The sequence below is a fragment of the Lactuca sativa genome, chromosome 8 (assembly GCF_002870075.4).
Source record: "Lactuca sativa cultivar Salinas chromosome 8, Lsat_Salinas_v11, whole genome shotgun sequence".
In the NCBI taxonomy this organism is placed as follows: Eukaryota; Viridiplantae; Streptophyta; class Magnoliopsida; order Asterales; family Asteraceae; genus Lactuca; species Lactuca sativa.
In genome coordinates, this window is record NC_056630.2 from 143,001,517 (window position 1) to 143,073,605 (window position 72,089).

Below are 72,089 nucleotides of genomic sequence, written 5' to 3' on the forward strand. Positions count from 1 at the left end.
ATTGTATGTCCGTTTATGTTCATATGTTTTCAATTGTGTTTGTTTATCTTTGTTTGTTTATGTTCATTTAGCATGTTAACAAACATAAACTATTTAATTTTTTTAAAGAACGAACATGAACAAGAAAACTCGTTCATTTATCCGCTTGTGTTTGTTAATTTGTTCAGCTAACTTAATTTGTTCAGCTAACCCGATTTTCTGAGATTAAATTACAAATACTCCTTATTTGGTAAATATTTTTATAATATACACCCTTTTGGTAAAAAAAACTAACAGTTTTAGCCCTTGTTATGGGTTTATTCGATATTTATGTTGTTATTTGTTAAGTTTTCAATTGAACCTCTTTATCATCTTTAAAGGTATAACTTTATTCAAACTTATCCAAGAATAGCATAGATACATAGTATAAGCATGTTTAATTAATCCATAAATAACCCCAAATAGGGTTATAAATAAACCGAACGTTTTGCAAATCGTTCGACGGAAATTCATTTATGTTTGTTTATTTAATAATTGAACAAACATAAACACAAATTCTCGTTCGTTTAATTAAACATATGAACATAAACAATGGTTTCTTTCTTTTATTTATGTTTGCATACATTCGTTTAAGTTTATTTATGTTCATATATGTTCGGTTTATTTTTATTACATTACTATATTGTATGTCCGTTTATGTTCATATGTTTTCAATTGTGTTTGTTTATCTTTGTTTGTTTATGTTCCTTTAGCATGTTAACAAACATAAACTATTTAATTTTTTTAAAGAACGAACATGAACAAGAAAACTCGTTCATTTATCCGCTTGTGTTTGTTAATTTGTTCAGCTAACTTAAACAAATGAACATGAACAAACATTTATTTGTATTCGTTTAGTTTGTTTACAGCCCTAACTCCCCCCCCCCCCCACACACACACACACACACACACACACACACACATATATATATATATATATATATATATATATATATATATATATATATATATATATATATAGGATCAGGATCTTTTGTGAACTCATATTTTCCCACGAACTTTTTCATGTGAATTTTTTTTAGAAAAAAGTGACTTAAGGTATTAAATCGGTTATATAGAAGTGCATTCCCAAAAAAAATTCGAAAAAAATATTCACATATGAAAATTATTTTTGACGAACATATGCACTTCCGACGTTAATGCATATATGCACTTTTCATGTGTACACCTTTTTTCGAGATTTTTTTTCCGATGCGAATGCTTTAAGTCACTTTTAAAAAAAAAGTCACACGAAAAAATTCGCGTAGTTCGCAAGAAAATAAGGGTCCGCAAAAGAGCATATATATATATATATATATATATATATATATATATATATATATATATATATATATATATATATATATATATATAGGTTCAGGTTCATTTGAGACCATTCTAATTTTGTGAGACCGTGAGACCAAATCTAAAAATAATTTTAAAATGCAAAATAAATGGAAAAATCCAAAAAAAAAATTAATATTATTTTCGGAACTTGAATTAACTAAAAAAAATAAAAATAATAAAATAAATAAAATAAATAAAAAAAAATCCCGTTTTTTTTTTTTTTGAAAATACGTGAAATATTCTAAATAGAATATTACACTGATATATTCTAAAAAATAATTTTAAAATGCAAAATAAATGGAAAAATCTAAAAATTCTTTTTTTAAATATTATTTTCGGAACTTGAATTAACTAAAAAAAATAAAAAATAAATAAATAAAATAAAAAAAATACGTCTCACGGTCTCACAAAATTAAGCCGTCTCACATGAACCTAACTCTATATATATATATATATATATATATATATATATATATATATATATATATATATATATATATATATATATATATATATATATATATATATATATATATATATATATATATTGCATAAAATTACTATGTCATTCACATTAACCATAAATAATAATCTCTACACTAAAGTTATATAAAAGTATAACTAATTTAAACGATATAATAAAATAAACATCTATTATAATCACATTACCTAATGGTGAATAACACTATATTATTCTGAATTTAGTATTACTTTGTATTTTTGTTATAATTAATTAATTTAAGTTTTACTTATTTGACTATTTTTGAATTTCGATCATAATGACTAGTTAAAATTTCAATCATTATTTGGTAAGGTAATATAATATAATTTATAATATTATGCTATTATTAATTATTAATTATTATTGTTGGTAATTAATTTTAAAGTCAATTATTATTACAAAGCTATAAACGACCATATATGCACAGAGTTTTGTAACAACTTATTATTATTTGTTATAAAATACTTATTGTTGATTATTATTGTTAACTAATACGATGAAGGAAGATGATATATATATTATAATAGATATATAAATATTAAATTTTAAAGGTCTTTTGTAATTTCTTCCTGGTACCACCAACAAATAGCCGGTTGTTGAAAAAATGTTCTTTTGCCCACACTCTGAAATTTTCTTAGGTTTGTACTCCATACACATACGGGACTATGTGGTAAGTAACTCACAAAACATTTGTAAGCTTTTATACCATACGATTACATGTATATTCGAAAATTGTTTGTCACATTCACATAACATCTTCTTACAAAGCACTTCAAGGGTGGCTGGGTGGTGATCTATCGATGGATTAACACATTCCAAAGGAGCCGATTTTCAGATAATTATCCATGCTTTTGTAATTAACTGTCATTTTAGTCCTTCAACAACTAAATATAATTCTTCTGCTCATATCTTTCGATTATGTTGCTGTTAACTTTACATTTGCTAGACTAGAATGATCAAGGTTTTACATTAGTCAATGTAATCGAATTATAGTTTCTTAACATTAAGAAAATGTTTTAACTTGCAAGAGTACACAGCCAAACAAATATGAAATATCTCAAGTCACCATACAATACTATCAGTCGAAAAGTTAATTTGCATGATACGGCAATGAATAATCAACCTCACATTAAAAGGGTATCAAGTTTAAATAAGAAAAAATGAACCCCAACTAATGTAGTCCCTATAAAATAAAATAAAAAATACAAATACAAATGGACATGATTTTTCTAAGATAATCATACATAGATTAAAGGATTCTTATGCATCTAAGGAGTGATTAGCCTGTTTTTGTCTTGGGAACCTTTCTTTGTTGACGCAATGATATCGAGTGTTTCATTCCTATGAAATATAATAAAGCTCCAAGCAAAGCCATATTCTGTTTCCAAAATTAAACCATTAAAAATTAAAAAGCACAAATTAAATAAAATTTCATTGCTAAAATGGGAATTAAGCTAAACCAACCTGTGTGAATTTAGTAAAAAGTTGACCGAATTCTGCATCTTCAACATCATAGTTGTAGAAATCATACAACACGGGTGTAAAAACAAGCTGATGCAGAACCTGTGGATGATATATCAAAGAAACATAAGAATTATTATTATTATGTATTGTATGATTAATTAATTAATTACTTACCAGTAAAATGGCACCAGCATAGCTACCAAATATGAAGCCAACTCCACCAAAGCCTTTAAGAACAATCACTGCTGAAACTACATGTTTCGTCTGTTCAAGTTCAACACAAACCAAATTAATTTTGGAATATATATAAAATACATAGTGTCAACTTTTGTGGCATATATGTATTTAAGTTTCCATCTTGTGAATCTTAATATTATGAATGTAAATGAATATGCAATTAATGGGTATTGACTATTGACGGAAAAATCACAAGAAAAAAGCAACTTTAACTTCTCATGGATAAATGTATAACATAATCAAAGACAAAGACAGAGAGATGCTTACATCAATTTCAGGAATTTGTATGCCAGCTTTAGAAGCAATCAATTTAGTGAACACATCAAGTTTTGGTTCAAGAACCTTTACAGCTGGCCCTCCATCTGTTCCATATTCATGATACCTAAAAAGATGGAGCCACATACATCACAATTGCACAACTCTAACTTTATTTAAGAAAAAAAAAATCAGCGACATACAAAAAAACGATTAAGAACAAAAGAATATTAAACAGCAGTTAACAGGAGAATTAAACTAATCAGTCAATTAGGAAAGCAAAAAATCAATATGAGCTAGACACGTGCTGAGTGTTCGATCGTTTTGCATTTTGCAACAATGTGATGGTTGGAAATAATTTAATCACCTACTCAACATAATTTTCCATCTAAATCCCAAAATCTAGCACATTATTTCTCCATTTTCTTCAGTTAAAGTACGCATCACAACTCCAATTTATTAGGAAAACTGAAGCTACAGCATATGTAACAGCAGTAAACGAGAGAATTAAAGTAATTAAGTAATTACCAAACTAGAAGTCAATATGAATTAGATCTGTTCTACGCGTCCTTTTTCGTTTACTCAACATCGTAAACCAGCTCAACTCAATTAGCCATTTAAATGTCAAAATCTAGCACATTATTTCTCCATAGAACACCGATTTATTAAGTGAATTTCAGAGAAAAACAAAATTGAATAGAAAAGCATATTAAACAGGAGAAGAAACTAATGAAGCAATTAACAAGCTTATAATTGATATGAACCAGATCTGTGAAAAAAAAAAAAAGAGAGAGATCAAAGTATATACAGTTGATAAGCAGATAGTATGAAGAGAGAAGCAAAGAGAAGTCTCCCGGCGAACAAGATGAACCCCATTTGGCTTGGATCAAACCCTAAATTAAGCTCCAAGATTTGATGAATCTGAGGTGAGGGATTTATCTACCAAACTTATTATTATCGTTGTGAAAGTCGCCGTGATCGTGGTAGTCATCGACGTCAATGACCAGTCAGATGGATAGCGAGAGGGCGAGAGAAAGAAACGGATGAAATGTCTTAAAACTGAATGTTCCGTTAATCTCCGTTAATCGTTAGGTATGAGAACAATAATGTAAGTATACGCCGAATCCACGTTTTTTGGGAAATTTTCGATATGGCTATTGTATTTTTAATTTTTTTTTTATATTTACCCAATGTTCTATTTATTTTTTATTAAACTATAAATTTGATTTATGTGTTTTTCAAAAAAATGTGATTCAAGTTTAAATTTTAAATTTCGCACAAAACATACAAATAGATATGTTTGATTTAACGAAAATGTTTTGATCACTTACATTAACATCATCCGTTTAAGTCCATTACTCAACTTTGTTTTATATTTTCTATTAAAAACTTATTGTTAGTTATTAAATATGTATATGTTATTTATAATCCTAATTATTTCAAATAATTATTTTTATTCTTAATAAAACATTAATAACCCTTTATCTCTCATTCTCCCTATTAAACCCGAAATCGTAGACTTAGTTAGAAGCTTCATCCCCTTCTAGCATCTGCAACCTCTGCCCTCTTCCATCGTCTACAATCTCCGCCCTCTTTCCATTTTGTATGTAAAATCGAGAAATAAGTTTGATTACAAGGAGGTTTTTATAGAGTTATTACAGGAGTTGAGATTTATCCGTACATTAGTGATGTTGTATCTTTATTTTTTCTTCTTGCAAAATTGGCATTCATACGATCATGTTTGTTGTATATAAAATCGTGAAGATCGTTGATGAGTGCGTCAACCTTCAATTTCATTTAGAGACACATGAAGACATACATTCATATATTTAAGTGTTTATTTTTTCGAAACTCAATTTAATTAGGTGTATGTTCAAGCGAGCAAAGATCATTGTTTTATCCTACCTTGATTATGTAAACTTATGTACTTAGTCCTCTTGTTAAAGTTCATGTAGATGTGGAAAGTTTTGTAGCGTTTCGGAGAAATTTGAGATCAATGAACACAGAATATGTAACATACATAAAAAATCATGATAAATTTAAACTTTTTAAATACAACCCAAAACCATAAATTGTTTACAAAAAAGTTTTCAAAACATTTCTGACATCAGAGTTTCCCCAAAATCATAGTTCATAAAACAGAGGATGCGTACGGTCAAGCCTTTGCCTTTCCGCGGTCATCCGAAATACCTGAAACATAACCCAAAATTGTAAGTCAACGCTTATTGAGTTCCCCCAAAATACCATCACATAACCAGATAACATATACAATAACAGCATGCAATGGGTCCACAGCTAAACGACTGGATCACCTCTAAGCCCACAACATAAGTCTAGCTTGCCATCGGGGCCCACATCTTATGTTTGGCTTGCTCTCTGACTAGATCAATCATCAGACTAAAATACCATCAATCCCTCAGTACGAGTCTGGTATACCGCCCGGTCCTCAGCTCGTATCTGGAATGCTCATGAGCCCTCAGTATGAGTCTGACATGCCCTACCCGACCCCCAGCTCATATCTGGATTGCTCCAAGGTTTGTTGGCTACCGCACGGAGAAGTACAACCTCAGCCCAACACAATATCTCGACATATACCAGATAATAAACATACACAAATAATCATGCAAACAGAATCACATGTAGTCCTACAGATCTACCATACTAGCATATCAATAACTAGCATAATCATGCATATCTATTCCATACTCAGCATATCAGTGAATATCAAACTAATAGGGCAACCTTGGTGTCTTCGAATCACAAATACAATGAGGAAAACTCACATCGCAAACTAGACAAAAGTTGATGAGGTCTCAACTCTGAATCTCAGCTCCAACCGCCTCCATTTCCAACCAAATGACTGATCTAAATCAAAATCCCAAACTACCGTTAAGCTTAAACTTGGTCAAAGTCAAAATCAAACTGGTATAAAGTCGTTCCCGCCTCAAACCCCCCCCCCCCCCCCCACAAGATATCGAAGGTGCTCCCTATGCTGCTCTCTGGTCTTGGAATACACCAAGATATCATCAATGAACACGATAACAGATCAGTCGAGCATCGGCTTGCATACGCGATTCATGAAATCTATAAATACAACAGTTGCATTGGTGAGCCCAAAGAGCATCATCATGAACTCGTAATACCCATAACGAGTCCGGAACGCGGTCTTCTCCACGTCCTCCTCTCTCACTCTCATCGGATGATACCCAAACCTCATATCAATCGTGGAGAACCAAGATGCACCATGCAACTGATCAAAGAGGTCATCAATTCACGGAAGGGGATAACCATTCTTCACCGTTAACTTGTTCAACTCCTGGTAATCAATGCACATCCGGTGTGAACCATCCTTTTTCTTGACGAACAGTATCGGTCCTTCCTACGGAGAACTGCTCGGTCTGATGAATTGCTTGCCTAGCAGCTCCTGAAGTTGAGATGACAACTCCTGCATCTCTGGTGGTGTCGAACGGTACGACGCCTTAGAAATCGAGGCCGGACCTGACACAAGATCAATCCTGAACTCAACCTGCCTCTCAGGAGGCACACTGGGTAACTCCTCTGGGAACACATCAACAAAATCTCTGACAACTAGAACCTTTGAAACTAAAATCTGATCCCCAACTTGAGTATCAACCACACAAGCCAAATAACTTGCACACCCGTGCTGAATATACTGATGAGCCTTAGCTGCCGAACAACATCCTGAACCAACCCTAGTGCCCTCTCCATAGATAACCAGTTCTCCCCCACTTGGGGTTTGAACTATCGCTCGTTGGCTCTAACAATCAATCATGGCACTAAACATGCTCAGCCAGTCCATACCTGCTATCACGCATACATCCCCGATGGGGATAGGGATCAAATCAATTGGATAAGGCACCCTGAAGATCTCCAATATACAACCCTGATACACCGCGGATGCAGAAACCCCTGTGTTTGTTAGCGATGGGAACTTGCAACGGACACTCTAACTCCCCAATAGTGTAACACCCGAAATCAGAAAGAACAAGAAAGGAAAGGAAAGACCCTAGGTCAAAGGGGTCAACTCGTCGAGTCCAGGGTGGAACTCGACGAGTCCGACCGGGGTCCGGGTCGAAGAGTAAGTAACCGACTCGACGAGTCGGAGAGTGGACTCGGCGAGTCCGGTCTGGATTGGGAAACCCTAAGTTCGGGACTTGGTGCCCTATTTAAAGGACCTTAAGACCTCTCCTTAGTGCCCCTTGTCGGCCAGAAGCTGCTATACACGATTCCAAACCCTAGTTGAGTGAGAGAAGGAAGGAAGTGGGCTTGGGGCTTTTGCAAGAGGAAGGTTAGGAGGATATGACCATTAAGGATCTAGAGGATCCAACCCTTTTGTTGTAAGCATCAGTTTGAAGGTAACAATCTATCACCTTGCCTTGTTGCTTCTAGATCTTCTCATGGATGATGTTTTGGGGCCATTTTGGTATGATAAGGAGCCTTTTTGAGTTAGAAGTTCAGATCTGAGGTTCTACTTCAGATCTAGGTGTGTCTTGGACCAAAGATCCATAAAGTATCAGTTTTGGGTGTGTTGGTTAACCATGTTTGCCCCAAAACCTAGCCCTAGAGTGTTTTTGTCACACCCCAAAACCTGAACGACGGAAACGTTCTGGGGTGGATGACGTCATGTCAAGTATCACAACACATGCATTATAGTAATCAAAGTACAACAAAACATTGCATTAATAGTAATAGTTTTACATGGTTTACATTACAACGTATTAAAGTATACAAGTAATAGAATAAATACAGCGTAGTACTAAGCTATCTTCATCAACAGCTTCGGGGATGTACCTGTCTAATTTCTGACCTGAGAATACAAGTTATTTGAAAAGCGAGTATCAGCATTTTTACAAATGCTGGTGAGTTCATAAGTATTTAGTGTCATTTAGTCAAATAACGTTATGAAATAATAGTTTAAGTGTTTACAGTGCATTAGAGTTCTTTCCAGAAAATCCTATATTTTCTTTAATAAAAGCAGCCTTCTACCAAGACTGGTCAGTGTTATGTGGTAAAAAGTAGTTTTCCCTAAATTGCTATCATTATCAAAATACTAAATTTGATCATTGAAGAAAGCAAACGACATCAGGGAATAACATATGCCTCAGCAGTGAGGACTGCTGACTAAGGCAAGGAATCATAGACTCCAGGAAAGTATCGAACGAACGACACGCCTGGTTCAGTCTAACAAATGGAGGCACAGACCCCAGAAGGTACCAAGTGAAAGGTACAGGTGGTAAGGTCTCAAACAGTGAATACAGACCCCAGACAGTATCAAATGAAAGATACGTCTTGTAAGGTCAAAACAGTGAATACAGTGAAAACAGTGGATACAATGAATACAGTGGATACAGACCTCAGACAGCATCAAATGAATGATGCGTCTAGTAAGGTCTAAAACAGAGAAAACAGACCCCAGACAGTATCAAATGGAAGATACGTCTTGTAAGGTCAAAACAGTGTGACTCTGAAAATGAATTACCAGCATGCAGTGTAAATTGTTGGCGAGATACCGTTACCTTAAGGCCAAAGAATTATAAGGTAACCCAAGATACTCGTAACCATACTGACTAGAGTACCAGACGCCCTACAAGCGTCTAAAATATGACATTTGTCACCCGTTGGCTTGGTAGGTTGGGACTGTAGCTAGCAGTCTGGGTGCGGAGTTGTCAATCCCGTATAGATCTATACACACAATGTCCGCTCTCCCTACAGGAGATTCTGGTTACCAACTAGACGACGGAGAAGATCGTGTCCTGAAGATGCATCCCAAATAGTGGGTAGAGACTTCCAAATAGTGGGTAGTGTGTAAGTGTTGAACTAGAGGTAGATACTTCCAAATAATGGGTAGTGTGTTTCTAATGTAAGTGTAGACTAGAGGTAGAGACTCTTAACTGAACTGACTAGAGAATTCCTGTATGTCTATACTCATATACATAATATATAACTAATGAATCAAACGACCTTCGGACGGCCATCTGATCCCACCAGACCACATCTCAACGAAGAAAAGGAAATAGGGCGGACGAACCTTCCTAAGTATTTCAATCATTACTTATATGTATCTATATAAGCACAGACATACATCTAACTACGACTAAGTAAAAGTGATTCTTGTGAAGTAGGAGTGTCTAACAAGTGAAGTAGGAGCGGTCGCAAGTGAAGTAGGAGTGTCGAACAAGTATAAGCGTATCACGAAGTAGAGACGACATAAGTGAAGTAAGAGCGTCTATCAGGTATAAGCAACTACAAGTATAAGTGAAGTAGGAGCGATATCAAGTATAAGTGAAGTAGGAACGTATCACTAAGTAAGAGTGTGAACAAGTATAAGCGTCCATCAGGTATGAATGTATCGCGAAGTGGAAACGTTATCAAGTATAAGTGTATCTCGAAGTGGAAACGTTATCAAGTATAAGTGTATCTCGAAGTGGAAAAGTTATCGAGTAGAAGTATAAAAACATAGGCGTAAACTTTGGAAAACCTTTATATTTTAAGAACATCACGACTTGGTATTCCTTTGTGAAATAAGTTTGATGTAACACTTTTAGAAATTCTTTGGAAATATTTCATAAATCAGTTTGAAATGAAACTTTGATAAAACAGTAAAAGTAAGAACTTGAACAAGTGAAAACCTTTAAGAAAACCATTTATAGTGTCTTACTCGGTAAAACAATATACAGTGTGGTAAAATCTTGTGCATGCGGGTTATCAATCACATGTGATTGATATGATAACTGGCATGTTTAACTTGTATTCCCCCTATAAAACATGTAAAAATGTTTAAAAGGTTCATTCAGGGGTATCAACTCACCTGGTGTAAGTACGTCCGACGAGGGTGCCGGTTGGGCGTTCGGTGTCACGTAAGGACTCGAACACACTCAATGACCTATTTAACATATGATAACATATGTTCACATACAATTAGTATATTTAATACTAATTAAACAAATATACTCGCTCAAAGGAGCGGAAAACACTTTGGTTAAGTGTTTGGGTGTCCCGGGTAGCGTCTAAAGGTGTGCATGGTTTAGGAATGGAGTTTACTCTCCGAGAGTAAACTCTTTATGTGATGTTTACGACCCAGGGACTACTCACCATGATTTTACGGCCGTAAACTCATGGTGAGGGGTTCTAGTGTGTTTAAGGCTTCTAGCTTGCTCAAGGAATTATTCTAGGTCCAAAACTATATAGTGTGAATGAGTTTAAGGTCTTTAAGGGCTCCATTAGGGAGTTTACGGCCCAGGGACAACTCCTAAGGGAGTTTACGGCCGTAAACTCTCATCCCTTGAGTTTTGTGAAGTTTCAAGCCCCTAATACCTTGCTAGTAATTTACAATGAAATGTGAGGCCATTTGGGGGAATTAAAACTAACATTTGGGTGTGTTTAGGGGTGTTTACGGCCCTGGTACATGCCTGGGCCGTAAACTCCTTTTGTCCCTCCATTTTGATGTGTTTAAATGGTTTAAACCCGAAATGATAAGCCCCTAATTTATGTATTAAGCCTAAGGGTGGTTTGGGAGTGATTTTGGGACATTTAGACATGATTAAGAGGTGTTTACGGCCTAAGCTTGTGCTTGGGCCGTAAACTCTCTTTTATGTCCTAAATCATTGTGTGTTCATGTTCAAACACTCCTAGGCTAATCCCTTAATTTATTTCCAAGCCTTTAGGGACATTTTGGGGTCATTTTGGCCTCATTTTAGGTGTTTACGGCCTAAGGAGGAGCTTAGGCCGTGAACTCCTTTTCAACAGCTTAAATGGTCTAATTCTAAGCTATAAACACGAATCATAATGTTTAGAGTAAGCTAGGGTAAGTGGACTTACGATTTGGAAGCGTTTGGTTGCGGATTTGGGGCGAAAACGGGTCTAGAGAGAGTATAGAGAGAGAGGGTGGAAAGAGCTCCAAATGGAGTTTACTCCCCTTTATATATGGGTGGGAGTTGGAGCTCAGTGGAATTATACCCAATACTACCGTTAGACGGGGCTTTTGGTCGCTCCCGATTTAGTGGTCGTGATAATAAACTAGCATTTTCCAACTAAATGGAAATATGTGTTATGTGTTTTTATTTCCTTTTATCACGACTTAACGGCATATTAAATATAAACAAATGAAATGTTTATTTATTTGACGACCTCAAATTAACGGAACTTTTATAAACTGGAATATTCCGTTATCGGTAACGCGGAAATGTAGCGGGACAACTTGGGTTGTCACATCATCCCCTCGTTAGAGGGAATTTCGTCTCGAAATTCAAGTCTAGGCAAGGAAGTAGGTATGAATGGCCAAGTAGAGGCAGGAGGGTACTTTCTATTCGGTTTGTCCTCGCATTCCCAAGTGAACTCTGGTCTGTGTTTGTCATTCCAGCAAACCTTCACCTATGGGACGCGGATTCCGTCTCGTGTAGTTGGTGGGTTCCGACTGGTGTATCTATGAGGTTAGGGTTCTCAATGGTTTCTACAGGGGTGAGTAAGATACAAATAGTGACGTCGTGTAATCGCATATCAAGTCTAAGAAGTGGATCGATAGAGGTGTGAAGCTTGTGGAATATCCGAAAGTAGTAGCGGCCTGAAAAGGGCTGGACCAAGTCTCCATGGGGATTCTCATATGGTCCTAAGCTCTCGAAATGGTAGAGCTTTTCAGTACTTAGAACATAGTGTACTTCTATGGCAAGATCATCACTGGCGTGATCGCCATTCCGAAGTTCCTAACGTTCTCACTCGTACTGTGTGTGTAGTTCTTCGGGTTGGTTCTTAGAAAGCTCGAGTGGTCTTTGGTCTCGCATTTCCTGTCAACTGGTTGATAGAGACTTTCTAGATCGTCGAGTGGGTTGCGTGACTATGGTTATCTGTTTGCCGTAGAGTGTCTATCTCAAGCCTGTGCAAATGAACCTGCACTAACAAACCTTGAGATACGGAAACCCTGAGGGTCGGGGAGATAGGGTTTCTCCAGCCGAGTGTTGGACTATCTCGGGAGGTGGTTCTACTATCTCTGCGTGAGATGGTATTCTTGGAACACCTAATAGTCCAAGGATTCTCCAAGACTTTGGTTTATTCAAGTGCGGGAAGCGCATGTTCTTGCATAACCCTTCGACTAACACCAAGGCTGGTGTCAAGTCTATAATCTCTTCGGGATCTGGGTCACGAGGCTTAACGCAATTACTTTCGCACTTGATCAAGTATTCTTGGCTGCGAAGGTTATCCTGTGGTTCTCGGTATCCTAGTTTTCACTTCGGAGAATGTATTTTATCGCCTATAGGGCGACGACGGTTTCCTCCATGCGAGAGGGTGGAGGACTATAGGCACTGTTCGTCTATAACGGGGTGTACGAAGTGCCTGAGTAGTGCGAATCATCTACTGCAACTACTCTTCCGAAAGTTCTGAGTTTCTCGGTCTAGGTCAAATCTAGTGAGCATAGGTTCCCATCACTCGGGACTTTAATCTTTTCATCCACTCCTCTTAGAGTTTACTTTATCGCAGCTCTCGGATTCCGGGATATTCACCGCGATGCTTAATTCGGGGGATTAAGCGCGAATGGATGGTCGTAGTCAATGTCCTTGACTTTTACGACTCAGATTTCTTTACCAACCGAGGGTGTTAGCTACTATGTTGGCTTAACCGAGATGACAACAAATTTCGGATTCGTGGTCATTATAGTAGCTCAACCCGCAGTGGTTCTCTTGACTCTAGCTCCCGTTCCATGGGATAGGATGAAGGTTCTTTCTAAGGAATCTACTGGGTATACTTCGGGTGGTTATCGTCTTCTGGAGTATTTGTAGTGTTGTCCACTTCGGTGTCCATCTGACTACGAGGGGTCGGTCAACAGCGTACGGTACCCTCTCTTGGGTACTTCGGAAGGTTTGAGATAAGAGGGACGATTGAAGGATCGCATTAGGTTTGATTATTTGTGTTAGGTTTAGGTTCGGAAGAACCTTTATGCACCGACATGGCTACGGAGAAAGTTCTTTTTACACAGCACGAAGAATGTACACATGGTTGCATGAAGTTGAACCATGATCAATAGAGTCGTCGAAGTTGGCACACTCCGACATGATGTATAATGAAGATTGATAGAGTCATGTGCCGAACAGGCACACAAGTTCTAGGCGTCTCGGGTTTCGTCCTATGTATCACTACCACGGATACTTGGACCGATAGAGTCGACGCGGAACTATAGGGAGTTCTAAGTGTTTCTGAGTAAAGTATCTTTTCATGAATGGATTCTCACGAGGCATTTCTATAATCGCCTCACATATACTAGGCATGTATATTTAAGGTGGGGAGGACTGTTGACTGAGCGACCCCGCCCTAAATCCACAACCCAACGAGGAACAGGAAATGAGGGGGCATTCACTCACTCTAGGTCTATCCATCTTAACTATACATGGCCGTAACGTATATGTTTAGCCATTATAGTTTTACCTTATGAATTTTAAATTTTATAACAGTGCTGCGACTTTCACCTTAATGGGGAAGTATTTACATTATGTATTAGTCTTTTAATGTTTTCGGTTTAGTTATTTGAGATCGAAGGACGTACCAAAATCCACCGGGTTCCTTGATGCTTCTACCTAAGCATTAGTGTTAGACTTTTCCTGTGCTCTTGTCGTTTCTCCTGTAGCAGTGATCCTTAGTATCCTCCCGTCTACGTCGGAGTTCTTTATTATTGGACACTCCTTTTTTAGGTGTCCTGTCTCACCGCACTGATGACATGGCTGGTTCGTACTGGTATTGGTGGTAGGAGTGAGGTGCTTAGTCAGAGTTACGTGGACACGAGTGCCCTCCTCGTTTCTCCACTTCGAAAATTTCCCTTTAAAGAGTCCGACCTTGACACCACTATTAGGTGTAGGGTTGGACCCGATGCCGAGGACTTGTGAAAGGGGTCGTGCTGGCGCTGGAGGGGTGGGAGTTTCCACTTGTTGTTGTTGTGCAGCAAGTTTGTGGAGTCGTTGGCGCTCCTTTCGAGCGTGACGATTCCATTTCCTCCTCTCAGTTTTACCACTTTGCCTGCTCGGGACTGTCGTCATTGGTTGGCTTTCTAGGTTTGGTCTTGTAGGTGTTGGGATGGAAGGGTAAGTAGGGGTATTGAGTGCCTCAGCTCGTTGCCCTTCGGAAGGTCCTTGAGCCGAGGTACTTCCTTCCCATTTTTTGAACTTTCTCTTTAGTGGGGTTGGTTGAGTTTCTTGAATGGTTGGGCATGGAAGTGTGGGTTGTTGCGGTCCATAGCTGGGGTTGGAAATCCCCATAAGGCCCTCGCTAACATTGGTGTTGTTAGCATTCAGTTGAGCCATGGCAGCTGCAACGGCAACTGAGACCGCAGCTTGGAACGTAGCTTCATCGAATAAGAGAGCAGGTTTCTTGTTTGTGGACTGGTTACGCTTCTTCGGTGGCATGGTTTTTCCTTTATACTGGGAAAGGTTTCACCCTCCGGCCTGGAGAGATTTGAGAACAGTTCGGAACGAAACCGCGGAAAGAGAGGCTCATGAAGGCTTATGGCTAGATACTTTCAATAGAGGTGCGGGGATCTGCTCTAATCGTGTAACTGGCAACGGAACGACGATTTACCTAACACATAGCGTGAGTAGTGTAACCACTAACTCACTAAATTGTATTATTTTAAGGGTGTATTATCGTGACGAACACGAGGAAAAAGACACTTCTCGGGTTCCATGCACTGGCTCCCGCTGTCTGCCTCGTATCTTTGACTGGAATCGGCGTTGGTTTCCTTCAGATAGTTACCTAGGGTTCTTTTCTCGTATGGACATATTGAATCTCTACTCTGCCTTGCTTTCGAATTCCGACTATGGGTGTCATCACCTCATAAAGGGCGATTGGGAATCTCAGAAGTTTAGGCAAATTTCGCACCGAGGTCCCTAGAAGAATATGGGCACTTGGTGCATTCAATAGTCTCGACCCGGTTCATTTATTTCCAAACAGGAAATCTTCTCAATGAACTTCTTCGGGGTCGGAATCAACTCTTCTGTCAAGCACTGAAGAGGATAGGGTTGTCTACAGGGTTCGTGCGAGAATGGAAATGTCTAAAGAATCCTAAGGGATTATTAACATTTCACTGGATGATCCATATCGAGTCCTGATAGGTTTACACAGGGTATACAAATCATATATAGCTTAGATCCAATAGGCCTTCGAATATGTGATACTAATCTAGAACCACATCCCAACGAGGAAAAGGAAATAGAGCGAAACCACACATTCTTAGCCTATGGGATCCTTATTATATATATAACCTTGGGGGTATACCCTCTGTAGTTGTAGGTATATCAATAAGGATCTTTTTAGTTATTCACGCAAGGTTGTTTATGTATTCTAGAATACCCCTATGGTATTTTAATTCTTGTTTGTTTCCTTATCTTCTGAATATGAATTCTGGGATTAGTGTGAATCTTTTAGTGTTCCAAAATACTCCTATAGTATTTTGACTTTATGTTTGGCTCTAGCATTCCTAGTTGGTAAGTTTCAGACCTGTTGCAACACCACTATCACTCCCAAGCACACGTTCATCGCATATCGAATAAATGTAGTTGATCAGGTTACATTTATTCCAGCTTACGATTACATAACTGCCCAGGTTTGACGGCAATGTTCAACATCCGAAGACTTTTATTCTTGTTCTTTTTGTGATACTTTTGTTCGAGTGTTTAGATTCTGGATGTTATTATACTTTGGTAAAATATGGTTATATTTTAAAGTATAATTCTTGGTCAGAGTGTTTTATCCCTTTGTGTTTATAGGTTGTATATCTTTTATGAATTGATATACTTAGCTCACTATAAACAAGGCTCTGATACCAATCTGTCACACCCCAAAACCGGAACGTCGGAAACGTTCTGGGGTGGATGACGTCAAGTCAAGTATCACAACACATGCATTATAGTAATCAAAGTACAACAAAACATTGCATTAATAGTAATAGTTTTACATGGTTTACATTACAACGTATTAAGCTATCTTCATCAACAGCTCCAGGGATGTACCTGTCTAATTTCTGACCTGAGAATACAAGTTATTTGAAAAGCGAGTATCAGCATTTTTACAAATGTTGGTGAGTTCATAAATATTTAGTGTCATTTAGTCAAATAACGTTATGAAATAATAGTTTAAGTGTTTACAGTGCATTAGAGTTCTTTCCAGAAAATCCTATATTTTCTTTAATAAAAGCAGCCTTCTACCAAGACTGGTCAGTGTTATGTGGTAAAAAGTAGTTTTCCCTAAATTGTTATCATTATCAAAATACTGAATTTGATTATTGAAGAAAGCAAACGACATCAGGGAATAACATATGCCTTAGCAGTGAGGACTGCTGACTAAGGCAAGGAATCATAGACTCCAGGAAAGTATCAAACGAATGACACGTCTGGTTCAGTCTAACAAATGGAGGCACAGACCCCAGAAGGTACCAAGTGAAAGGTACAGCTGGTAAGGTCTCAAACAGTGAATACAGACCCCAGACAGTATCAAATGAAAGATACGTCTTGTAAGGTCAAAACAGTGAATACAATGAAAATAGTGGATACAATGAATACAGTGGATACAGTGGATACAGACCTCAGACAGCATCAAATGAATGATGCGTCTAGTAAGGTCTAAAACAGAGAAAACAGACCCCAGACAGTATCAAATGGAAGATACGTCTTATAAGGTCAAAACAGTGTGACTCTGAAAATGAATTACCAGCATGCAGTGTAAATTGCTGGCGAGATACCGTTACCTTAAGGCCAAAGAATTATAAGGTAACCCGGGATACTCGTAACCATACTGACTAGAGTACCAGACGCCCTACAAGCGTCTAAAATATGACATTTGTCACCCGTTGGCTTGGTAGGCCGGGACTGTAGCTAGCAGTCCGGGTGCAGGGTTGTCAATCCTGTATAGATCTATACACACAATGTCCGCTCTCCCTACAGGAGATTCTGGTTACCAACTAGACGACGGAGAAGGCCGTGTCCTGAAGATGCATCCCAAATAGTAGGTAAAGACTTCCAAATAGTGGGTAGTGTGTAAGTGTTGAACTAGAGGTAGAGACTTCCAAATAGTGGGTAGTGTGTTTCTAATGTAAGTGTAGACTAGAGGTAGAGACTCTTAACTGAACTGACTAGAGAATTCTTGTATGTCTATAATCATATACATAATATATAACTAATGAATCAAACGACCTTCGGACGGCCATCCGATCCCACCAGACCACATCTCAACGAAGAAAAGGAAATAGGGCGGACGAGCCTTCCTAAGTATTTCAATCATTACTTATATGTATCTATATAAGCACAGACATACATCTAACTACGACTAAGTAAAAGTGATTCTTGTGAAGTAGGAGTGTCTAACAAGTGAAGTAGGAGCAGTCGCAAGTGAAGTAGGAGTGTCGAACAAGTATAAGCGTATCACGAAGTAGAGACGACATAAGTGAAGTAAGAGCGTCTATCAGGTATAAGCAACTACAAGTATAAGTGAAGTAGGAGCGATATCAAGTATAAGTGAAGTAGGAACGTATCACTAAGTAAGAGTGTGAACAAGTATAAGCGTCCATCAGGTATGAATGTATCGCGAAGTGGAAACGTTATCAAGTATAAGTGTATCTCGAAGTGGAAACGTTATCAAGTATAAGTGTATCTCGAAGTGGAAAAGTTATCGAGTAGAAGTATAAAAACATAGGCGTAAACTTTGGAAAACCTTTATATTTTAAGAACATCACGACTTGGTATTCCTTTGTGAAATAAGTTTGATGTAACACTTTTAGAAATTCTTTGGAAATATTTCATAAATCAGTTTGAAATGAAACTTTGATAAAACAGTAAAAGTAAGAACTTGAACAAGTGAAAACCTTTAAGAAAACCATTTATAGTGTCTTACTCGGTAAAACAATATACAGTGTGGTAAAATCTTGTGCATGCGGGTTATCAATCACATGTGATTGATATGATAACTGGCATGTTTAACTTGTATTCCCCCTATAAAACATGTAAAAATGTTTAAAAGGTTCATTCAGGGGTATCAACTCACCTGGTGTAAGTACGTCCGACGAGGGTGCCGGTTGGGCGTTCGGTGTCACGTAAGGACTCGAACACACTCAATGACCTATTTAACATATGATAACATATGTTCACATACAATTAGTATATTTAATACTAATTAAACAAATATACTCGCTCAAAGGAGCGAAAAACACTTTGGTTAAGTGTTTGGGTGTCCCGGGTAGCGTCTAAAGGTGTGCATGGTTTAGGAATGGAGTTTACTCTCCGAGAGTAAACTCTTTATGTGATGTTTACGACCCAAGGACTACTCACCATGAGTTTACGGCCGTAAACTCATGGTGAGGGGTTCTAGTGTGTTTAAGGCTTCTAGCTTGCTCAAGGAATTATTCTAGGTCCAAAACTATATAGTGTGAATGAGTTTAAGGTCTTTAAGGGCTCCATTAGGGAGTTTACGGCCCAGGGACAACTCCTAAGGGAGTTTACGGCCGTAAACTCTCATCCCTTGAGTTTTGTGAAGTTTCAAGCCCCTAATACCTTGCTAGTAATTTACAATGAAATGTGAGGCCATTTGGGGGAATTAAAACTAACATTTGGGTGTGTTTAGGGGTGTTTATGGCCCTGGTACATGCCTGGGCCGTAAACTCCTTTTGTCCCTCCATTTTGATGTGTTTAAATGGTTTAAACCCGAAATGATAAGCCCCTAATTTATGTATTAAGCCTAAGGGTGGTTTGGGAGTGATTTTGGGACATTTAGACATGATTAAGAGGTGTTTACGGCCTAAGCTTGTGCTTGGGCCGTAAACTCTCTTTTATGTCCTAAATCATTGTGTGTTCATGTTCAAACACTCCTAGGCTAATCCCTTAATTTATTTCCAAGCCTTTAGGGACATTTTGGGGTCATTTTGGCCTCATTTTAGGTGTTTACGGCCTAAGGAGGAGCTTAGGCCGTGAACTCCTTTTCAACAGCTTAAATGGTCTAATTCTAAGCTATAAACACGAATCATAATGTTTAGAGTAAGCTAGGGTAAGTGGACTTACGATTTGGAAGCGTTTGGTTGCGGATTTGGGGCGAAAACGGGTCTAGAGAGAGTATAGAGAGAGAGGGTGGAAAGAGCTCCAAATGGAGTTTACTCCCTTTTATATATGGGTGGGAGTTGGAGCTCAGTGGAATTATACCCAATACTACCGTTAGACGGGGCTTTTGGTCGCTCCCGATTTAGTGGTCGTGATAATAAACTAGCATTTTCCAACTAAATGGAAATATGTGTTATGTGTTTTTATTTCCTTTTATCACGACTTAACGGCATATTAAATATAAACAAATGAAATGTTTATTTATTTGAGGACCTCAAATTAACGGAACTTTTATAAACTGGAATATTCCGTTATCGGTAACGCGGAAATGTAGCGGGACAACTTGGGTTGTCACAGTTTTAAGCCCATATCTGTTTGGTTTCACGTAAAGTTTGCCCCAAACCCTAGCCCTAGAGGAATAGACTTGGGAAGAGTGGATCTATGGATCGGAGCCCCTGCATGGCTCGAAAAGCCACTGTATGGATTAAGAACTGAAGAGACTCGGCGAGTCACATGGGTGGACTCGGCGAGTTGGATGAAGATGGAGATGAACTCGACGAATTGGATGAACAACTCGGCGAGTATGTTGAAGATTACCTTGGACTCGGCGAGTCAAGTCGCAAAACCCCAAACCCTTCGAGTTAAGACTTGGATCAGTGAGTTGAGTGGGTACTCAGTGAGTTGGACAGGACAGGACTCGGAAATCGGTAGACTCGATGAGTCAGGGGCTGACTCGGCGAGTCGAGTCGCGAATGAAAGGATTCTGAGCGTATGAACTCGGCGAGTCAGTAGGCAGACTCGGCGAGTAGGGTTGACCTGGAAGGTTGACTTTGACCAGGACTTTGACTTTGACCAGAGTTGACTTAGTTTGACTTCTAGAGTTCAGTTTGGAACTAAGTGTTATGTTGATACTATTAGCTAGTGGAGCAGCGGTTCAGAGGGTTGTCGGTCAGCAGCCAGAGGATTATCAGCAAAGTTCAGCAGTGCGAGGTGAGTCTCCTCACTATTTGTATGGGTCTAAGGCACCAATGTCAGCCCATTTAGTTTATGTATGATAGGAAGACCCGGGGGTTAGCCCTAGGCAATATGCATGAAAGACCAGGAGGCGGCTCCTGGCACACAGTATGTTATTATGTATGGTAAGAAGACTCGGGGGTTACCCCTAGGCAATATGTATGAAAGACCAGGAAGTGGCTCCTGACGCACTGTATGCTATTATATATAAAAGACCAGGAGGTGGCTTCTGGCACACTATATGTTGTTTAGCTAAGTAGAGTTGTATGTACGGTTGTCTTTTTGATACTTACATAAAAGACCAGGGGTGACCCTTGGAACCTGTCTGTAAGACCCAGGGAGTGGCCCCAAGCTTGACCAGGAAGACCACGTGCGGCCCGTGGCATAACGGCAAGACTATACATGGCACATAACACCTTAGCAAGACTATGTTTGGCACATAGCACCTTACTTGATTATGGATATGTTGGTTATGTATGGTTCTTGGCTATGTATGGCATGTATGGATCAGTTGGTTTGTATGGTATGTGGTATCTTGGGAACTCACTAAGCTTCGTGCTTACGGTTTTCAGTTTTGGTTTCAGGTATTTTGTTTTCAAGGAAGGAGTCGGCTCGATCGCAGCGCATCACATTATGTTTTCCGCACATGAGATCTTTGGGATTACACTCTGATATGGTTTTATGATAATATGTTTGATTACTGACACCTTGGTTTGTCATGAGATATTATAATGAATGTTCTTGTACCGATGGTTTTATGTAATACCTTATTTAAAAATGAAATTTTTAGCCTTGAATTTTGGGATGTTGCAAATAGGCATATCAAACTCCATACTGAAAGATCGAGATACAAAGGACCGACTCGCGCCCGAGTCAAATAACACAAGAGCAGGCAAAGATTTCACTAAGAACGTACCTATTAGGAGCATATACATGAGCATAACATAAAACATAATCAACTGAATAATAAATAGAAACATACCGGTCACGACATCTGGTGCCGACATGGCCTCCTCTGCGGTGAATTGGAAAGCGCAACCTCGAGCCCTGGGGGGGCTCCGCCCTGCCTTGACTCCCATCCGTGATCCTCAGAGTAGTTGGATCTGGAGGCCTAGCAGCAAGCGAGGGACAATTGGCCTTCACATGGCCCATTTGGTCGTAGTGGTAACAAATCCTAGAGCTGAGTGTTGGGGCCTGCTGGCGTCAATCCCTCGCCATATGGCCCTGTCGTCCACAATTGTGGCACCCAGAAGATGATCGACAAGCACCCTCATGAACCTTGCCACACTTCCCACAAGTGCGGCCCTTCCAACCCCCAGATATGGCATTAGTGGCCTTGAACCGCTTCGGCGCAGGCTGCGACTGGACCAGGGTCGGTCTTGGCTCCCTCGTCTGGAGCTCCATCTCAATCTCACGCTGCCTGTCGGCCTCCTGCAACTCCAACAATAAACCATAACGCTGATTGGATACAAACTACTTGATGTCCGTCTTGAGCATGCGAAAGTAACAGGTCATTTGAGCTTGCTCAAAAGCAGCAAACATCTCTGGCGGTCTTAATAGACCTAAACATCTTTAGAAACTATGCCTGGAAGTTAGCAACAACCTCCTCCTGAAGGATCTCCCTAATCTTGTTCTCGGACATAACCGACCCATTCTGGCCACCTATCCCTGATCCTGATCCGGATCCTGCCTCGAAACGTCGCGTCATCACCATACTAAAAATAAACCAAGGAGATATCAGATAACACACAAATCATACCAAGGGAACCAGCTCCCGACAAAGCCTAGAGGTTATGAATTCCTTGTTACACGTACAGGTCATGTGCTTCCATTAGTACGGCTCATACGACCTTCCACGCTTACCCGTATTTGTCTCAGGGAATCATTACAACAACCCTAACAATGCACACTAGCATACGCATACACTCAATCCTCACTTCCTAGAGGGAGGCTAAACATTAAGGAACTGGCCGACTGACCCCACACAATATGTCCATGAAACTTCCACCAACCCTGCAGCACTCGTGTATGCTAATCGTATATAACACTGGATCCTATAGACAGTTTCATACATGATTTTACCCTAAGTCCTTCATTAGACAAGAACAGGAAATAAGGCCAAACCAAACATTCCCAGGCTATAGAATCTTCGTTATGTACATCTATGATACATACACTAATCAACTGTAGTAATGATGTCAATTTCATATAAGGAAAAACCCTAGGCTATCAGGCATCATATAATCAAGAAATTCTATCATTAAATTCCTGAATATCCCTAATCTATCATTAGCATGTTGTTCTAACATATCACCAGATCAAATAACAATATGGTAATTTGGGGTCTACTTACTGGCTCCGGCTGATCGTAAACATCACATCCTCTTTGATCATTTTGAAAACAATTTGAAAATTATTATTTTCTTTTCAAAAAAATATTTTTCCTTAGTCTGAAACTGGATTCACACGAGTGTTCCTCCAATTCACTCAAACTAAGGCTCTGATACCAACATGTAAATATGTAGCATCCATAAAAAATCATGATAAATTTAAACTTTTTAAATACAACCCAAAACCATAAATTGTTTACAAAAAAGTTTTCAAAACATTTTCGACATCAGAGTTTCCCCAAAATCATAGTTCATAAAACAGAGGATACGTACGGTCTTTGCCTTCCCGCGGTCATCCGAAATACCTGAAACATAACCCAAAATTGTAAGTCAACGCTTATTGAGTTTCCCCAAAATACCATCACATAACCAAATAACATATACAATAACAGCATGCAATGGGTCCACAACTAAACGACTGGATCACCTCTAAGCCCACAACATAAGTCTAGCTTGCCATCGGGGCCCACATCTTATGTCTGGCTTGCTCCCTGACTAGATCAATCATCGGACTAAAATACCATCAATCCCTCATTACGAGTCTGGTATACCGCCCGGTCCTCAGCTCGTATCTGGAATGCTAATGAGCTCTCAGTATGAGTCTGACATGCCCTACCCGACCCTCAGCTCATATATGGATTGCTCCGAGGTTTGTTGGCTACCGCACGGAGAAGTACAACCTCAGCCCAACACAATATCTCGACATATACCAGATAATAAACATATACAAATAATCATGCAAACAGAATCACATGTAGTCCTACATATCTACCATACTAGCATATCAATAACTAGCATAATCATGCATATCTATTCCATACTCAGCATATTAGTGAATATCAAACTAATGGGCCAACCTTGGTGCCTTTAACTTGCAAATACAATGAGGAAAATTCACCTCGCAAACTGGACAAAAACTGATGAGGTCTCGACTCCGAATCTCAGCTCCAACCGCCTCATTTTCCAACCAAATGACTGATCTAAATCAAAATCCCAAAATACCCTTAAGATCAAACTTGGTCAAAGTCAAACTGGTCAACCAACTAAGTCAACCGAGTCAACCCAACCGAGTCAACTTTACCAAATCGACTCAGAGTGAGTACGTGGAGCGTACACCGAAGGTACATTGGGCGTTCTCGAGTCCTTGCATGTTGACCACCATCGGGGTGGTTGACCTCGTATGTAGGGCGTACTCCGAGTATGCAGAGCGTACTCCGAGTATGCGGGGCGTACTCCTAGAACCCCTAAAACTTCCATTAAGAGCTTAATGACTAAAGCTCTTAAATCCATATTGCATATCCATGGCTAAAAATACTCTTAGGAGTTATAAAGTCTCTGACTTTATGACTTTGCATTTCCAATAAGAGCTTAACTCAAGGTCTTAATCCATTAAGACCTTCTACATGATCCATGGAGCAAAACTAACCATTTGGGACCCTTTTTTGATTCAATACCCTCCTAAAGGTCTAAAAAGATGACTTAATGAGCCAAGAACATGCTTTGTTCAAGAATCATCATTTTGGGACCAAAAATAGACTTTAAAGAGCAAAACTCTAGATCTACAAGATGGAGTGGAAAAGATGCAAGTTTTATAACTTGTTGAGGTTGCAAACAAGCTAGAACTCCCAGATCTACAATACACTCCACTCCAAGGTCTTCACACCACCTTCTTCTTTCTTCAAAACCACTACAAACTCTCTTAAAGGCTCACAAGTTGACTTCTTTTTGCTATAGGGTTGCTTGAGGGTTGAAGGCTCTGAAAGAGGCTGGATAAGAATAAGGTTTATGTCCATAAAGATGCTTAAATATGAGCCAAGTCCCCAAAATTAGGGTTTTGCATGCCACCCTCGTACGCCCAACGTACTAAGGCACACCTTAATACGCTTAGCATACACCCACGTATGCATGGCATACTCATCCGACCCAAGATCCACCAAAAGCCACATTGGCCCCTTTTCATCATCTCTCAATTTATGGACTAAATTGCAATGTACTAAAATCATAAAACCCAATATTATAAATACTTAACATTCGGATTAGGGCTGTAAACGAAATAAACGTTCGGCGAATCGTTCGTGAACTGTTCGACGGAAAGTTCATTTATGTTCGTTTATTTAATAAATGAACGAACATGAACAAAAATTATCGTTCGTTTAGTTAAATGAACGAACATGAGCAATCGTCTCGTTCGTTCATTTATGTTTGTGAACGTTTGTTTATGATGTTTGTTTACATTCATTTATGTTAGTTCGTTTAAGTTTATTTATACTCAATTTTTTTTATTATATTACTATATTATATGTTCGTTTATGTTTATATATGTTCAATTGTGTTTTTTTATCTTTGTTCGTTTATGTTTGTCCGTTTATGTTCCTTTAACATGTTCACGAGCAAAAACGAACACGAACAAAGTAATTTGTTAAACAAATGAACATGAACGAGATTTATTCGTTTATGTTCGTTTGTTGTTTGGCTACCTTAAACAAATGAACATGAACAAGACCTTGTTCATGTTCGTTTGGTTCGTTTACGGTCCTAATTGAGATGTTAGAAATTTAGTTTTATTAATTTGGATTTATTCTTGTATTTGCATTTATTTCATATGGGTTTCTTCTTGCATTTGTATCTTTTGCATATGTGTTTATTCTTGCGTGTGAATTTTATTCAAACCCACATGGTTTTGTTTCCAATCTACTTGATTTTACCCACATGGTTTTATTTTGACGAAGATGAAAAAGCCACATAATTTGTAAAATTCAGTACTAGAATTTTTAAATAAATTTAAAATGTTATTGAAATAATTTAAAAATAAATAAGTAAATGAACATGCTAGAATAACAGGAATAATAAAAATAAATCATAATAATAGTTTAAATGGTAGTAAGAACGGTTAAATATTAAAATTATACCATTTAAGGTTTGAGGGTTAAAAATGTCAAAAAGATAGAGTTTGTTTAACCAAATGGTGGACTCACTTAAGTGATGGTTGGACCATTTAATTCATAGAAAATATGGAGAATGACCATATATGAGTTAACTTCTAAGGTTAAAAGCTAACCTAGCAACACTCGACATGTTTCATTAAATGAGTAACCATCATTTTATCACGTACATACATACCCTTTCATCGCTTCTAACATGAAGACTTGCGATTTTGAAAGAGACTGTCAGAGCTGCGAACCCTCTACAACAATTGCAAATAGTCAAATAGATCGCATCAGGGGTAAACAGCCCGAGTAAGAGGACTCAATGCTGTTATCAAACACTCTAATTTTGGACCGATATAGTTAAAAGTTCAAACCTTTGGCTGACCTGTCAGAGCAAATCAAACACTCAATCAATGATTCAACTAATCTTTGCCAACTTATAGCATTATAGGTAGTTTTTCTATTTAACAATTACTCCTCCAATTTTGGCGTGTACACATTTGTAGTTGTCTCTTGATTTTTGGGCATTCTATAAAAAAAAAAAAAACGTATGAAGCCGATTAAAATCGTTTTTTTTCATACGTTTTTTTTTAATTTGTCAATCAAACTTTTAGAGTTTTTTGAAATGGTCCTTATATTAGGTGTTTTAGTTGGATTTTTTTAACAAGTCTCTCCAATAAAGAGTTCGTAATTTTCTCAGCTTTCAACATTCATTTTTTAAGTTTAGTAAACAAAAAAATTTGCAGTTCCAAACACTTTATCTTAAGGACTACATTATTTCAATCATATACTGTCTATTTTTAAAGATTGTCTCGGTGAAAGGGGTGCATGATTGAATGTGGAAAAAGACAACGTACTTTTAACAATCAAAGAATGGATGTCAACCAGTTTGACCTGGTGTGACTAACTCATGGAGATATAATTGTACAAAGAAATACCATTAAAAGTACAAACAACTGGATCCGATAACTTTTGTATAAATCTCAAAAGTAAAATAGAAAAATTAAATTAGAGCTTAACACATGGAAGGAAGATGATCAGACAGAGCTAATACTAATTTCGCCATCATTCTGGCAAATCAAACCAATAGGGAATCTATTCATCATCATCTCATTCACCTTTCCAATGAATCTATCTATAATTACAAGCAGATATCTTGATAACTCAATTAGAAACAGGTTAATAAATTAATAGACAAAATATCAGAGAGAGCTTATTCATCGTCCCCATCATTTTGAAAAATCAGGCCAATAGGGAAAACGATTTCAATAATAATCAAAAGAAAAAAAATCTTCAGAAAACATATATAAACTACTAGAATTAAACGATAAAATCTATGCTTAATACTAAATACCTTTAAAATTCAATTGAGCTTAAAACAATAAAGGATTTAAAAAAAGAGAGATCAGATAGAGCTAATACATTTTCGCCATCATATCGGCAATCAAACCAATAGGGAAAACAATTTCCATCATCATCTCACTCTCTAGAAACTATGTAATCAAACAAACATTTACAATTATCGTCGAAACATAAACGTAATTCTCAACGTTATGTTCATCGATTGATTTGGAATTACAAACATACTTGAGAAAATAAGAAAACAAAAACAAAATCAACCTGATTAATCATCGATATTGTGGGTAAGGATAAAATGGCTACAATTCGAATTTGGGTTTGGAAACCCTAGAAGACCGCGTGCGTATATAAAGGTAAACCGGAGGAGGATGTTCTAGGGTTTAACATGTTTAGTAAGTTGCAACAAATGGTCCTTGTAGATATATCTATTGCATTTTTAGATGCAATTTGATCCACGTACAAAACAAACTCGCAATTTGGAAATTTGAGAATATACTAGGTTGTAAAAATCCGTTGTACTAATTCATTCGACATACGATTAGAGAGACTAATCAAGAATCTTAAATTGTAAATCCATTATTTTAAAAAAAATTAAAATTAAATATAATTAATATCATAACAAATTAGTTAAATACAACTAATATCACAAAAAATATGTTTATATAATTGATACAAGAATAATCAATTTGTCATATAGTTTTTATTGATATCGAATTTCATTAAAATGTTAAACATTCATGGGTTTCTACAACTTTACTAATTACCTACTGATTAATCGGAGTTTAATCGGGGATTAGTCAGATTTTTACAACACTAGAATATATAAATAATTTTTAATTTTTAAATCTAAATAGAAGACAAACAAATAACAAAATTTTGCAGTTAAATTTTTTTGAATATAAGAACGAAAAACTGAAGTATATAATACCTTATAGTATTCATTTCGTACCATTTTATATAATTCACTTTCAATAAATTTGGTACTAGTTTTGAAGTGATTCACTTTTAATATTGATAACGAGAGACTGAGCCAAATTTGTATTTTGAAATTGCTTTTTTTTTTCTATAACTCAAGCCTAAATCTTTACATAAATTATGTTGTTTCCAAACTAATTGGAAAAATTGAGATCAGTTTTTTTCGCATAAATTGTAACTGTTTATTATTACAGATTAAATTTATACATTGTATGGTTTTGTACCGTACATTCTTGCTTTAGGTTGAATGATTGATACGTTAATATTGTTGTCATTTATTTACAAAGCATATCAATCTCTTATTAGTTTTGATATTTGTTATTTTGTGGTATTTTTGAAATAAATATTATCCATTTGTAAATTTCTGATTTGTTTCAAATTTTAAAATTAAAGTCATATAATTATATATGTAAAGTATTAAATATAATATATATACATATATACAATTAAATTGCAATTAATATGTTTTTTTCTTTTTTATTTTAAAGTTTTACATTAAAAAAATATTTACCACTTACACTTTAATGTTTCATTTTTTTTAAATTAACCTGTATAATATACGAGTCTCACACCTAATGATATTATACAACCCATATAATTTTGAACATTAATGTGACAGGATGAATGCTAATTCTTTTATTAGCGTTTATATTTAATAAGACAACGAATAATAAGCAGAAAAACAAAGAGATCGGTTTAGTAATGTTTTAAAAATCAATTTTTTAGTTGAACCGGTATGATGACCGGTTCCCGGTTCGACTGTCGGGTTAACCAGTTTCTATAATTTTCATATTTTTTTTTTCTATTTTCCTACAAACACATGTATATATATATATATATATATATATATATATATATATATATATATATCATGAATTTGACGTTTATAAGTTCCAACATTAAAAATATACATAAAAATAAGTTGTAGATCAATTCAAATACATTAAAATAATACATAATCATAGGTTGTAGTGTTTTACATCAATCCATATACGTCAAAAAGAAAATAAAGTATAATAGCGAAACAAAATATAGTTTTAGATAAATACAAACATATCAAAAAACTTTATAACATTTATCATATGTTTTTATTTAGAGAAAACTAAATATATTTGAAAAAAAAATCACCAAAGTTTATTATGCAAATGGTTATTTTCCATGTGTTTTTATTCGGTTTAACCGGTTCAACGAGTTTATTTTGACCGGTTCAGTCGGGTTTTCTAAAAACCGTCTGGTTCAATCCGGTTCAAAAATCGACGTAAAATCGGTGATAGTTGAACCGCTCACTCCCTTGGTTTCCGGTTCGACCGGCCGGTTCAAACCGGGTTTTAAAACACCGCGGTTTATCAATAAGCCTACCCACCAGCCCACCTTTAACCAAGCGGAGGTGATCTGATCCCTCCTAAAATATTACAATTTTGTTAAACATAAATTATTTTTGGGAACTGATAATTATAGTCCCTGAAGTCCTAATTAAACATCTAAAAACCACCATAGTCCTTAGACATTTACACAATATCCAGTCAAGGTTTTGTTAAAGACTTAAATCTATTCATAAATAAAACTTTTTAGATAAGTTTTGTATAATCCCCTAATCTAATAAATAAATACAAGTTTGCCACGTGGCATTCTATTACCCCCCTCCCCACACACACACCAATCGCTTTATCCCGCCAATAGCATCTAAGTGAATTTCCGATATTGCCCATGCTTCCGCTGAGTTGTATTACATATTGTATTGATTGAAGTAGTTTCCATAATCATTTTTCAATTTCGCCTATAATAACTCTCCAAATGTGATTTATTCAAATTGAATCCCTACAAAACTGAACTGATAAGTTATGCAATTCGTATAACCTTCATTTTATCTTGGAAAGTATTAATTTCAAACCTCAAAAAATTTGGATATTTTAAATTTTAAATGAAATTTTAATGGATTTTCTTGCTTATTATCATTATATTGACGACATAGATATAGATATTTTACAACCCTTTGCAAAACGCTTTCAAAAAAAAGTCTATATTGTTTTCAAGTTTATTCATTCTCAGCTAAGAAGATCATTACGCATTAAAAAGAAGGTCTTGAATTTTCGTTCAATTTCATTCGATAATCATGTTAGTTCTTAATTTTTATTGAAGTTTTATCATTGTCTTGTATGTATCAGTGTGTGTATGTTGCAGTTAATACTAATTTCATTATGTATTTATGTGTATGTGACTATAACTGTGTGTGAGTGCTATTTAGTCAATATCTGTAAATGGTTTTTTTACAATTTATAATTCAAAGAATAGTATCGTACTTTAAAAGCGATTTCATGTGACTCTATTTGTATGTTTGTGCATTTGTATCGGAATATAAGTGTTTTTTATTTCATTATGTATCTATGTGTGTGTATATCACTGTAACCGTGTGTGTGTTTGTTTGTGCAATTTAGTCGATAATAGGTAATTTGTTTCGAAAACTTATGCACACGGTTTATGTTTTCAAATTTATATGTACATATGATGAACATGATATCAGTAAATCAGAAATAATGAAATACAACAACATTGGTAATACCTTTTGGTAACTCTTGGCTTTTCCATAACCATATGGACCAAAGCACATGCTATTATGTGATTTTTTTTTAAAATCAACAAAAGAAATGACATAAATGATCTGATGTTTGTCATTTAAGTATTGAACAATCAATTTTATTCTCGTTTTCTACAATGTGCAATTTAGATTTATTAACCGCAAAACAATTATAAATGTGTGTGAATGTGTGGTGCTTTTCTAGAAAAGACTAAATCTTTCTTGATGGTTATGTAAAATACCGAAAATGACCTTCTGCTCCTGCTCCTTTAAACCCCATGGGAAATTATATCTTGCATGTAAATCCTTCTTAATTATGTTCTTGATTTTGCATTTTAAATTACAAACAATCATATTATCCTTTTTAAGTTTGAATCCGTTTAATATCGTTAGTAGGATTCTATTAAAAGTCAACTTCTTATGTTATATGTGTAATTATTGATTAAATGTATAAAAGGGCTTGTTCTATAATACACTCTCCCACATGGATGATCAACATAAAATTTTGTGTTGATTCTTTTTTCATAATACCACAATTGTTACTTTTTCTACGTGTGTGTGTGCAATCGACTCAAATATACAAAAAATGCCCCTATAGTGTCCAAAGTGTCCGTTAAATATAAATGGATATTTATTTTTTTCTCATTTGTTTACCTTAACAGGGGCAATTTAGGCATAATATTAGTATGTCAGGGGAATGTATAATAAATAATATCAAAACATGTATAATGGTTGTTGAATATCAAAATATATCTCTACAATAAATAATGTTTGTTGAATATATCTACAATTGTAATTTATATTTTATGTTTAACCGATGATACTGTATACTTTTTTTTTCAAGTTTCTTTCAGTTGTTTACAGGAAATGAATCCCCTAATCTAATAAATAAGTACATTTTGCCACGTTGCAATAGCTAAGCACGCTCCCATCTAATTTTCCCGCTCAAATCATATATGTGAAATTCTTTCTTTGCCCTTATGTAACGCCCCGTTCTAAAAGTATTTATTTATGGATTCCCGAGATCAAGAGTAAGGGCGTTTCGGTCTTTTATGGGCAATGGGTTTCATTCGAGAAGGTTTCGGGTCGGGGTGTGTTGCTAGAAGCGTAGGGCTTCTCGCCACCTTTACGTGGATATAAAGTTCGTCGGGAACGAACTTAGGATAGAGGAGATATTGTAAATTGAAGATATTGGCATCAATGGTCCCTAAGGGGGGAAAGTTTGGCAAAGAGGCCCCATGCATGCTAAGCATGCATTCATGTGTTTGGCTGGGTACGCCCAGCGTAAGCTGGATGTACACCTAGCGTATTGGAGTAAATGAATGCGTAAGTCCCTCGACGCACGCCCAGCGTACGTATATCATCCAGAAACCCTAATATTTCGGGTGTGGAGGCTATTTAAACAACTTTAAGAGCTCATAACCCTCCCTTACCCTAACCTCCACTATTTAGAGTCGTTTTCCCCAAACCCTAGCCAACTTCTTGAGTGTGTGAGCTTTTGAAGTGAATTTGGAGTGTTTTGAGAAGAAGGTGTTGCATCTAGTGAGTAGAGGAAGAAGGCCAGCGTGTAGATCTGAAGTTTTCTGGTGGTTCAAGAGCTCCTAAAGGTATAAAGCTTCTTGCTTGGCATTTATTTTGTGTAGATCTAAGTGTGGTGAAGTTTTGACACCATTTCTTGTCCCAAAAACCCCCATTATGATGCATGATGTGTTTTGGTTAAGATGAGTTGTCTTTCAGACCATAGGAGAGGTCTTGAGTGAGAAAAATGAGGTCCCAATGGCTTTGGTTGTCCCATATATGAAGTAGGAAGGTCTTAATGGGTTAAGATCTTGAGTTAAGAGCTTTATGGACGTCCAAAAGGATAAAGATTGAGACTTTATGAATCTTAGGCCCTTTTTGTCACTAAATTTGGCATATGGGCTTAAGTGCTTAAGCCATTAAGCACATGGAAGGATTTTTGGTACAGACGTGCGTACACCCCGCGTACCAGAGGAGTACACCCAGCGTACACCCTCTGTTGGGTTTTCGATTTTGGGTCATGAAGTATTGGGCTGTTTATGGGCTAGCTGGGCTTGGGTCGTGACTGAACAGTATAAGACTCCGTCCCAAACTCAAATCTGACTTCCTTAAGGTGGGTTATCATGTATAGTTGTCAACTTTACGTGCATGCATGGCTTAATGGGGTTCTTGAGCTCAAAAGAGCTTAATAGATGACTTAACACATGCATGAGACCAAAATCACCATAAAGTTTGCACCTTTATGCTTAAGAAACTCTTAATATGCCCATATCTAAAAGGATAAGCCCCATAAACGACTTTAACTGACCAAACCAACCCAAAATAGACCAAAAAGCATAAAACCATAACATGAAGAGATTTAGGCATACAAAGATCAAGGTTGAGGCTTTATACCTTCTTGCAACTGAGGAAGGTGCCTAATCTCTAGATCTAAAAGCTCAATCTCCAAAAAATCTTCTTCACCAACTCCTTCTTCTACCAAAGGCACCAACTAACCAAAGATACACCCCAAAAGGTTAGGAACATTCAAAGATGCTATTAAGGTTCGAGATTAGGATTTTAGGACAATGGAGTCAAATAAAGAGGCCATCTCTTGGGACTTAATGTGGTTATATAGAGGGCAACACTCTAAAATTAGGGTTTCATTAAACCCCTTGTACGCCTTGCGTAACCCTCGTAAGCCCATCGTATGAGGCTCGAACCCGCGATCGATTCTCCCCATTAGTGCACTAAGTGTACACATGCGGTACGCCCCGTGTAGTAGCTTCTCAGCTAGTACGCTAAGCGTACCTTATGGTACGCCTTGCGTACTAACCTCAAGGACCAAAAATGCAATATTTAAAATTACAAGAGCAAAACGGAAACATACCCATTCAAGCGTAACAGTCCAGTGGCAGCATCACGAGGGTTCATAATGGATGTACGAGCCAAATGACGATATAAGGGAGCATTACCCAGAGTTGTTTAGGACAGTGGACTTCGAGGATGAAGTCTGATTCAAGTGGGAGAGAATTATAACACTCATAATGTGGTAAGTTTCATTTTAGCTCTTACTGGAAAATTCTTTTCATATTAGTCCTTCGCTAGTACGCGAGGCGTACTCTATGAGTACGCTTAACGTACTAGCTCTTTGCTGGTTTCAGACTTCACCCATGTATGTTGGGCGTACGCATGGTTTGGGCAAACACTAATTTTTAGGGTTTGCACCATATTTAAAAAACTTAACCCACCTCTTGGACATTTATTGACCAACCTCCATTTCCCTATACCCTAAAAACGAAACCTTAAGTGAATTTGGTGAGATTTGAGCTTGAAAGTGAGTTTGTTGGTGTTTTATGGTGAAGAAGAAGAAGAGGAACACTTGGAGGAATAAATTTAGCTTGTAGATCCAGATTTACCTTCACATTTGCAATCGTTTTGAGGTAAAAAGCTCTCACCTTGATGGTCATTTGTGCTAAATATATTTTATGGTGTAATTTATGCATTTTTGAGTCTTTTGAGTTAAAGTTTTGTTTTGATGTACTCCATAAGAAATGGATGTTAGATCTTAGCTCCATGGAGGTCCGTTGTTCATAAAAATGCAAACTTTATGAAAGATATTGTTCCATGCAAGTGTTAAGATCTTTATTAAGCTTATTTTTTTTTAGTGTTGGATCCCATTAAGCCATGCATGGGTGTAAAGTTGCCAACTTTACGTATTAAGTCACCCTTAGGGACCAAATCCGAGAGTTTGGCAAAAGGTCTTAACTGTTAAGTGCTTAATGAAATGGTTTGGGAGTCTGAGGCATACGTTGGGCGTATGAGCCGAGTACACCCCGCGTATACAACAGATGGACGCATGTGCTTAGCGTAATTAGAGCTGGGCTATGCTTTGTATTTTTAAGATTGGGCCTTGTTGGACCATTAGACTTATGATTTAGGCTTTTGACTAGCATTTTGGGCTTCCTGGGGTTTAGGCCCATGATCGTTCTTGGGCCTAATTTGGAAGATTAGGCCATATTGGGCTTTGGGTTGCCATTTAGGATTTGGGCCTTTTGAGCAGTTGGGTTGGGCATTGGTTTTGGGCCAAGTAAGAAAAAGGGTAAAATGGTCTTTTACCCTAGTTATTGGCTAAGTAGTTTAGATTCTTGGTTATGGGTTGATATCCAATTATGAATTGGATATTATTTTGATGATGATAGCACAAAGATTTTCCAGACCAACAGACCGAGATTCATTTGAGTGTTTCAACAGCTAGAGGTGAGTTTCCTCACTGTGATTAGTGAGTCGAAGGCACCAATGTCAGACCATGGTTTATTATGTTTAGGATGCTAGATGTATGCGTGACTCTTGCATATGTTATGTGTTTATATGTTTACCAGGCGATGCCCGATGAGCATTCTGTATGCTATTTATCTTTGTGATTTCTGCATGTGTTATTGTAACATTCAAAAAATTCTTGAAAATTTTAAACTTTTTAAATAACCACAAAACCATCAGTTAATACAATTTGTTTTCAAAATTAGTTTCACATCAGAGTTTTCCCATAAACCATAATACAAAACACGAGGAAGTGTACGATCAAGCCTTCGCATTCCCGCGATCATATGATGTAATGCCCCGATTCCCAAAGTATTGATTTATGGTTAAATTTTCATGATTTCAAGGTCTACTCGACGAGTTGGGTTCCCTGACTCGTCGAGTAGCAGCGTGGTGGTCCACGTGTTTAAGTGACCTACTCGCCGAGTCCAAGAAGGGACTCGACGAGTAGGAGTTGGAGGATGAAACCCTAATTTTCGGGGTTTTGCACACTATTTAAGGGATTATTAGCCTCCTTTGTCCTCCTTGCAGTCCCTTGAGAGCTCAACAAACCCTAATATGTGTGTATGCTCCATTTGTATGTTTTAAGCTTTGGAAGAGGATTCTTGGTGGGGAGAGCTTGAAGAAAAAGTGACTAGAAGCAAGGAACGTGTAGGAATTAGAAATCTACCTCAGTTAGCATCAATTGAAGGTATCGAGTCGTTATCTTGACCTCATTTCCTTGTAGATCTCATTTGGGTGAAGATTAGGGCTTTTCTAGCATATTATGAATCTATTATTGAGTATAAGCTCATATATGAAGTTGTAACTTTAGATCTGAACTCTCTTTGGTCTCTAAGTCCATAAAGCTCCTAGCTTTGGCAAGTATGAACTTCTTCTTAAGTGTAAAACTCCATTAAAAGCTTGGTTTTGTCATTTTAAGACTCTAGAGCCTTGCATGCACGTCAAGTTTGCAACTTTACGTGATAAACATGCCTTAGGAAGCTGGATCTACAATATGGAACCTTAAGGTGGCTTAATAAGCATTTGTTTGGTTATGGACTGAAGGTAATCGACGAGTTGCATGGTTAACTCGACGAGTCCGATGAAGATTGTCGTGGACTCGACGAGTCAGTAGGGTGACTCGGTGAGTAAGTTAGGGTTTTCCCGACTTTTGGAACGCATGAACTCGGCGAGTTGTAAAGAAACTCGACAAGTCGGCCAAGGAGTTTACGACCAAGGGGTTTTCGACTGGATGTGTTTTCGGTCAGGAGTTGTCACACCCCAAAACCAAGAACGGCGGAAACGTTCTGGGGCGGAGGACGTCATGTACAGTATCACAACAATGAAAAGTAGTAAACAAGCAACAACATCATCCATTGCATTAATAATATAATTTTAATACAAGTGTGTTATGTCAATATATAATAGACACTAAAGAATAAATCAAAATGAAAGATGCGTCTTGAACGAGCACCATCTTCCCTGAACCTTGCATCGGTACCTGTCTATTGACGACCTGAGGATACAGGTTATTTTGAAAGAGAGTGTCAGTTTTAAAGCTGGTGAGATCATAAGTATTTTAGTGTCTTAATTTGTATGTAAGTATTTGTATGTATATGAATTGTAAGTATTGAGAATGTATATGAACTGTAAGTATAAAAATGTTTTGTATGATCCTAGGAAGCCCTATGTGTCCTACTAATTGTATCCTTCTACCAAGGCATCTAGTGTTTGTGTGTATGGCTCACGTAAGAGAGTGTATCTTCCCAAATCTGACTATCATTAACCAAAAATATAGTTTCTACATTACCGTGCGTCGTGTGAAAATTCACGAAGTGAATGTAATGGGAAAAAGAAATACTACTATGGTGTAGTGTCGAACTACAACCATACCTATTACCTTAAATCTAGGGTAATACTTCCAAGTACTGTAGTATTTGTAATAAATAACTACATCGGTACTCAATTGTCTTATTTGAGGGATAAGATATAATGTGATGGCTAGATCCCAGGCTAGACGCTCCCCTATCAAAGGGATTTTGGGACCTACACACGACCCCTGCATATCTGCAAGCCGTGAACATCCACATTACTATGATCATGTATACCCGATATAACTATCACAATTGCGTTGTGATTCATCGGTATAGTTAGATCCTGAACTTGTTCCATGCTATAGCACCTAGTGACGTCTGTTTTATGTATATGTAAGCGTACTTATGTATGTGTGATCATGTAATTGTACTCATGTAAGTGTGATCATGTAATTGTATAGTAATGTACTGTAGTGTTCTAGCTGTAATGTATGCTCTCTCTATCTAGCAAGTATGGTAATGTACTATAATGTTCTAGCTGTTATGTATGCTCTCTCTATCTAGCAAGTATAGTAATGTACTGTAATGTTCTAGCTGTAATGTATGCTCTCTCTATCTAGCAACTATAGTAATGTATTGTAATGTTCTAGAAAGTATTGACTCATGAATGAACTGACTCATTGTATGATATCGCATTCTAGTAATAGTTCTAGTATCTTCCTAAACTACCCAAATGGTAGCTTACTAGTAATATAACTGGTACGTATGAACATGGATGTATACCCTTGCTACCTAAGGGCATTGGATGAACTAGAAGGACCTTTATGACTATATATGTACACATGATATATAACTAATATTTAAACGACCTTTGGATGGGTACCCGATATCCCACCAGACCACATCTCAAGCGCGAAAAGGAAATAAGGTGGATAGCATTCCTACGTCTTTTAAACATTTCTTATATAACTATACATATAGAGGCATGCAATTTATAATATAAAAGCATAAAATAAGTTTTATAAAACCTCTGATCAAAATTATTATCTAAGAAAAGATCGACTCGATGTCAATCTATAAAACAGTTTGAAAGCATGGGTTTGATAAAACAGTTTAAGTATAAAGAAACATTTGTTTGAAACACAATTGTAAATGAGTTTGAAATGGAACATACAAAGTAAAATGTACAGTTTAATAAGGATTTTTAAACATATGAAGTGTTTATAAAAACATTTGAAGGAAACTGTTTGGTAAAACGGCTAATGAGTAGCCAATCATTTGAATGCTGATTATTAATCACATGTGATTGATATAATAATTAGCATAATTCTACTTGTATCCCCCCCATAAAACATTTAAAAATAGTTAAAACATTGATTAAGGGGTATGAACTCACCTGTAGCAATTGGATCGGAAGGATGTGTCGGATAAGTGATTGGTGTCAAGTGAAGACTTAGACACGCACAAAGATCCTAATTACATATGAGGGCATATGTATACAAACAATTAGTCTTTAAAAAACTAATAAATATAGTTAAGACACTCTAGGACATGCTAAACACTTTATACAAGTGTTATAAGTCTCAAGGGTTGCATCTATGTGTTGTAGGGAAAGGCTAGTATGATTGGGGTTCAAGGAACACTCTTAAAATGATTTTAGTCCCTAAGGACCAACACCCCTTGATTTTACGGTCGTAAACTCCTAACCTTTTGACCATTTGATTATTTGAAGTCTTCTAAGCTATTCCAAGCATTCCTACTTCATGATTTAGCCTTAGGAAGTGTTGTGTGGCATCAAAACACTCCTAAATGGAGTTTACGGTCTAAGTACCATTTCTCCATGAGTTTACTACCTTAAACTCACGAGTTTACTACCTTAAACTCCTAATTTTGGTATTTGGCGGTTTTCAAGTCCTTAGCTCAAACATGGCACTAGTCTAGGTTAGATTCTAGGCATAAGGAACAACCATGGGCCATTTATGGGACATTTACACCACTTTTGAGGTGTTTACGGTTTTGGGAGATCCCCAAACTGTAAACACATAAAAAAATATGATTTTGTTGCTTTTTGTGTGATACAATCATCAAGGATGGATCTAGACAAGTCCCTAAGGCATTGTGAAGCATCTAGACACCCTAAAGCACCCTAAGGCACTATATTTGGTGTTTATGGTTTTGGGAGCCTCCCAAAACCGTGAACACCTTGTTCTTGGTGTTCTTGGGACTTTTCCTTGGTATAAGCTTGTATAGCTAGCTTAAAATGACTCTAGGATAGAAGTACTTACATTGTGGAAGCTTGAAATGAACTTTAAGTCCAAGAACACTAGTGTGTGTTCTTGGTGTTTTTGAAAAACTAGTCAAAACAAAAAACTGGATGGATTAAAGGATGTATACTAACTTGAAAGGGCTAGAAACACTTACTAGATTGAAGATTTTGAATAAAAACTTGGATGATACTTGAGAGGATATTTTGGAGTTTACTCTTTTGGTGTTTGGGGAGTAAACTAAAGAATGACTAGACTTGGGGAGTAAACTCATGGATAAGCATGAGTTTACGGATTTTTGGATGATTTTTCGACCCAAACATAATAGTTTGGCCGGGAACTTCTAAGACGCAAGGTGTTTGCGGTTTCTAAAAATCAAAACCCGAGACGACACTTTCTTTCACCCGCTCGTTTAAAAATAATATTAAAATAATCAAATGAACTTATTTTTCCCAAAAACAAGTATAAGTGAACTTGACTTATAATATGAAGTGGTTGACTTTTAGGGTTTGACCGAATGGAAATTTCGGGGTGTCACAGGAGTTTGCGGTTGAGAGTTTACAGGCGCAAACATCAGGGAACTCGACAAGTCACACAAGTGACTCGGCGAGTTGACGAGTTATGAAAGGAACTCGACAAGTGGTTGGTTGTACTCGACGATTTGAGGTCAACATGGACTGTTAACTTTGACCATGAACTTGGACTTTGACCAAGGGTTGACTATTTGACTTCTAGGAGCATTTTGGGAAATTGGAAATTTATGGATATGGTTCTATGGTGGATATAGGTGGTGGAATTTGTGACGATGGTCCGAGAGTTGAGCTTATCACTTCAGGGCGTCAGTTGTGAGGTGAGTTATCCTCACTATATCAACAGGGTCAAAGGCACCAAGGTCGGCCCTTTATCGGATTTGTATCCGGGTATTTGCTTGATATGTTTATTGATATGCTAGATCTGCATCCTGGTAGTTAGGATGATGTTATGTTAGTGACCGGTTAAATCGGTATCCTGGTTATAGGATGGTTGTTGTGTTAGTGATCTGTTAGATCGGTATGATTATCTGTTATATATGCTAGCGTATGATATGTATGTGCACATGTTTGTTGATTGGGGGTTGGGTTGAGGCGGTCATGCTTTGTGCTAAAGGCCAACATACCCACTGCGGTCCGGATAAAGTGAAGGCCCTGCAAAGGGGTTCAGTTAGGCCGAAGGCCCAACGAGCGGTCCAGATAAGCTCCAGGCCCTGCGAGGCGGGCCAGACGTGCCGAAGGCTCAGGAGCGGTCCAGATAGGCTGTAGGCCCATAACTATACCCCATAGTGGCCCACAGGGCACAATAGTCTAGGCCCAACCCTCTAAGGCCCAAAAAGCCCAAGGTAGCCACTCTGTATGCGTACACGCGACGTACCTGTCACGTATGCCCAATGTACGCTGGTCTTGATTGCAAACGGGAAGTTGAACTTGTACGCGCAACGTACCAGGGTGTACACTTAGCGTACTACCCAACTTTCTTGGGACATCATTTGTGACTTAATCCATTAAGTCTTTACGTCCAAAATGTAGATCCAAGTCCTTTAAGACCTCCTAATCCATAAAGTCACAAACTTTATGTGCTTGGATGCATGGTTGGGGTCAAAACATGATTTTGGTCCTTTTAACAAGCTTTATGACCATCAAACACTTGCATGGTTGTGGCTTAACCATCAAGGTCCAATTTTTACTACTCTAAGTGCTTCTAAGGGCCCAAAAGGACAGCTCTTATGTTCTGAAACTATCAAAACTCAAGCAACCTCAACAATGGAGTCTAAAAGTGACCCCAAACACCCCAAAATCAAATCTAAACATGCAATTATCAAGTTTGAAGCTTGATACCTCAAATGAGTCATAAATGGTACCAATCTTCTGGATCTACAAGCTCCTTTTGAATCCTTACTCCTTCAAACTCATTTCTCTTCTAAACACCAAAACAACACTAAAATGCTCTCAAATGGATTCCAAATCATAAGAATACACAAATGTGGGTTAGGGTTTTTGTGGAGGCTGTATAAGGGTGAGAGGGAGGTTAGACCAAAGGCATAAGGTCCTTTAAATAGGGATCAAACCCTAAAAGTTAGGGTTTTCAACTCTGCGCGCGTATGTTGCGCGTACCCTTTGGTACGTTGGGCGTACGTGTATGGCCTCACCGCCCAATTCATATGAGTATGCTGCGCGTACCTAGCATGGTACGCCCCGCGTAATGCCTATCTCAGCCCAAACTTAAAGCCCAATTATACTGGCACAAACCAAAACAACCCATTAGTCAATAAAATAAATAATATTAATACTTACAAATCCCGGATGTTACATTGCCTCTCCAACTCGTCGAGTTGGTCCAAAAAGATGTGCGGCCCAAGGCCTTTCAACACGTCGAGTTGAGGCCATCAACTCAATGAGTTCCAAGGGAATCTTGACTTTTAAAACAATAAATCTCATACTTGGAAACCGGGATGTTACAATTATGTGTTTATCTGTTTATATGTTTATATGTATACCGGACGGAGCCCGATAACTGACAGATCTGTATGCCGGGCGGGGCCCATTATATGTGTATTAAGTATGGTATGTGTTATTTTGGGGAACTCACTAAGCTTTGTGCTTATAGTTTTCAGTTTATGTTTTCAGGTACTTCTGGTTCGAAGGAGAAGAGTCCGGGATGATTGTAGTGCACACACCACCTCGTTTCGCATTTTATGTTACTCTGATGTTTTGTGATGTTGTTGATACACTTGTTCCACCATGATTTTTATGATGATATTTTGGATAATAGTTTTATTAATTTAAAAACAAAAATTTTTAGTCTTAATTTTTGTGACGTCATATATATATATATATATATATATATATATATATATATATATATATATATATATATATATATATATATATAGGGTTAAGTTATTTTGTTTCTAGTAACTATTGTGTGCCAGAAAACATAGATCTGGACCATCGGGTGGAATATAATCAAAGATCATGATCTGAGGGTCTATGATAGTAGAATAGGATAACATGTACCATATAATCACACACAAATTTCAGCATAAGGGCATTTTAGTCAATTAACCTACATTAAAAAAGAAAAGTTTCAGATTTTTAGGGATAATTAATTCCTTTATTTTTAAAAATCTGAATATTTTAAATTAATTCAAAATTAAAAATCCGATTTTATTCTGTCATAATGATAGAATGTTAACCATAAATTAGTAAATATATTTTTCGATTTTCTTCTATCAGAATGACAGAATGTTAACCATAAACTAGTAAATACATTATGAAAAGAATACACAAAATCAATTGTTGAACTAATAATATACCAAATAATTACATTGTATGATTGTGATTCATTGAATAATAACAACATTCTGAAAGAAAAAAAAAACATTAAAATCTAACAAAACACTAATTTATTCTGAGATAATATTATTTTTAAGCAACACTTTATACATTGTAGCATAACACATTATGGTATCACAAATTCATTACCAGTTATACAAATATACTTGTTGTGTATGAAGAAGTATGAACCTGTTCAACCATTTTGATAGAATGTAATCCTCAAATCACCAATTTTTAATCGAAAAAAGACTCAAAAAACATAAAATACACCAAATTAGAGAATTAAAATTTATCAAAAATAATAAAAAATGACAAACAAAGATTATATAAGAACACATATACTTTATTCTAAAAGAATATTACTTAGAGTCTAATAGCTATCAAGAAACATGTTTATTTTGCAAGAATGATACTGTAAAAATTCTCCAATCATGGTTTTGAATATTCTTATAGAATTTGTATTATCAAGCCAATGGAATGTAATCCTAAAATTGTAATGAGAATAACCGTCATGAAGTTGTATATCAAGCCAATGGAATGTAATCATAAAATATAGTGGTACTTCTTTTCTTTATGACTCGAAATGAATAGACAAATGAGCTAAATTGGTTAAGTGGGAGAACGGTGTCTTTAATCCATTAAGACCTACTTCTATTTTTAACAAATATATTATCTATCTTGTGATTAAAATTTTAGTTGATATTAAACAAGTTGCAAGGATTTAAAATTATTCTTCACGACACTTAATGTAGTATTCAATAAAGATGAAAAATGAAAACAAAAAAATAGATACTCATCTACCTATCTTCACCAATGAACATATTCAAATTGTAAAAAAAATATTCTGAAATTATAAAGAAAAAAAATCCAGCTAGTCGTTTAATGGTCTTCAAAAATATAATGTAACACATGTAGACTTTTATTATTAATTGTGGTTGTAAGGTTTTTATAAAAAAAACTAATCTTTTTAGTTTGAGTGTTTATATTGCGGATGATTTTGGTTTTAACATTAACTGAAAACTATTAATGAGAAAGTAAATGTTATCCTAAACATGTACTTTTTTTAATTTTTTTTATCCTAGTCATTTACAATTTCAATTTATAACTGTTCTCAAACAGTCAACTATTTTAAACATCATTTCTAGACAAACAAATAAGTGTTCATTCAACAAGTCTTTGTTTATGCAAAACTTGCTCCAAACAAACATCTATATCCATACTACTGCACTTTGCCCATACAACACAAAATGTGGAAGAAAAAGAAAAGCCCCTAAAACTTTCCCCCTTAAGTCTTATGAGAGAGAGAGAGAACCTAATATTCCTGGAAATACACAAATCCAACACAAATTGAGAAAAATGTCCAAGCTATCCGAAACATGGGGACTATAAGTATGGCATCGAACTGTGATAATCCTTCGTTCAACCTTGCCATCTATAGATACATGGTATACATAAAAACAAGTCAATACATATCATCCAAACCTTTAACTACTACTAATAATAATAGTGTTAATGCTATTATTAATCATTACCCAAAATCCAGCTGTACATAGAAACAATAAAAGAATCGAATACGTGAACCAGCTATCCAACCGATATGAACTTGACATGACAGTCTTAAAAGATTCGAGCTGAAAAAAATAACACAAATATTCTCTTCATTAATACCAATTTTACCAAATTATAGCCAACAAATCACATCATCATAGCAATGTAGCATTAAGAAAAAACTCACAGAGACTTTGCAAAGAGAACTGAACATGATCCTATGGCCCCTGAAACTACAACGAATGAAAAAGGAAGTAGTAACTTCCAGTATCTCATAAGATCCTTCCCTGGAATAGCAAGCAACAATTCTCCTCTCCTGTTTAATGTTAATCCATCCCAATATATCAAATTAATTAAATGAAATGATTTTTTAGGGAAATATCTTTCGATTTGAAGGGCTTACCTGTATACATAGTGATGCATGAGAACCACCACCACCAAAAGCAGACAGTAAAAAAGGAAAGTAATGTTGCTATACTTTTCTGCCAACTGCTCCTGTGTGTAAACTGTAAAATCCACATACATAATATTTATAATCACCATAAAAATTTTAATTTCCATAAACTTTGAATAAGAATTTGAAAAAAGAAAATGTAAAAACCACTGTGGTATACGGTATACCATATCAGGTGATTGATGATTGCCAAAAGCAACAAGGAATATGTTTCCAAGAACAATAAAAGTCGTGGCAACTAATACTCTACATAAAAAAAGCTACAAATGTTAGTAAAAGTTATTTTCAGATCATATAACAAAAAAAAAGATGCAGATTCAAAAAAACATACTTACAGTGACTGTTTTCTGTAAGACAAAATAGGCAAACACGATATTTGACACAAATTGTATGGATCCCAATGACAAATCACGAGCAAATTCTCACTGTAAGCACCAACGACATCGATTGATTATGGAGCCGACAGTGGAGAGACAGAAGGAAGAAGCGGCATCATGCATTTGTCGATGACGATGAACGTGTTCGACCACATACATACACACATGAATGAAGTGAGGGTATAAGAACGACTGTAAATAAAAAGGGGGATAAATTAGGTTAAAAGTCAATTTGACTAACATGATTATAGGGAATATTTATGGAATTTATATATCAAATTAGTAAATCACCCTTATTTATTTATTTTATTATTTCCTAAATTCCTATTGGTGCATTCATGCATACAATAGTTGTTATAAACATTTGAACCTAGCTCTCTCTCTCTCTCTCTCTCTCTCTCTCTCTTTCTTTCTTTCTTTCTCTATCTCTCTCTCTCTCTCTCTATATATATATATATACATATATATATATATATATATATATATATATATATATATATATATATATATATATATATATATATATAGCAAGTTCGATTTTGGATCTAGAAAGACGAAGAAGGGTGGTATGAGTTGCAACAACGAACATATATGTAGCTCTAACAATAACATATGGTATGAACCTTTTGACGTTGTTGAAAACCCTTTGTCGGAGCCGCTAGTGATACCAAACTCTTCATCTCATCAAACCCTAACGTCGCCACCATCTTCACATCTGGAAAGGCAAGCTTGGGTTTTTCAAACCAACAAATGTTATATTCGCTGCGGTAAACCCTAATGTCGCTATCTTCGTCACAACAAACTTAGCGTCGCTGACATCTTCATGTCTGGATACCTACAAACATCGTTGTCGTTGAAGGAAGCTATAGTTTCGGATCTGAAAGACAAAGCTAGGGTTTTCAAACCTTAAACCATGTTCATCAAATAATAGAGGACAACCATCTCCAATGAAAATGGGCTACTCTGATTCAAAGCTTCTATCAACAAAGGAGATTAAGAGACAATGATGAAGTTGGTGTGTTAATGGTGAGATTGGGTGAGTTACTAGGAATATGTGAGTATCTCTCTTTTCTTTCTTTCTTTTTTTTTTTTTTTTTTTTTTGAAATCATAAAATTAGTAAAGTAAAAAAAAAAAATTAAAAAACATAATTAAAGAGAAAATTCATTAAAAAGAAATTCAAAAAAATTGGATCAAAACCTCAACAACATCAAAGTTTTAGATAGATTGATGATTGATATAAGTCCAAAACTTTTTAACCAAAATGATAATTTTCTATATACCAAATAAACCATTTTTGCAATTTTTTTTTTAAAAAGTGGAAAAGTAATTAATCTGTTAAAGTGAGATCGCAATTTTAATCATTTTTACCATTGGGTTCGATCGATAGCTCACCGTCGCCACCGCCTGCTGTCCCCTCCACAGTCCACTCTACCCCTAAATACCAATAATCGTCTTTGCCGATCAGATTACCATTTGACATCAAGAAGCACAGGGCATACTGATCTTCACTTGAACACCAACCAGTTACATCCAAACCCTATAGGTGGGTGTGGGTGGATCAAAATATCTCCCAATTTTTATGAATTTCGTCATCTATGATTCAACATTTTCAGTCTCTCAGTCATATATCCTTCTTGTATGTGTAATTTTCTTATGTTATACGCTAACATTCAGTTTCTAAATATGATCGTAACTTGAGAAACTGATTATGTTTTCTAGGGTTTTTTTGGACGATGGGACTGAGTAAAACTGAAATCAATTTGAGGCGATTGCTTGCAGCTGCCCCTCAGCAACAACATCAAGCCAAACTTATTCATGTACGTCATCTACACATTGGTAATTAGTTTTTTTTCCTATCCAATCGTCACTTACATGTATATGAATCTTCTTCGGATTCGATAGTTATTGTTATAGATCAGTTTCATATAGATCTGAATCCCACCACCAATCAGTTCAACTTTTGTGTAAATGATGCTTGATCATGCTGATTTTTGCAGTATGTTGGCACTTTAAGGGAGCAGTTGGAGCAACTCGCTGCAGAAAAAACTTCAGAAGGGCTACCAAGGTCTGAATCCGATTTCCACTTCTCTCTGTATGCATTTTGTATATGACTGGATTGTTTTAACAGTACTGTAGGCATCTTGATAAAATCATGATTTTCTTATGGTTTCTGTAGAGTTTCAAAAGCTACAGTGAGTGATTACTCTGAGAAAATTGAAGCTATTGCAGCTAAGTTGGCTTCCCAAGTGGTGCGTATATTCCCATTCCTTATCTTGGGCATGTTCATGTTAGATAGAGCATCATTTTTCAGTTGAATGCTGTTGAAGCAAGTTATTAGGAGAAAGTTTGAAGCAATTATCTTTCACTTATGTACATTCTAACACGCGATCTCTCCTTCTGTTTGTTAGTTGAACACCATAGAATCTCCAGAGCTGCCCACTGCTGACACTTCTGTAAGTGAAAATACAACAAAAACTGAAGCGGAAAGTATCTCCACTGGCACTTCTCAAGGGTTGAGAAGAAGAATTGTGTGAGTAGAGGTCTTGCCTATGTTATCTTTTTGTGTTGTTTCTTTTTGACTTAATGGGAAAAAAGAAACATGAATTTTGTTTGTGTTATGACTTCCGAGTTCATATTTATTGTGATTCAAAAGGCCCACATCAAGTGTTGAAGAGAGAGGCCAAAATACTCCTATTGATGCAACTGATTCAGCTCCTATCAAATTGGATGCTGGAGCACAGGCTCATATTTCAAAACACAGGTACTTTTTGTCCTAATCAATGCTAATAATTCTGTCACTGATGTCATTTGGTAAATAAGTAATTTTCGGCTATAAAGATCCAAAAAAAAAAAAAGGAATTCAATTCATTGTGTGGACCTACCTAAACAGGAAGCTTCAAGAAGACTTGACTGATGAAATGGTTATCCTTGCACGCCAACTCAAAGAGAGTACTCTCATGATGAATCAATCCATAAAAAACACCGAAAAAGTAAGTTTGTCTTTATCACTCTGACTCTGTGATTGTGACTGTGACTGTGACTGTATCTGACAAGTTTGATGCAATTGGAGTGCAGATTCTTGATTCGACAGAGGAAGCAGTGGAACATAGCTTAGCAAGCACAGGGAGAGCCAATACAAAGGCAATGGCTATATACTCGGAGGCTTCCAAGACTTCATGCTTCACTATCCTTTTGATGCTTCTAATGACATGTATCTTTTTCATGGTGGTTTTTCTTATCAAAATCACATGAAATCATCCACCCTTTGTCAAATATTATTTTATGGTTTTCGACTTTCATCGCTTGAAAATATTTGTATCTTGTAGTACAAAAAAGTTTTATTTGAAGTAATATGATTAAAGTAGATAGTGACAACTAACTTGTGTTATGTTATTAGTTTATTTTTTACAAGTTTAAGTTGCTTTTCCTTTTTTTTTTTTTTTTTTAATTAAATTTTGATGATCAAATTAACAAAGTAATTGAAAACGGATTGCCATTCTGATATTGGCTAGTGACTTTGATTAAATTAGTGTTGGAACTAATTTGGTGTTTGAGTTGGACAATGGACACAAATTTAACCAAAGTTGTTAACAATCAGTTTGATATCCAGATTCTTCTTAAATATAACACAAATTTCAGCTGTTGGAATCAAATTTAGTATTGTTGAGATTTTATATTGATTACTATAGATGTCATATACTCATTATCCATTACTAGAGAATTTTCAAAAATCGTTTATAAAATTTTGGGTCAGATATTATCGCTGATAGAATTTGAACTTATAGTAATTGAAAATGCATTTTATCTTATACTATATAATAAAATAGGCAAAATCCTCCACTTACAACATTTTATAAAAACTACTTATTTATGCAAAATGAGGGGAGGCAACCAGTCAATCCTAATGTTATGTTTCCACAAGCCCCTATTTGAGGTTATGTCTTTTGCAAGTGAAAACTCTTACACATCAAGTCTCACATTATTCTAGGACATCATTTTTTACTCTTATCATCAATCATCTTTGACTCTACACTTCTTATTGTCGATGATGATAACCTTCTTATGACATGTCCATACCACCTCAAAGGTTTAAATGTCATTCCCTCAATTTCCATCTTCCACCCGTGAGCTTTTTTGGACAACCAACATTTAAATCCATACATCATGGCATGCCCAATGACAACCTTGTAAATTTGTTCCTTCAATTTCAACAGAACCTTCCTCTCACACAAGACTCCTGGGGTTGTCCTCCATTTTAACCAACATGTCTTTATGCGATATGTGACATCTATCTCCACACCCTCCTTTATGAATTACATGCCATAGATATTTGCAGCTCTCACACCAAAGATACATGTTTTAACAATGTTGCTTTGCAACCCTCTAGGTGTTCACAAGAGCATGACCATTCAGTTCAGTTTAACCCTAGACTCAACTGCCAAGACAATGTCATCGACGAAAAACATACACCAAGACAATTCCACTAGATCTATTTAGAGTGTACACATCTAGTCTAAGATCAAGACTAAATATATCGGCTGAAAAAACGAACATGATGTAGCTTGTAGCCCAATCTCTCATTCAAACTCATTGTCTCTAGTCTTAAATATGAAAATTTCATTTTGACAAGTTTACAGTTTGATATAAAGCGAAAACTTGAAACAATGACATACAAATTAGCAATAGCAATTTGACAAAAAAAATCGATGGGCGTATGTGCTGCTGTATAATCGCCCCAAATCACAAACAAATTAACAATTTAATTCCAATTTGTGTTGCGCTGTATGCCTGTACAAAGAAGAGGTATACATACACATTACCTAGTTTTCCATCAAAGGACAATTCCATATTTACATTTCAAAGCCTGCCTATATGGTGTTTTTGTTTATCATGTGAAGAAATGACTGCAAAAAACAAAAATAGTTAAATTGCACCAGCCGGGAATCGAACCCGGGTCTGTACCGTGGCAGGGTACTATTCTACCACTAGACCACTGGTGCTTTTGTTCAATCTTTTAACTTTAAATCATATTAACTGTGAGTGACAAAATATATTGGTTTTGTAATCCTTATTTATAATTAAAAAAATGTTGTAGATAAACTTTCTGGTAATAACATAGAAGATGCAATGTAACACGGTTTGGTGGTTATACCGAACTTTTGGAAAAATATAATTTTTTTTTTTGTAATTAAAACCGGCTCTAATATGTAACAGTGGTTGGGCAGCTGAAACGTTTAATAAAAAATAATGGTTTTTTCATAACTTTTAAAAATTGGTGGTTAAACCGAACTTTTGAAAAAATATGGTGTTTTTTCCGTCATTATCCCTACTTTTTTTAACTAGTCTATGGGATAAAAAAAAACAATTTTTAACTAATGATAGTGTATGTTATCTGTCAAAATTTTTTTGGGAAAGAATATGTTGACTAAGAGCTTCATAGAAATTAGGCTTCAAGAACTAGCATGTCATTATTACTTTTTTTTTTTTTTTTTTTTTTTTTTTTTTTTTTTTTTTTTTGGAAATTTTCTGCAAAATTATTTTTTTTACAAATATCGACTCTAGCATTGTTGTAATTTTAAATTATAAGTAACATTTTTTTTGGCTGATTATTTTAGATAGTCAAACTAGCTTACCTTGTTACTTTGAATTGCACTTGATGAAGTTCCATGACTCCAAACATAAACAAGTGGACATATACAAGTTTTTTTGTTTTGTGCTAATTAAGATCATTTGATTTATGATTTATCGATTTATCGTCAACTCAGTGATTCAACGCTATAATATATCAAAAGAAAAGGAAAATCAATTGTTGAATCCTATGTCGGAGGTCAAAGTACAACACAAAATAAGGAGAAATCAGAAAAGAAGGATGTTTTATGTTAAAATAAGGGTAAAAGGATAAGATTTAAATAAATAAGTATAAAGTAACTTATCTAAACTTTTTATTTAACTCAAAAAAATATTTTTAATATTTATTTATTTAGATACTTAACAATGTTTACTACTGAATATTAGACTCCAACAAGTTAATAAATATTTTAAAAAGAAAATATCATATTAGCCCAACTAATTTACTACGTTTGTTTTAAAAGACCACTTAATTATTTATTTAGTAGTTTATGTCACCTAACTACAATTTACCTAGGGGAATGAGAAGCTTTTTTTTTCCGGTTTACCCGTAAACCATAGATGACATGGCTAAATGCCGCTTATGTGGCTTTTTATTAGATTTACTCAATTATTTTATAGTAAAATAAAGGTTTATAAACATTTCCAGCAAGATAAATCATCCCCTCCGTTCTTGCTGTCATTAATGCCTGCAAGAACCCTAACCTCACACCTATGTGAGCGGATTCAATTTCTCATTCTCTTTATCTTTCAATTTCGATCCTTAGGGTTTTACAGATTCGATTTCTTCTTTCTATTTTTCAATCGTTATGGTTTAGAAATATGATTCGAAGTTTTTTTTTCTTTATTTTCATTGGTGTTCATAAGTGTAGATTTGAGTTTTTCATCTTCATTAGATGGTGGTACACCCATGAATACGAAGATTACTCGGTCTTTGAAAAATGCCATTTCTTCGTTGGCCTTATTTAGCTCGAGTTTTTCTTCGCATGGCCCTCAGTAGTTGCCTCTCTCTTTATGGGATTGTTGCTAGGAAATCTTGGTTGCGCATTACCTGTTGTTGTATGACGTCTCCACTTTGACTTTTATGGTGGTGCTTTTGTGTTCTTGGTGGATCAAATCTAGATTTCTAATGGATTATTTCTAGGTTTAGCTTTAATGGTAATGGATATTTTATGGGTAACTTTTTATCTGAAGAAGATGAAAGGAAAATCATGATCGTGGTGCAAGGTGGTGGTGTTGAATGTTCTTCAAAGAATATGAACACTAATGGGTTTCATGATGAACACGACTGTGAATCTGTGATGATGAACACGACTGGAAAATGTTGAACCTAGGTTGTTCATGATTCAACCAAAATAAAAAAAAACAAATATGTTACAGTTTAGAACTTCCACATGGGAACCTCCAGAGGCTGAAGCTTGCCATGTGGCCTCTGATGCTTGACCTTGACCATCCTACAGGCCAAACATCTCTCAACATACCAAGCTATCTCCTTCTTCATACACGGCCACCAGTAACTCGATCTCAAATCTCTATACATCTTCGTGGCTCCCGAGTGTATAGAAAAGCGAGACTTATGGGCTTCCTCCAACACTATCTGCCTGATCCCACCATAAACTAGGACCCAAACCCGACCACACCTGGTCAACAACCCCAGACTATCGGTGACAGATCTGTCGATCTCGTCTCTGATCGTCTCCTATTTATAGTTCTCATTTTTTACTCCCTCTGTATGAACCCCTTTGGTCAAATCTAAAAGTGGGGAATCAATGGATATCCTCATACACATCTCTCGTGCTGAAGATCCAGCTGACTTGCGGCTCAAAGCATCCACGACCACATTTGCTTTATCCTGGTGGTAAAGGATCTTGCAGTCATAATCCTTGACCACATCCAGCCACCTGCGCTGCCTCATATTCAGGTTCGACTGGTCCATAAGATATCGCAAACTCTTGTGATCAGTGTAAATAGTACAACGGACCTCATAAAGATAACGTCTCCAAATGTTAAGGGCAAACACTACTGTCCCTAACTCCATCTCATGAGTAGGATATTGTGACTCATGTGGCTTAAGCTGCTGAGAAGCATAAGCAATCACTCATCCCCTCTGCATAAGTACCGCCCCCAAACCAGTGACGGATGCATCACAAAATACCATGAAATCCTTGACACCCTCTGGATGGGTCAACACCGGGGCCTCACATAACTTCTGTCGCAACGTCTCAAAAGCAACCTGCTGCTCAGGGCCCCATCGAAAATCCACTCCCTTCCTCGTCAGACTAGTGAGCGGTACTGCGATCTTTGAGAAGTCCTGAATAAATCTCCGATAATATCCCACCAAACCTAAGAAAATCTTGATCTTTGAGGGAGATTTGGAACCTCCCACTGCATTATGGCCTCAATCTTGGCTGGATCGACCAAAATTCGGTCTTGGTTAATGAGATGTACCAAGAACTTGACCTCTCGTAACCAAAACTCACACTTCAAGAATTTGGCATACAGCCGTTCCCACCTCAATACTCCCAAAAGCTCTCGAAGATGCTCCTCGTGCTACTCTTTGGTATTGGAATAAACCAAGATATCATCAATGAACACAATAACTGATCGATCGAGCATCAGCCTGCATACCTGATTCATTAAATCCATAAACACCACAGACGCGTTGGTGAGCCCAAATGGCATCACCACAAACTCGTAATGCCCATAAAGAGTCCAGAAAGCGGTCTTCTCCATATCCTCCACCTCAACCTCACCTAATGATATCCCGACCTTAAGTTGATCTTATAGAACCAATATGTACTCGTCAATCCACGAAAGGGGATAACGATTCTTCACCGTCAACTTGTTCAACTCCCGATAATCAATGCACATCCGGTATGAACCATCATTCTTCTTGACGAATAGTATTGGCCCTCCTTACGACGAACTGCTCAATCTAGGGGTGCAAACTAGCCGAGCCGAGCCCGGGCCTGGTCAGGCTCGGCTCGGGCTTGTTTAAGTTATACGAGGCTCGAGCTCGAGCTCGGCTCGATTCGAGCTTCTTGTATTAAGCTTGGCTCGAGCTCATAAATAATTAAACAAACTCGACTCGGGCTCAAGATCGGCTCGTTTTTTGTCTGACGTGCTTAAATAAGCTTAAGCTTGGCTCGAGCTCGTTAAGAAGATCGTTTACTAATACCCTAAATCCCTAATCCCCAAATATGTTTTTATTTTAATATATAATAATAATAAATTATTTTATATAAAGGATCGTTTTGGCTCGCGAGCCTAATCGAGCTTAGTGACATAGGCTTGAGCTAGATCTCGTTTAATAAACGAGCTTAATATTAAGCTCGAGCTCGGCTCGGGCTCGTTTAAAATCGGTTTCGATTCGAGCTTTTAACGATCCGATCTCGAGTAGCTCGCGAGTAGCTTGGCTCGTTTGCACACCTAGCTCAGTCTGATGAACTGCTTGCCTAACAGTTCCTAAATCTGAGAGGACAACTCATGCATCTCGGGCGGTGCAAAGCGGTACGACGCCTTGGCAATCGGAGCCGCACCTGACACTAGATCAATCATGAACTCAACCTGCCTCTCGGGAGGCACACCGGGTAACTCTTATGGGAATACATCGACAAACTCCCTAACAACTGACACATCTGAAACCGAGACCTGCTCCCCCACCCGAGTATCAACCATATAAGCAAGATAACTCGCACACCCATGCTGAATATACTGTCGAGCCCTGGCTGATGAACAAAACCATGAACCAACCCTGATCCCCTATCCATAGATAACAAGTTCTCCCCCACTTGGGGTTCAAACTACTACTCGTTGGCCCTCGCAGTCTATCATAACACCAAATCTGCTCAACCAATCCATACCCACTATCACGCATACACCCCCCACGGGGATAGGGATCAAATATATCGGATAAGGCACCCCGAAGATCTCCAATACACAACCCTGATAAAATTTGGATACAGAAACTTCATGTTCGTTGGCGATGAAAACTCGCAACGGACACTCTAACTCCCCGATAGGCATATCAAACTCCCTACTGAACGTTTGGGATACAAAAGACCGACTTGCTCCCGAGTTAAAAAGCACAATAGCAGGAAAAGAGCTCACTAGGAAAGTACCTAACAGAATCATAAATGCAAGCATACCATAAAATAATCGACATGACAATAAATAGAAATATACCCGTCACGACATCTGGCACCGACCTGGCATCCTCCGTTGTGAGCTTAAATGTACGATATCGAGCCATCGGGGGCTCTGCCCTGCCCCGAATCCCATCAATGATCCTTAGAGTAGCCGACGCTGGAGCCTGTGCTGGTCTAGCAGCAAGCAAGGGACATGTGGCCTTCACATGGCCCACCTGGTCACAGTGGTAGCAAATCCTGGTGTTGGGTACTGGAGCATGCTGACGACAGTCCTTCGCAATGTGGCTCTATCTGCCGTATTTGTGGCATCCTGAAGAAGACCGAAAAGCACCATCATGAACCTTGCCACACTTCCCACATGTGCGACCCTTCTAACTCCCAGATCTCACATCAGCGGTCTTGAACCGCTTCTCCATATGCTGAGACTGTGTCAGGGCCTACCTCTTCTCCCTCGTCTGGAGCTCCATCTCGATCTCCCGCCGCTTAGCAACCTCCTGCAGCTCCATTAGTGAACCATAGCGCTGTGTAGATACAAACTAACGGATGTCTGTCTTGAGCATGCTCAAGTATCGGGTCATCCGAGCTTGCTCACAAGCAACAAACTCAGGGCAAAACATAGCTCTCTCTATAAGCATCTTGGTGATCTCCATCTCCGACTCGGTCCCCTGTCTTAGATCCAAATACTCCTGAGCCAACATCTCCCGCTCCAATGGAACATACCTCGAGCTTAACATCTCATAGAACTGCTCCCATGATACTGCAGTTATTTGCTCTGGAGAGTACGAATTGGTAACTAGTCTCCATAAATCCTTCGCTCCAGACTAAAGAAGGTTAGAGTGCACTTGACCTTCTGGTCAACTGGGCAGGAGCAAGTAAGGAAATATCCCTCAACATTTGACAACCACCTCATGGTAATGATCAGATGATGAACCCTGTCAAACACCCAAGGCTTCGTATTGTCGAAGTCCCGACACTAGAAGGCTCTCCTAGCACCAATTGTTGACGCAGCGACAACTGCGGTGGTTGCAGCAACAACAACCTATGAAAGGGAAGTATATCGGTCATTGAAGAACTCCATCATAGCGGTCTTGATAGACCGAAACAACCCCAATATCTGCCACCAGAAAATGGAAACAACCTCATCATGGATAATCTCCCTAACCCAGTCCTCAGTCAATCCTGGCCCATCCTGGCCATTTACTCCGGCTCCTGATCCGGATCCTGACTTAAATCCCCTCGTAACCACCATACTGAAAATAAACCAGAGATATATCAGTTAAAATGCATTTCATACCATATGAACCACTCCACAACAAACCCTAGGGGTTGTGACTTCACTGTTACGCGTACGGGTTATGTGCTTCCAGTAGTACAAGCCCATACTACTTTTCGCACCTACCCGTATTTGTCTCAGAAGATCATCACAACTGTTGGATTAGTGTCTAAGTCCATAACTATTTTGGTATGTACTTGACCCGATTATGAGCATGGTCCTTTTGGGTTGCCTTCACCATAGCAATATGTAGGATGATTTAAGGAGAGAAAGGTTTAAATATGATTTATTAATATATTATGAGAATAATATATTAAAGGAGAAATCATATTGTTTAATTAATATTAGTCAAGTATTAATTGATAATTAATTTTGTGGCTAAAAGAGATTAATTAAATTTAGGGGGCTGGACTGCAATTATTGGATAATTGAGTTATTGGGCTAAGGAATGCTAATGGAATAAGGGGTGAACGAAATTATGATGGAAGCCCATCATATTTTCGTCCATAGCCTTATCCAGAAGGTTCCATGGGCTGCTTAGAGTTTAAGCTGTCCATTAGGGTTTTGACTGAAACCCTAGCAGGCCACACAAGTATATAAAGGACCCCTTAGTCTCCAAAAAAGTGAACAACACTTCCATTAGGGTTTCCATCCGTTTTGGTGCCTCCCCTCTCTTCTCCTCTTCATCCAAGTTGCATAAGGTGTTTGTGACTCCATTAGAGGTGCAACACTTGAGGCACTAAGCTTTTTAAGGCCAATCCAAGCAAGGAATTGATTGTTATTGCTATATAACAATCAAAGGTAATTCTATAAACCCTAATTCAGTTTATAATATGTTAGATCTAAGTTTGTTAGTCTTGGATTCAAAGCATGTACAATAGAGAAACCTAGATCTAAGCATTAGGGTTTGTATGAGCACATAGGATTGTTCTTATGCCTAAAAACCCATCAGTGGTATCAGAGCCTTGATTGGTTTTAGTTGTATGTGATGCTTAACTGTTTTATTTACTGAAAAATCGATTTTTGGCCTCTGCCCGACCTGACTCGGCGAGTCTGTCCCTGACTCGGCGAGTCCAGTCCCTGACTCGACGAGTCCAGGGGTCAGACAGAGGGAATTCTGGGTTTTTGCTGCTGTTTTGACTTGGATTTGATACCTAATTTGTTTTTTAAAGTTAAAATCCAATTTTTATCTTAAATTAGTGATTATCCTTGCCAAAACAATAGATAATTTCAAATCTTTTAAATATTGGTTGTTTATATGATAAATATGGATTATTTCAAATTATTTGGTAATTATCTAATGACTAAAATAAGATTAGGTCACATATAGATAATTGTAATATTAATTGTTTAATTTGAATTATTTGTTGTTTGATCCCTAATGTTTTGAAATGTTTCAAAACTTGCCCTCAAGTTTTGGAATTTAAAATTTGATTAAAAGTTTAATTTTTGAAATGTTAAATTCTAAAACCCTAGTAATTTGAAAAAGTTCAAATATCACCCTTATGGTTTTATTAATTAATTAAAGTGTATAATTAAAAGTAATTTAATAAACCCATAAAGTTTTGGTTTACATTTAATTAAATTAAAAGTATAATTTTACTAAATTAAACCACCTAGTATTTTAAAAGTGTAAAATACACCCTATACTATATATAACATTAAAAGTCTAATATTATATATGTATGAGTAAACCGTCAGTCTTACCGTTAGTAGACCTCATTCACGAAGCTGGTCTATAAGGGGTGTTTAAGGAAATTGCCTATAAAATGGCGATTGAATAGGCATCCACTCTTACCCACCGCACTCTTGACTAGTGGATGGTCGTTAGCCGAACGGGTAGGATAGGACAGAAACCTTCCATTATAAGTATAATGAAGTACAAAGTAACTAAATGCTTTTCAAATTCCCAAATCATAGTTACTTTAGGCAAAATGTGAAATTGTATGCTAACCCATGAAATTACACTTCGTACCCTTGTCAAACGTTAGTGGAGCGTGTGTGGTTAACCGGCACACTAATTTGGGGATGACATTGGTGGCGAAGGGTGGCTCGATGCTTATCATAGATCAATGGAGTGTGTGTGGCTAACCGACACATTGATTAGATGATTGTAGCATTGGGCGCACCACGTGATTCGTATGGTTATTCACACCTTGTTTGTGATCCTCGGCATCCCAGTCACAAATAGTAGGGCATAATCGAGATTAAACATGCCATTGAAAAGTTCAATGAATCTCAAAAGGTCTAGGAGTTTCAATTCATTTAAAACTTAAACTTCTTTTTCGTTTTTCATGGTGGAAATTGGTAAATCGTCATTTACCTACCTTCAAATATTCTGCAACTAGATTACGGCATCCCTCTTCTAGGTTGTAGAGTATTGTGTTGGATCCTAGCTTGATGTTTCATTTGGGTGTTACATCAAGAATTCTAATCAACTTAACTTGAATTTTCTCCCGTTTTGTAGATGTCTGAATCTTACAATGGTCTTCCCAAATCCTTTGGAACAAGCTTTCCAAATGAAGATGACATTCCGAGATACGATCGAGGAAATGAGAGTCATGCTTCACTTCCTCCACCTCCTCCAATTATTCTCCCTGACACACAAGTTCAAAGGCTTGAAAATTTTAAACTCACTCAAGCCCTTTTGGCAAGTAAACATGAAGATGGGAAACCTGTGTGTGCACACGTCTTAGAGATGAAGTCACACATTGATAGGTTAAGCATGTTGGGTGTCGAGATTTCAAGCGAGTTGGCTGTTGACTGGGTTCTTCAGTCACTTCCTGAATCATATAGTGAGTTTGTTAGAGAGTACTATATGATGGACCACGACGTGACCCTCATTGATCTCACCTATTTGCTTATAGCTGCTGAATCAGCAATGATTTGGCATGCTAGTCAAGCAAACTTGTCTGGTGAATCAAACTCCCAAACTTCAATGGACACTGGCAACATTGGAAGTCCAGAAAGAACTAAGTCTGTGATTGTCCGATGTGCTGTGCCAAAGGAGTCCATTTGCTTTTATTGCCAAGAGAAGGGGCATTGGAGACAAAGCTTCCCTAACTACCTGAGAGATCTAAGAGATGGGAGAGTCAAGACGTATGGCTCTACTTCAGGTAAAATCCATTATCTAACTCTTTTGAGTTCCTATTCTAGATTCTTAATACATGATGTGATAAGATTACATTTTGATGTAGGATCGAAGAAAAGAGAGGAAGCTTGAGGGAAGAAGTGAGCTGAATCTAATCATGAAGAAATGGATTTCGATCGCATTACTTGAAGAATGGATTCTTGAGTTACTACTTGGAGTTAGAATAGATTGTTAAGAAATATGTATTAACATTGTTTTTCAATTGAATTGCATTGTAAGGACAAATTTTTTCCGCAATAAAATGATTTTTTGATTTTATCTTATTTATTTATCCTTGCGATGGCATGTATGAAAAATTGATGTTTGAATGTTTCTATTATTAGCAATAATGGATTTGATTCTTAATTATGTTATTTGTGGAAATGTCAAAAGTTTACCAAATAGGGAGAGTTTCTCATCGCCCAAGTTTCAATTGGACAGAAACTTGGAATCATGCAATGTGTATTGTATGATGAATGAAAAACTTTCACATTTGGGAAACTTAGACTAATTCTTTGACAAAGTGTCAATTGAAGGACTAAGAGATCAAGTACACTAGGTTGTGCGTTGATCAAGTCCACCACAAGAGTGACAAAGATATTCGTCATGATTTACTAAATTTTAGTAAATGTGGTTATACTTATAAGAATGAGTATAATTCTGAGTTAACTGAAATAGTTTCAATCAATAGCAGAACGAATAAGAAGAATCAAGAAGGCAGAAAGATAAAAGTTTCTCCATTCTAAGAAGAAGGGAGAGTACCTTTTATTGTGTTTTATGATTAAGAACCATATCTCAATTGATCCTCTAAGTGAGTCTTAGTGAATTTGCATGTCTAAGAAGAGGAATCAAGTATTGTAGAAATGGTTAAATCAATAAGTCAATCATACTTCGTTCCAATATCAAGTCTTAGAGTCAAGATTGTGACATTGAGTGAAAAGTCTTAAGTAGGTTTATAACACTCATCAAATGTGGAATTTGGAAAAAGTTTTCTTATTCTTGCACATTTGAAATTGGTAAGTTGTGTTGTCTTGGATAAGACAAAGACCAACTAGGACCAATTTGTGAAGTGTTTTGTCTTGATAAGAACTACACTAACTCTTGAATATTTGGTTTGTCAAGAAATGTTTCTTGACAAGAGAATCTTATATGACAAGGAGTCAGTGGGAGTCTTAATCGTCTTGAAAAGTTTCAAGAACAAATCAAGAATAAACCTTATCGATCATCACTAGCACACGACTTGAGGTTTACAACCTGTCGTACTGACATTATCTTGTTTTCTGTGCCATTCCAATTGAGTTAATTCCGTATGTGAGTTCTATGAGTTCTCATTTGAATGCATACTAGAGCCTTAGTCGATGGAATGTACATTGATGTGTAAGGACAAGTTACTAAACTACTTGGAAGACATGGTGGGCACTCGTGTTACTGTAACGGCTCAAATTTTCAAATAAATTTTTCGTTAAAAACAAAACATCATTATTCGGCAAAAAGGGTTTATTCCAAGTTTGTTCAAAATATAAATAATAAATCTCCAGGATCTTCAACAGTGGCAGTGTGTACGTGTCACGCCGGCGCCTTTCCACGGTCATCACTAGTACCTGAAAAACATAAACACAACTAGTAAGCATAAATGCTTAGTGAGTTCCCCAGTATACGACTTACCCACATACGCCTTCCGGCCCGGACCTTTCGGTCCACATAACATTGCCTTCCGGCCCGGACCTCTCGGTCCACATAACATTGCCTTCCGGCCCGGACCTTTCGGTCCACATAGCATTTTGCCTTCCGGCCCATGATAGTATAAAACATAACACATGTAACATAAAACTCATAACACATAAATCATACATCATACCGTTCTTTCTATCACATAAAGTCTCGCCTTCCGGCCCGTATAAGCATACATCACATATAAGCACACATCACATATAAAGCATCTACCTCTCTAGACATAGCATGAATATAACACACACGACCTTCCGGTCTAACAGTCAAACCCTTCCGGGTGAAGTATAGTGAGAAGACTCACCTCGTAGTACACAGGCTATAACCTCTTCGAGCTACTCGCACACAATCCGCTAGTCCGCAGGTTCCCTATAATACCACAGCCTTAGTTAATGATCTTATCAAACAAGACAACTGAACCCTCTAAGATATATACAGGTCAACGGTCAATCTTGACCGGACTCGTCGAGTGCAAAGGGTAACTCGACGAGTATAGACATCCTGACACCACTCGCCGAGTCTGAAGAACGACTCGACGAGTTCCAGTAGATCTTCAAGCTACTCGCCGAGTCTGAAGAACAACTCGACGAGTCCTAGTGAACCTTCAAGCTACTCGCCGAGTCTGAAGAACAACTCGGCGAGTTCTAGTGAATCTTCAAGCTACTCGCCGAGTCTGATCATTGGACTCGGCGAGTCCCCGCCATGCAGTCAATCCGCTGCCTCCTGTATTTCGCATGATTTCGAAGTATATAGATATAGGGCTTCCTGGACTTTCACATATACTATTACAGGGGTTTTTAACACTTATAACAACAATATAATCTAACTAACCCTTAATTGGGTTTCCTAAACCCTAAACTCGCATACAACGTAAAAGTTACAGATTTCGATCCGAAGATTACCTGGAAACGTGTTCCCTGTGTCTCCAAACCTCCAGTACTCGATTCCTTTGATCACCACCTTGCTCCTCCTTGTCTAACAATCTCTTCAAGCCTTCTCAAGTCCTCTCTCTTGCTTCAGATGCTCACACACTCCCAGGGGATCTTCAACCGGCCAAAAGACGCGACATGACGGCCATAAGATCGTTATATACGATCAGAAATGAAACGGCTAGGGTTCAGCTGAACAGCGTCGACTCGCCGAGTCCCTTATTGGACTCGTCGAGTCCAGTCGCGCGTCTGCGACCAAGACCATGGCCCTACTCGGCGAGTCGTGCACCAACTCGCCGAGTCCCCTCCTAAATGTGCCCCAAGAATAATTTAAAGAAATACCTGAAATTCCGGGCTGTTACAACTCTCCCCCACTAGAACTAGACTTCGCCCTCGAAGTCTCTCATTCTGCGAATAACTCCGGATGTTGCTCCCGCATTTCTCTTTCCGGCTCCCAAGTCATCTCCGATCCTTTCCGATGTTGCCACTGAACCAACACCAGTGGTATTTCCTTGTTCCGTAGAACCTTGATCTTCCGATCCCTGATAGCTACTGGTCTCTCGGCGTAATTCAGACTCGCATCTACCTGGATATCTTCTAACGGAACCACTGCTGCCTCATCGGCTATACACTTCCTCAGCTGTGATACGTGGAAGGTATTGTGAATCTGATTCAGCTCCGCTGGCAACTCCAACCGATAAGCTACCCGACCTACCCTTGCAATTACCCGAAATGGACCTATGAACCGGGGCCCCAATTTGCCCCTCTTCCTGAACCGAATCACCCCTTTCCAAGGAGAAACCTTTAGGAGAACGAAGTCGCCGACCTGGAATTCGAGCTCGGACCGGCGTCTGTCCGCATAACTCTTCTGTCGGCTCTGGGCGGTCAATAACCTCTGCCTCACCCGTTGGATCTGTTCAGTCGTTTGAAGTACGATCTCTGTACTGCCCATCACTCTCTGTCCCACTTCTCCCCAGCAAATGGGAGTCCGACACCTCCTACCATACAACAACTCAAAAGGTGGCATACCAATGCTCGAATGATGGCTGTTGTTGTAGGAAAACTCAGCCAGCGGCAGATGCGCATCCCAGCTACCCCCGAAGTCTAACACACACGCTCTAAGCATATCTTCCAATGTCTGGATCGTCCGCTCGCTTTGACCGTCGGTCTGGGGATGGTATGCGGTACTAAAATGCAGTTTAGTACCCAACTCCTCATGGAATTTCTTCCAGAACCTGGATGTGAAACGTACATCGCGGTCCGAAACAATCGAGGTCGGCACTCCATGCCGAGATACTATCTCTCTCACGTACAACTCCGCCAACTTCTCTGCTGATGAACTTTCACTAATGGCAAGGAAATGTGCACTCTTTGTTAGTCTATCCACAATCACCCAAATCGCATCAACTCCCCTGGCAGTTTTCGGCAATTTGGTGATGAAATCCATCGTGATCTGATCCCACTTCCACTCAGGGATCTCCAAGGGTTGCAACTTACCGTGCGGTCTCTGGTGCTCGGCCTTAACTTTACGGCAGGTCAAACACCTCTCCACGAACCAAGCAACGTCTCTCTTCATGCAAGGCCACCAGTACTCCTTTTTCAAATCCAGATACATTTTCGTAGCACCGGGATGGATCGAGAATTTCGATCTATGTGCCTCCTCCATCAAAATAACACGCGTACCGCCCACGAATGGCACCCAGATCCGACCCTGAAATGTCAGAAGTCCCCGCCCATCCGTAACGAACTCTGAAATTAACCCGACGACCCGCTCCTGTTTCTGCATCCCAGACTTCACAACCTCGGCCTGTGCCCCACGAATAGTATCTAATACCGGAGTCACCACCGTCAATCTCAAACATACATCCCGCAATGGAGTACCCTCCGCCCTACGACTCAATGCATCGGCTACCACATTAGCCTTGCCTGGGTGGTATAGGATCTCACAGTCATAATCCTTAACCACGTCTAACCATCTCCTCTGGCGCATGTTTAGGTTGGGTTGGTCCATCAAATACTTCAAACTCTTATGGTCCGTGTATATGGTACAACGAACCCCGTACAGGTAGTGACGCCAAATTTTGAGGGCGAACACTACTGCCCCCAACTCTAAGTCATGCGTGGGATATCTCGCTTCGTGAGGCTTCAGCTGCCTCGATGCATAGGCTATCACATGGCCCCTCTGCATCAACACTGCACCCAGTCCTGAAATCGATGCGTCGCAATATACAACGAAGTCCTCCATTCCTTCCGGAAGAGCTAATACTGGTGCTTCGCACAGTCTCTGACGAAGTGTCTCGAAGGAAGTCTGCTGCTCGGGTCCCCATGAGAATGTAACACCCTTTCGGGTCAATTTGGTAAGTGGCACTGCGATCTTGGAGAAGTCCCTAATGAACCTTCGATAGTACCCTGCCAACCCAAGGAAACTCCTGATCTCCGATGGTGACTTTGGTGCCTCCCATCTCATCACCGCTTCCACCTTGGCCGGATCGACCAATATTCCTGCCTGATTTACAACGTGCCCCAGAAATTGAACCTCCCGTAACCAGAAGTCACATTTGGAGAATTTTGCATATAGCTTCTCCGACCTCAGTACCTCAAGGACCTCCCTCAAATGTCCCTCATGCTGCTCCCTAGACCGCGAATACACCAGAATGTCGTCGATGAATACAATCACAGACCGATCCAGCATCGGCCTGCATACCCTGTTCATGAGATCCATGAACACTGCTGGGGCATTGGTGAGCCCAAAAGGCATCACCACGAACTCGTAATGCCCATACCGCGTCCTAAAGGCTGTCTTCTGGACGTCCTCATCCCGCACCCTTACCTGATGGTACCCTGATCTCAAATCAATCTTGGAAAACCAAGATGCCCCTTGCAACTGATCGAATAGATCATCGATTCTTGGTAACGGATAGCGGTTCTTAACTGTCACCTTGTTCAGTTCCCGGTAATCGATACACATCCGGTGTGAACCATCCTTCTTCTTGACGAACAGAATCGGTGCTCCCCACGGCGAGCTACTCGGCCGAATAAATCCCTTCCCCAACAACTCTTGAAGTTGCGAGGACAATTCTTGCATCTCTGGAGGTGCAAGACGATAAGGCACCTTCGCAATAGGCGCCGCCCCTGGAACTAGATCAATACCAAACTCCACTTGCCTCGCAGGAGGTATTCCCGGCAAATCCTCGGGGAAAACATCTGGAAACTCGCGCACCACTGGGACCTCCTTCAATGTCTTCGGTCTCTCGGAACTCTCCCGCGTATCCATCACATACGCCACAAAACCGTTACATCCCTGCTGTAGACATTGCCTCGCCCTAGCGGCCGAACAAAAAGCTGATCCCGAACGGGTACCCTCGCCGTATACCGTAAGAACTCCCCCACTAGGGTCTCGTATAGTCACCAACTGACGCTCGCAGTCGATGACAGCGCTGAATCGGCTCAACCAGTCCATGCCTACAATGACATAGACATCACCCATCGCAATAGGAATTAGGTCAATCGGAAATGCGACCCCGAAGATCTCTAGCACACATCCCCGAAAAACCTCCGTAGCACAAATCACCCTCTCAGCCGCAATGGAAACGCTCAAAGGCCGACTTAACGACTCACGACTAATGCCGATGTGCTGACTAAAAGCTAACGATACAAACGATCTACTCGCACCCGAATCAAATAATACTAGAGCAGGCATAGAGTTCACAAGGAAAGTACCTACACATATATTAACATAAGCATAACATTTCGACCTTTAATTAAATATATGAAAGATAACATACCTGCCACAACATCGGGCGCAGCGCGGACCTCCTCCGCAGTCAGCTGAAAGGCTCTCCCGCGAGCCCTCGGGGCCTCGACCTTCACCGATCGGGTCTCAGTAGTCCGGGTAGTAGGTGTAGCTCCCTGACGAAGTTGCGGGCACTCGGCCTTCCGATGGCCTGTCTGGTTGCAGTGAAAACAAACCATAAACCCCTTAGGGCAATCCCTGGCAATATGTCCGTCCTTGCCACACTTGTAGCAACCACCAGTTCGACACGCCCCCTCGTGACTCTTGCCGCACTTCGCGCAAGTGCGACCCTTCGAACCTCCCATCCTCGAATCAGCGAACTTAGTCCGCTTGGCTGCCGGCTGAGACTGGGCCGGCCGTCGATCCACCTGCCGAGACTCAGCCTCCTCCCTCGCTTGAGTCTCCAACTCAATCTCGCGCTTCCTGGCGTTCGCCTGAAGCTCAGTGAAAGTACGATAGGTGGAGTTTGACACAAACTCCCGAATCTCCCTCTTCAAAACACCCAAATAGCGGCTCATTCGCGACTGCTCCGTAGATATAAGCTCGGGGCAGAACATTGCCCTCTCATGAAACTTCCGTGTGATCACTGCCACGGAATCAGTACCCTGCTTAAGGGTCAAGAACTCCTGAATCAATCGCTCCCTCTCTACCGGGGGAACGTACTCATCCCTGAACATCTCTGTAAACCTCTCCCATGTCACCGCCGAAATCTCTGCCTGAGTGAAGTTCGCTGTCACGAACTTCCACCAATCCTTCGCTCCCAGACGGAGCTGGTTCAAGGCGAACCGTACCCTCAAGTGCTCCGGGCATGAGCAAGTATAGAAACACCCCTCGATGTCGGCGATCCACCTCATAGCTGCAATCGGATCCTGCGTCCCATCAAATTCAGGGGGTTTCGTGTTGCTGAATTCCCTGAATAGTAATGAATCACCCCCTTGCGGCCTGGCAGCAGCCACCGCTGCGGTAGCGGCAGCAACTGCAGCTTCAGTAAGTGCGGCGCACCGCTCCTCAAACTCCTCCATCAACGTGGTCTTAATAGACCCAAACATCTCCGGGATCTCAGCCCGGACCGCCGCAGCTACCTCTTCCTGAATAATCTGACGAATCTCCTCGTCACTCGCACCGCTCGAACTCGCCCCATTGCGTGTGATAACCATGACGTCTCTGAAATACAACATAAAATCATCAGAGACTCCACCAAGTACAATTGTACTCGATACGCGCCCTACCCAGTCTCCGATTTCCAGGGATTCTTATTTGAGTCTTCCACTGATCCGGTGCCTTCGATAGTACGGGCCCAATACTACCGACCACACCGTATCAGTATTCGTCCCAAATCTTCCTCCCCAAATCCCGAATAACGAGTACTCTACTTCTAGTATGCACTATTTACTTGCACGCTACCAAGTATCTCATATAAGCAATCTCCCTAGACTAAGGCATCACAAAACAGGCAATTCTATTCCTATCATGTATACCTAGTCTTCTAGCATGCATAACAATTCATAATTCAGTGCATAACATAACATCGTAAGGTATTCTGGGGATCTTTACCGTTCGGACGCTGGCTGCTCGTACACACTGTCCCACCCTTGTTTTTACCGCCTTGCCCTTTATAAAATGTTACGTCCTTATCATTTTTAAGAAAAAGTTTTTCCTCAAATCCCCGGTCTGAGTTCAGTTGCACCCAAAAGTACCCCCGAATCCCTCAAACCTAGGCTTTGATACCAATTGTAACGGCTCAAATTTTCAAATAAATTTTTCGTTAAAAACAAAACATCATTATTCGGCAAAAAGGGTTTATTCCAAGTTTGTTCAAAATATAAATAATAAATCTCCAGGATCTTCAACAGTGGCAGTGTGTACGTGTCACGCCGGCGCCTTTCCACGGTCATCACTAGTACCTGAAAAACATAAACACAACTAGTAAGCATAAATGCTTAGTGAGTTCCCCAGTATACGACTTACCCACATACGCCTTCCGGCCCGGACCTTTCGGTCCACATAACATTGCCTTCCGGCCCGGACCTTTCGGTCCACATAACATTGCCTTCCGGCCCGGACCTCTCGGTCCACATAACATTGCCTTCCGGCCCGGACCTTTCGGTCCACATAGCATTTTGCCTTCCGGCCCATGATAGTATAAAACATAACACATGTAACATAAAACTCATAACACATAAATCATACATCATACCGTTCTTTCTATCACATAAAGTCTCGCCTTCCGGCCCGTATAAGCATACATCACATATAAGCACACATCACATATAAAGCATCTACCTCTCTAGACATAGCATGAATATAACACACACGACCTTCCGGTCTAACAGTCAAACCCTTCCGGGTGAAGTATAGTGAGAAGACTCACCTCGTAGTACACAGGCTATAACCTCTTCGAGCTACTCGCACACAATCCGCTAGTCCGCAGGTTCCCTATAATACCACATCCTTAGTTAATGATCTTATCAAACAAGACAACTGACCCCTCTAAGATATATACAGGTCAACGGTCAATCTTGACCGGACTCGTCGAGTGCAAAGGGTAACTCGACGAGTATAGACATCCTGACACCACTCGCCGAGTCTGAAGAACGACTCGACGAGTTCCAGTAGATCTTCAAGCTACTCGCTGAGTCTGAAGAACAACTCGACGAGTCCTAGTGAACCTTCAAGCTACTCGCCGAGTCTGAAGAACAACTCGGCGAGTTCTAGTGAATCTTCAAGCTACTCGCCGAGTCTGATCATTGGACTCGGCGAGTCCCCGCCATGCAGTCAATCCGCTGCCTCCTGTATTTCGCATGATTTCGAAGTATATAGATATAGGGCTTCCTGGACTTTCACATATACTATTACAGGGGTTTTTAACACTTATAACAACAATATAATCTAACTAACCCTTAATTGGGTTTCCTAAACCCTAAACTCGCATACAACGTAAAAGTTACAGATTTCGATCCGAAGATTACCTGGAAACGTGTTCCCTGTGTCTCCAAACCTCCAGTACTCGATTCCTTTGATCACCACCTTGCTCCTCCTTGTCTAACAATCTCTTCAAGCCTTCTCAAGTCCTCTCTCTTGCTTCAGATGCTCACACACTCCCAGGGGATCTTCAACCGGCCAAAAGACGCGACATGACGGCCATAAGATCGTTATATACGATCAGAAATGAAACGGCTAGGGTTCAGCTGAACAGCGTCGACTCGCCGAGTCCCTTATTGGACTCGTCGAGTCCAGTCGCGCGTCTGCGACCAAGACCATGGCCCTACTCGGCGAGTCGTGCACCAACTCGCCGAGTCCCCTCCTAAATGTGCCCCAAGAATAATTTAAAGAAATACCTGAAATTCCGGGCTGTTACAGTTACCATAGGGCAAGAAATCAAGATTAAGAAAGTTCAGTCCATATGAGTTTGGATTTGTCGCAAACCTTGGTTTTGGCAAATTCACATGGATAGGAACTCATACACCATAAAATCTAAGTGTCATAACATTCCCTCCTTCATGAAAATGACTGTGAGGAAATACTTTCACTAAGAGAGGTTTTAAGAAGATAGCGATTGTGAAAATTGTATTCTCACATTCGATTATGGTTACGGCATCCCTTTCCATAGTTCGAATTGTGAGATTTGGCAATTAGTTTGAACATTTGGAACTTAGTAACATAAGTTCTAAATTGTTTAAACACACATATGAGCTATCTAAGGCAAAGGTGTAGGCTTATCGAAGCATTTGGTATTAGAAATATGAATTTCAGATATTCAATAGGCATTGTTTTCTGAAACTTCATTTGTTCTCTGAATACATGTCAAAGCTAGTGGGAGCATAAGTGTTATGCTTATATGATAATAATCATCATGATAGTGGGAGCATAAGTGTTATGATTGTATGATTATTATGGCGAGTATTGCAAGTTAGCAATATTAATTATAGAAAAACAAAGATTCAATTTGCAAAGTTGCATGGGTTGAAACGTTGTTTTGATATAATTAAGGGAGAGAATATTATACTTCGTTTCAAATCTAAAGCTTAGATTAAGAAATTTTAATATCTTCAGTCAAAGGATACATTGTGTGTTCTCAAATTTCGATTATGATTACGGCATCCCTCTTCATAGTTCGAATTGTGAGAACATGACACATAAAATATTATGGCAAAAGATTGGTAAAGTATCATATCTTTATGTAAGACATTATGCATCGTGTCCCATACGCTTCGGGTATAGGATCGATTGCAAATGCTATAATATTTACCATTCTAAAATTTTTCAAATGTCTAGCGCATTAAGAGGGAAAAAGGACTAGAATGGATTTTGACTAAAGTTATTAAACAACTATCAAAGGACGATCCAAAGTTCGCTGATGATTGGTTGCTTGTGAGTAGTTGGAAGTATGGTATTGGATGGACCATATCGACATTATTATGAATAGATAAGATTCTATTAAGAATGAGTTGTCATATGGCAAATGTGGAAATGTTTCCATATTGGGAGTTGGATATTAAGAATCTATGTCTAGATTAGAAACTTTTATGCAAGAAGGATGTTCAAAGGAATGTACTTTGAATGTGAGACTTCACGTCTATGGAATTGTCATGTAACAATTTCTAAGAAAGCACTTTGTAATTTCATTAGCCAAGTCTTGGTGACTTTTGTGCTATGACTTTACGAAAGGATCGTTGCGTAAAATGTTAGAATCTAGCATATTCTAGTAGTGGAAGAACCTTGTGTTCTTACACTAATAATGGGGATTGAGGAATTGTGAAATGAGAATCATTGGAAAAGTTTTTAATTGTTCTATTTCACAAAGTAAGGACCATAGGAAACATAGTGTGCATGCTTTATGCATGGGACAGCTGTTGTTGTAATTTAAGTAATAAGTTGATTTTCTGAAACAGTAAACGATAATAATGAGTAATCAATATGGTGGTTAAATAGAAGTGTTTTATTTACTCTCACAAGTTTGAGACCATATAGGATTAAATATTATTGTTATGTTTCAATTTTCATGTTTTGACTTCCATAATAACTAGGTTATTCAAACATCCACAGTCGGTCATACGTAGGGAGTAAGTATGAAGGAAGATTGTCATGAATCTGTCTGTAGATTGTCCGAAGTGTTTAGACATAGCACAAGTTTGCTGCAGAGTTCATGAGTGCTTTGATAAGATTAAAGTATTGGATTAAACCCACGCTCACTTGGATCACTTCATGGTTTTATCACGAGTGATTAGTGAGACGATAATATTGTATATTCTTGAAACCGAGACATGTGAGTTGTTATTTGTTGGTCGGTTGCACATTGATAATAAGTAAACGCACCAGTAACTTGGTGTTATAAAACTTATTGTTGTGTGTGACTCGATCAATAAATGCAAGCGAGCATATGAGTCAAAGTTTATCCATTCCTTTTACCCAAAGTAGGATAAAAGCGATATCTATGGGCCTCTCGATGATTTAGTGATGACACCTAAGCGCTTGGCCAAGCCGGGACTAAGTTAATGTGTTCAATTGTAGTCTGTTATCAGTCGTCTAAATCGGAAGTCGGGAAACAGTATAGAGAGAATGATTGAAATTCATGTCTTTTGTCTATACGATATCTTGAGAATGGAGGAATATATAATCCCTTATCTAGAGGACACGCTATTTGATAAGATCAGAGTTGACAGCGGCTTTTGAAAGCTACGATTGCTGATCAGGTTCTGAAGTCATACGGAAAATAGTTATTAGACTTATCCAAGTGGGAGACTGTTGGATTAGTGTCTAAGTCCATAACTATTTTGGTATGTACTTGACCCGATTATGAGCATGGTCCTTTTGGGTTGCCTTCACCATAGCAATATGTAGGATGATTTAAGGAGAGAAAGGTTTAAATATGATTTATTAATATATTATGAGAATAATATATTAAAGGAGAAATCATATTGTTTAATTAATATTAGTCAAGTATTAATTGATAATTAATTTTGTGGCTAAAAGAGATTAATTAAATTTAGGGGGCTGGACTGCAATTATTGGATAATTGAGTTATTGGGCTAAGGAATGCTAATGGAATAAGGGGTGAACGAAATTATGATGGAAGCCCATCATATTTTCGTCCATAGCCTTATCCAGAAGGTTCCATGGGCTGCTTAGAGTTTAAGCTGTCCATTAGGGTTTTGACTGAAACCCTAGCAGGCCACACAAGTATATAAAG

General features: G+C 38.2%; 2 protein-coding genes, 4 non-coding genes and 1 pseudogene across 8 annotated transcripts; 1 reads left to right on the forward strand and 6 right to left on the reverse strand.

Moving 5' to 3' along the window:
• Positions 1 to 2,901: 2,901 nt before the first annotated feature.
• On the reverse strand, positions 2,902 to 4,895 carry LOC111910896 (uncharacterized). The gene is made up of 5 exons (XM_023906701.3): positions 4,632 to 4,895; positions 3,836 to 3,950; positions 3,506 to 3,595; positions 3,332 to 3,430; positions 2,902 to 3,245 (listed from the first exon to the last, which is right to left on the reverse strand). Exons 1-5 carry the CDS (start codon positions 4,697 to 4,699, stop codon positions 3,147 to 3,149), a joined length of 471 nt encoding a protein of 156 aa, XP_023762469.1. The 5' UTR covers positions 4,700 to 4,895; the 3' UTR covers positions 2,902 to 3,146.
• A 22,369-nt stretch (positions 4,896 to 27,264) lies between these two features.
• LOC111910916 (small nucleolar RNA Z102/R77) lies at positions 27,265 to 27,349 on the reverse strand. Its single transcript, XR_002856680.1, has one exon. It is a non-coding gene; the product is annotated as a small nucleolar RNA Z102/R77 (small nucleolar RNA).
• An 81-nt stretch (positions 27,350 to 27,430) lies between these two features.
• On the reverse strand, positions 27,431 to 27,511 carry LOC111910918 (small nucleolar RNA Z102/R77). Its single transcript, XR_002856681.1, has one exon. It is a non-coding gene; the product is annotated as a small nucleolar RNA Z102/R77 (small nucleolar RNA).
• Positions 27,512 to 27,632: 121 nt separating this feature from the next.
• LOC111910915 (small nucleolar RNA Z102/R77) lies at positions 27,633 to 27,718 on the reverse strand. The gene has a single exon (XR_002856679.1). It is a non-coding gene; the product is annotated as a small nucleolar RNA Z102/R77 (small nucleolar RNA).
• A 16,465-nt stretch (positions 27,719 to 44,183) lies between these two features.
• LOC111910883 (probable magnesium transporter NIPA8) lies at positions 44,184 to 46,750 on the reverse strand (annotated as a pseudogene).
• LOC111910897 (uncharacterized) lies at positions 46,624 to 48,645 on the forward strand. Of its 3 annotated transcripts, none has more exons than XM_023906703.3 (8): positions 46,624 to 46,906; positions 46,990 to 47,087; positions 47,268 to 47,335; positions 47,447 to 47,519; positions 47,679 to 47,800; positions 47,924 to 48,031; positions 48,161 to 48,260; positions 48,346 to 48,645. In XM_023906703.3, the coding sequence occupies exons 2-8, from the start codon at positions 47,004 to 47,006 to the stop codon at positions 48,520 to 48,522; spliced, it is 732 nt and encodes a 243-aa protein (XP_023762471.1). In that variant the 5' UTR covers positions 46,624 to 46,906; positions 46,990 to 47,003; the 3' UTR covers positions 48,523 to 48,645. The 3 variants fall into 3 exon arrangements, with proteins under 3 accessions (XP_023762471.1, XP_023762470.1, XP_023762473.1); XM_023906702.3 differs by having other exon boundaries at positions 46,624 to 46,813; XM_023906705.2 differs by lacking the exon at positions 46,624 to 46,906 and having other exon boundaries at positions 46,984 to 47,106.
• A 1,554-nt stretch (positions 48,646 to 50,199) lies between these two features.
• Positions 50,200 to 50,270, reverse strand: TRNAG-GCC (transfer RNA glycine (anticodon GCC)). The gene has a single exon. It is a non-coding gene; the product is annotated as a tRNA-Gly (tRNA).
• Positions 50,271 to 72,089: the final 21,819 nt, after the last annotated feature.

Excerpts from the sequence above, each read along its gene's own strand:
- LOC111910897 (XM_023906703.3), top strand. The coding sequence starts at position 47,004 with ATGGGACTGAGTAAAACTGAAATCAATTTGAGGCGATTGCTTGCAGCT. Across the intron at positions 47,336-47,446 it reads ACTTCAGAAGGGCTACCAAG|AGTTTCAAAAGCTACAGTGA; the intron begins GTCTGAATCCGA and ends TGGTTTCTGTAG. Across the intron at positions 48,032-48,160 it reads GCTCATATTTCAAAACACAG|GAAGCTTCAAGAAGACTTGA; the intron begins GTACTTTTTGTC and ends CTACCTAAACAG.
- LOC111910896 (XM_023906701.3), bottom strand. The coding sequence starts at position 4,699 with ATGGGGTTCATCTTGTTCGCCGGGAGACTTCTCTTTGCTTCTCTCTTC. Across the intron at positions 3,951-4,631 it reads ATACTATCTGCTTATCAACT|GTATCATGAATATGGAACAG; the intron begins GTATATACTTTG and ends CCATCTTTTTAG. Across the intron at positions 3,431-3,505 it reads ATGCTGGTGCCATTTTACTG|GTTCTGCATCAGCTTGTTTT; the intron begins GTAAGTAATTAA and ends TATCATCCACAG.